At 46.0% G+C, this 71494-nt stretch overlaps 4 protein-coding genes across 5 annotated transcripts in view; 1 reads left to right on the forward strand and 3 right to left on the reverse strand.

Annotated features, from left to right (window-relative positions):
• Positions 1-1612: 1612 nt before the first annotated feature.
• On the reverse strand, positions 1613-42331 carry LOC146208003 (beta-hexosaminidase subunit beta-like). The gene is made up of 12 exons (XM_084587209.1): positions 42319-42331; positions 41336-41454; positions 39079-39189; positions 36749-36850; positions 34402-34510; positions 28559-28736; positions 27430-27510; positions 7183-7258; positions 5490-5646; positions 4430-4520; positions 2850-2954; positions 1613-1673 (listed from the first exon to the last, which is right to left on the reverse strand). Exons 1-12 carry the CDS (start codon positions 42329-42331, stop codon positions 1613-1615), a joined length of 1203 nt encoding a protein of 400 aa, XP_084443335.1.
• Positions 14127-25707, forward strand: LOC146208004 (juvenile hormone acid O-methyltransferase-like). The gene is made up of 4 exons (XM_084587208.1): positions 14127-14187; positions 18229-18874; positions 20776-20941; positions 25396-25707. Exons 2-4 carry the CDS (start codon positions 18281-18283, stop codon positions 25566-25568), a joined length of 933 nt encoding a protein of 310 aa, XP_084443334.1. The 5' UTR covers positions 14127-14187; positions 18229-18280; the 3' UTR covers positions 25569-25707.
• Positions 42332-65671: 23340 nt separating the features above from the next.
• On the reverse strand, positions 65672-66182 carry LOC146208005 (uncharacterized). The gene is made up of 2 exons (XM_084577913.1): positions 66104-66182; positions 65672-65775 (listed from the first exon to the last, which is right to left on the reverse strand). The coding sequence occupies exons 1-2, from the start codon at positions 66180-66182 to the stop codon at positions 65672-65674; spliced, it is 183 nt and encodes a 60-aa protein (XP_084434039.1).
• Positions 66183-67083: 901 nt separating this feature from the next.
• LOC146208006 (neprilysin-1-like) overlaps positions 67084-71494 on the reverse strand; it is a 65055-nt gene continuing 60644 nt past the window's right edge. For both annotated transcript variants that reach the window (XM_084591696.1, XM_084591695.1), the window contains exon 6: positions 67084-71494. This exon is cut by the window's right edge and continues 16 nt beyond it. In XM_084591696.1, coding sequence (XP_084447822.1) covers positions 69384-71494 — 2111 coding nt within the window. In that variant the 3' untranslated portion in view covers positions 67084-69383.

Here is a 71494-nt window from a genome sequence, read left to right on the forward strand (position 1 = left end):
TAAACCGGTGACAGACCGGATTTGTCACTCGTGGGGTGAGACTACGGCTAGCGGTACCGTTCTCTAGAAGGCGGAGCCTCCAGCCTTAAGATCAAGGTTTTGGCACATAGCCACGGGACCAATAGTTCGTAGGTTTATGAGGTAGCGGCTTCAGGTACACAGATTTGCTGCTTTTTGTTTTCCTGAAGTCTTTTTGTGAATGGCATATAAAAGGCATTCTATGTATCGGAGAGGAAAATTTCAGCAAAGATACCTGTAATTTCGCACCCATTTCGTAGACTGCGCCCACAAATTTTGCCCTTACGCTCAGTTCTAGAATTAAAAATAGTGCTGCAAGCATACAACCTTCGAAGAACATAATACGCGCTAATTTCGCAGAGAGCATCTTGGCGCGCTTCTCGGTGCATGAAGAATGGAGATTAAACAGCACAAGAACAAAGACTGATTTTTGTGACTAAATTCCTTCTGTTCGCCAACACACATCATTTGTTCGTCAGCGCCTGTGTTGTGCTGTCGCGTCCTTGTTTTCGCGCTGTTTTTTTATCGCCATTTCATTTTCCTAAATTGACGTTACTTCCTTCTAATAGTGCAGTATGAGCCTGTAAATTTTAGAGCAGGACATTCTTCAGGGAAACTCAAAATGCTATCAAAGCAACCAAACATTCTAACATTCCGGAGCTGATGGTCGACATTACTTCCACAGCAGAAATAAAAAAAAAATTATTTTGGCCACAATATTGCAATAGGTGATGATACATGTGACTGTGCTATCTAAAAACAAAAAGCTATGCTTTATTGATTTCCATTTGCTCACATATTTGTCCGTACAAAAGATAGCCTTGTAGGCTCTCAAACAAGCAAAAAAAAAATGAACATGTCGTACACCTGAAGACATACCTCTGCAAACATGACTACGTGCGCAATTATATCAGGTGCTGCCCTTTCCACTTAGAGACTCTGGTAACGCTGCACTACTTAAGCTGGGCATCTAAGCCACTGCCGAAGAAACAAAATAGTGTATATTCGATGAATATTGTATGCCTAACGAACTAAATGTAACTGGGGCAGCATATGCGTGGTAAAACCCTGCAACATATCTGCTGTCCTATTGAGGTGCAAAGAGCCATCGCGATGTCAGCAGAACTTGTCGGGCTAGTTGATTCTGAATCCAATGCGAGGAAAGAGCTGCGCTAGCAATACGTGGACTAAGAGGAGACAAGACTGCGTTTGTGCGCGTTACAGGGTTCTTAGTGTTCGTTACAGTTACAGTGTGCGTCTTGCATCGTCGTCCACGCCTTGCTAACACACCTCCTTCCATGAAGCGAAGGGAGGTCATTGCAGCATTTGTCACAAAATTATTTACACCAATACTAATCTACCGTCAGGTAAAATTTCCTCGTAAAATTCCATTTCCCTTGTCTCACCTGTAGAATTCGCGCTTTCACCCGGGCTTGGCAGAACGAAGAAAATGAAACCCCGTAGAACACTGAAAGCTCAAATTAGCAGAAAATTGAAAACAGATATCGATTTTATGATCATTATTATTTTCTGCCTCAAAAGCATTGTCAGCTGGTAGTTTGTTTACGGTATTCCGTTCCATTATTTTCATCTTCTAGTAGAGGACGTCACAGGGACAATATCCGGGTCCTACCGGCTGCGCTGCCACACCCCTCCTGAAAGGCAAAGAGGCATGCTGGAGCAAAGATCAATGATTACACGAGTAGATAAGAGCAGTTGAGATATTTGGGATGATAGCATGCCTTACGCAAATTCGCATTCGTTCGTGCAATTTGACAGAAAACGGGGGATAATCAAGCTACTGTGAAAATGCGCCAGGGTGATAAAAGCGTTAAGCAGTGCAGATTGGTGTCTACCAATACTGTTGACGCCAAGTGTGTTTCTCAGAAACGTAATGTGAATAATAAAAACTTATAGATCAATTGCACTGGGGGAATGCGAAAGCTTTGCGAAGGCTTTGGCTACATTGGTGCGTCCTGGTCGACGCCTTTCTACTAGTACTTATCCCATACTTTTTGACTCATGACTGACATGACTCATGACCCGTCACTCTTAACTGGCATGACTCGATACATTCATGTGACAAGACTAATGCCTCATGACTTGATGCACTTCTTTACACCATGACTTACAACTCTCATCAAGTCAATGACTGATGACGTCACTTGGTGATGGCTTCACGACGTGACCAATTCCGAGGACTCATTTTGCGGGCACTTCCGGCGCCAGCATAGCCTACTCATGTTAACAATTGTGGGATCATAATTCATAATGATGATTATTATAAGAAAACATGTACTGGTACCTTAAAGGGGTTTGTCCCATGGTGAGAGTGGACCAAAGTCAAGGTTTCCTGCGGCTTTTGTTGCCTGCTGCGCCCGGAAGTGCGAAACACCTCGCAGCGTCATTAGCGATGGAAACTGAACCGCTTTGAAAGTGGAAATCTCCAAGTTTACATTAAATTTTTTTGCTTTGATGTACGCCCATGTGAACAAAACAAACAAAAAAAAATGCAGTAACTTGTCGAAAGCACATTTTCACGTGAAAGTGAATTACTGCCTAATGTCAACCTCGATATATATACATAAAAACTGTCGCTTTCAAACCTATTTTCATTACTTCTGTGCTAAATTAACAATGTCAGCTGCCGAAGAAGGTCAAGTGCGCGTAGGTTGCTTGACGCATCCGTTCCTTTTTTTTTTTTTCGCATAGAACATTGCCATCAACAGTGGTTTTCATTTGTATAAAAGTGGGAGGTTAGTCGAATGTAGGGATTCGCGCTTTGCTTTTCCCAACGTAGTTCTCGGCCTGTGACTAATCGCGGTGCTTACTTGAGCATCAGGCAGCGCATCTGTGCCAGCCTTCCTTCGACATCCCGCATGTCGCGATGTTTGCGGGGGCTCCAGAGCGCTTCCGCCACAGCTGACGCCCAAGGCCTGAAAAAGTTGCGTGCTTTATAGAGCGTTGGTATAGGTAGACCTGCCGTCATTCTATTGGATAGGGATGTTGAGCTGCAATTACATTTCAGCGTTGTATTTTATTTTAGCTCTACATCGGAAGATCAGGCCCTTCCATCAATATACTCTTAGGCATATCTGACAATATTCCCCTATTGCCCCACAAGTAAACGCGAACTCAAAAAACATTCACTTCAGTACGACTGACTGCATAAGACGAACCGCGGCAATTTTGAAAGGATAATTTAAAGAAGAATCAGTTGTAGCATTCGGCGCTTTATAAAACAATAGACAGCTAACGGCCAGCACGTCGCAGTACAGAGCACCTAATAAAGCGAGCTCCGAACATATTCTCACTCTATCACGTATTTCTCGTTAGCACACTTCTTAGCAGCATACTGCAGTCTGTATTTCTGAAACGTTGTCGCACTACTAAAACCAGTATTTTTCAAGTGAAAACGCCAATCGTTACGATGGAGTTGATTTCACGTAGTGAATTATAAGTAAAAAAAATACATATTAACTTATGCAACTAATTAGGTTAGTTTAGGTTGGTTTGGTTTGGTTTGTGGGGTTTAACGTCCCAAAGCGACTCAGGCTATGACAGACGTCGTAGTGGAGGGCTCCGGAAATTTCAGCCACCTGGGGTTCTTTAACGTGCACTCACATCGCACAGAACACGGGCGCATTGCTTTTCGCCTCCATCGAAAAGCAGCCGCCAAGGCCGGTTAACTAAACTAAATTAACATATGATTGATAATGAAGATTGAGTTAACTTGTATGACTTATTCGCAAGGTGGCTAACGAAAGATGCGCAACTCTCAAGGCGTATGTATTCATTATTTGTACCGTTTACTTTAATGGCAGCAAAATCAGCTTTACATTCGGGCCCGTGTGATCCACCTTGTCATGATTCTTACTTCAGTGCGTTTTTGAAGGGCCCATGAAAAGTTATTTACTAGAATTTTAAACGCGCAATAGCAAGATGTATACCATCTATCTTCTATGCAAAGCAAAAATGTTTAAGCTAGCTCCATTAGCACCAAAAATATGGGCGATCAGAAATGATTCCCCTCCTCTCTCCTTCAACTCAATCCACACCGGCGCGCAAGAAAAAAAAAAGAAAAGTCGAGACGGCGTCTCGCCACACCGGCCGAACTTGGGAGCTTCCAATAAATGGGCGCGCCGACCAGCCCCAGGACGTCAGTAGGGAGGGTTGCGCACGGCAATTTGTCCCGTAAATCGGCCGCGAGGGGTCACCAAGGCCACTTTTGCTATGTAAATCTTCAAATCTGACTCGAATGCTCAGAAAGATTACCTATATGATGTGCTTGCAATATAATTTTACACCAAGGGGCCCTTTAATGGAGCCGCGCGTCCTCTCTCAGAAGCAAGTATTTCTAAATGTTGTCCTTTGTCACGATGTTTGTCTTTTTCTAGCATGTTGGGCTCACCAGGTGCTGCTGATGATGTTCGTGCCATCGACGTACTGTCCAGACATGCCTGTTCCGCCCCCAAGAACGCGTCTCTTTTGCACCGCCGTCCCTGAAATAAGCACGTATAAGCGCATTTATTAGCAACACATCTGCCACATACATCATGAGCTGCTTCTAACTAAAATTCTTCCTTCTTTTTTTTTTTTACTCAAATTTCTCGTTTACGACGCAAAATTATTTGCTTTTACTAGACTTTCTGCAGAATGATACACCAAGGGGCAGCTGTAAGCTAGTGCAACAGCAAAAGATGAGCACGATGTGGCAGAGGCTGCACGGAAGGTGGTCATTCAAGCTTGTGACTAAGCCGCTTAAAACATATGCTGCGGACAATGCTGGTAGGCAAACGCGAACGTTTCGGTATTTGGTGTCTGAACATTTATATTTTTAAGGCTTCCGCGCGTCTTTCAATCAGCTAATTGGAAAAAGGATTTCACCTCATGTCAATTGAGGTGAACAGCCCCGCAGAGGAACGTCTCTGAGATAGCTCCCCCGTTTATCTGCCTCCTTATTATCATTATGACCTACCAATTGTCATATATGAACTAACGATCATCATACTCATTAATTATCTTACTTTCTGTAATTTTTGGCTGTGTGAATGGCTTTTATGACTTGCTAGTTATCATTACCACCTGCTGATTATCACGTGCTAATTACATTCTACTTAACTGGACGGGTTGAGTGCAAGCTTTCATGAAAGTGCCCAGAGGGACCACTCTCATGCTGCTGGGAGATTATATTGCAATTGCTGCCATCAGACCGCTCTGTATTAGGCCGAAATCGCGCTATTCTCAATTTCTTCGTTTCTTTAGATCTTTCGCCTCCCCTCTAATAAAATTGTTAGGCTGCACAGTCGGGGCCATTATCCAGTCTATACGCCCTAGTTGATACAAATGTGCGGGAAAAAGAAGCCACATTGACAAAGACTAACTCCTCGCCTTTCCCTTCCTGTGAACCAATTTAATAATTAATAACTAGGGTATTTGACAAATCTGCACAGGGTCAGACTTCAACTCACCCTGGAATCCGTGCGGGTCGCAGGAGTACAGGCGGGTCAGGTTGCGTTCCATCAGGCCTTCACAGAAGGCGAGAGCACGGTGGCCCTCCATCGTCACCGGGGCCATGCGTTCCGCCAGCTTTGATGAGAGCACTTCCACGAGCACGATGCGAGGCACCTGCAGAAGGGGATGGAAAAGAAACAGAGTGTGGACCTATACCGAAAGTGGAAAAGGCAGATCAGGATAGAAGCTTTCTTTGATAACTGAAGAGGCAGTGCCCTACTTTTTGAAGCTAGATCAGGGTGTCTTAGGACACGCAGCAACAAAAAGACATTTAACAAGGAAAATAGGACATGTGCAGTATGTGGTAAATCCACAGAAACAATTGACCATCTTATACTCAAATGTAATGGTATCCAACCGGAAGTCGATGCAGGCGCAGTCACTCTTCCTGAAGTTTTAGGGTTTAGAAACACCAGTGGCCGGGTGAAAGAACCTGCTTTGGAAGCTAGCAAAAAACGACTGGAAGATTGGTGGCTTAAAAGCAGAAAAGTGACATAGTGTTAATACTGTGGAAAGAAAAATTAATAGATAGATTGATGGTATAGTTAACCAATATAAAATAATAATTAAGAATAGATGGGGGGGGGGGGGGGGGGGGGGGAGTGAGCATGATAGCAACTGCTACCATCCCGTTTCAAAGGGGACGCTCCTATATACCTAACATCCGTCCATCCATCCATCCATCCATCCATCCATCCATCCGTCCATCCGTCCGTCCGTCCGTCCGTCCGTCCATCCATCCATCCATCCATCCATCCATCCATCCATCCATCCATCCATCCATCCGTCCGTCCGTCCGTCCGTCCGTCCGTCCGTCCGTCCGTCCGTCCGTCCGTCCGTCCGTCCGTCCGTCCGTCCGCCCGTCCGTCCGTCCGTCCGTCCGTCCGTCCGTCCGTCCGTCCATCCATCCATCCATCCATCCATCCATCCATCCATCCATCCAGCCATGAGTGTCATCTTGGAATAAAAAGAAACAGTCAGGGTAAGCTTTCCGGGACCTTTGCATTCTGTTTAAAGCTCGCTTGACCGAAGTCATGCAGGCACCTTCGTACGGCTTAGTTTAACAGGGCTTTATGCCTCTGTCGGAGGGTCCTTCCAGATAGGACTTCTTCACCTCGATAAATATTATGCCATGATCCCTTTACGTCTGTGTGGAATATTGACGCTTTATAAGGCGTGTATCCTTCCCCATGTCTTACTGTATTAGCCACTGAGACACAATATCTAAACACGTCGACAAATTTTCTTCCTCCCTTGCCTCTGCACCTTCCCTGTGATTATATTTCCATTGGCATTTTACTGATCCGAATGTTTCCAGGATCCATATTGAAGACAGCCGTGTAGCTCATTTAGACGGTTACACAATATAAAGTCAAAGAAGTTGTTCTAGTGCGATTTCCTAGCCCTGATGAGTGCAAACAACCTTCATTTTGCGACGCGCAGCTTCACAAATTCTGACTTCATGCCCACTCGAGATATTCAATAGGTTGGTGTGTTCACTGTGAATGGTGTCTCAAGAACTTGAGCCACACAATGGTCGATGAACCGATAAACGCTTCTTGAAGTGCGTGATCATGCGTTCAGAGGGCTCAGTGTGGCACCAGTAAATATTGTCTTACAATAAACCTGAGAGTAGCGAATATCACTCACCGTAATGTTCCAACGTTCAAGTATCTCGTCTGCCACGACCGCCGCCTTCCGCAATCGATAAGGGATCTGAAATAGTCTGCAAATAAAACGTAATAGCGTTCGCTAGTCTGACGTGTCCACTCCCGTGCTAAAAAACATGCTTGCACGACTACACGCTAAACGTAATGTCCAGTCCGGTAAAACTTTTTTCAAAGCTGAAATTTATAAATAATAGGCCTATGACCGTGTAATTCCACCATGAGATAAAATGAACAAACACGATCAGTCTGGCCATTCTGTCTGCCGATAGAAGTAATACAAGTAATACGGCTTTGCATGCGTAACAACGCCATCAGTTAGCTAACGGGAAACTATCCTTAAATAAAATATTGGTCTCCGAATAGCAATACAAACCAACTGTACTAATGCTCGCCACTGTGTACCTCATTCGAAAAAAGTTTCAGAGAATAACTCTCGTTCGTGCTAAACGCCCCGTGGGATCAAAATGAAGCCTGTGTGCTCGGACACTTGCTCCGCCATCATAATTTGACGGTTGAGCACACAACAACTGAGCACGGCATGGGTGAAAGGCCGCACACAGACAACGAGTCGCAACATCACGGGCATGAAGCTGCGCTGCGCAACCGGCTGCATTCTATCCATTGGACTATGTTATCTCACTGTGGAATGTAAGCACTGTGATAGGAGGTCACGTGACACCCTTAATATTATTTATAGGTTGATTTGGTCAAAAGCACTGGACGACAGAGCAGAAATGCTGACGTTGTAGGCCGTCCCTGCTTGGCCTCGGACTCCGGCGTTGTCAGGCATTCTTTGATAAACACTATTGAGTCCGGATCATAGGGTTTAACGTCCCAAAGAGATTCAGGCTTAGAGATGACAGGGCACGGGAAAAAATCTGAAAATTTAGGAAAAAAAAAACGTTTTGCTTGTTTTTCCCCGAGATATCGAAAACAGAAAAAAAAAAAAAGCCAAAAGGTACGATGCTCTTTATTTTTTAATATTTGCGCTAATCCCTAACATTGACAAATGGCTGCGTCTAAGTAGGAAACAACACTTGGAAAGTTACAGTGCACTATTTTTATTTGCTGCGATTCGGTTTTGGGCGTACAATTTAAACTTAGTTGTGAAGGTTTGTGATAAATTCTCAATATACTGAAATACTTCAGTATGCCGAAATGCTGCATTTTTTTTCTCTTTCCCCGAGTGTTGAAATATGAACGCATGAAATGCATTCTCGTTATGTTTGTTTTTATTTCGAATAAAGCCCGAAGAGAAGCTAGTCAGATCGTAGTCTTATCGACAAGAATGTTTCTCTCGGAGGCCGATGCCGGTGCGTCAGCAGCGACGCTTGCCGATTAGCCCACCGTCCGACGAGGACGCAGAAGCTGGTAGCTGCTGTACATCACAGCGCCGTTATAGTATGTCACTCTGCTGAGCTGAGATCTCACTAGTATTTATTGATATGATTCTCAGCTTCACAGAGTGGCAACGATGGTCCTGGTCAGGATAAAAAGCATTAAACGACACTTTGGAGCCGAATTAAATATATTTCAAGAGTTTGTCGTCCCCAGTAGTGGATCGTTATTAGGTGACCTTATTTACAACACATAACATGCTTTTTATAGCTTCTTTAATAATAATAAAATTTTAATGCACACAAAACGAACTGGAAGAACTCGTCATGAACAGATTGAAACATCTAGGAAGAAGCGAGCACAGAAAGACCGCCAATACTCCTTGCAGTGTATTTGATTTAGGAGAAATGCGACGAACTTTAGGCTGTATAAAAAAACTTAATAGGAAAATGAACACACCTCGGAGTTCACATGTATTACAAGAACAAACTAAGAAGGAGAACACGCGCAAGAAAAGAGCTCACTTGTTGTTGTTGTTGTTGTTTTTTTGTCAGAACCCAACTTGAAAAAAAAGGATCAGAACTATAAATATTTCACAAAAATGAAAGCACCAGTGGACAACAAAAGACCGGAACATTATGCAGCTTAAAAATGCTCAAATTTGTCTAATACCTATTTCTATGTGGTTGAGTTGGAGAAAACATTCACCGCACATAAAAGCACGCACACCTAAGAGCACTCATAGATACAAAAAATAGAAGAGGAACATACAGAAATGTGGTCTGCACATTTGGTCACGTGTTACATGTAAGGAATATTAAAATAAAGCTGAAATAGTAAAATTGACTGGAAAATAAAAAGCCCATTTGGATCTAAAATACAACTACTAGAACAAACCAGCAAGAAAAAAAAAAGGCGTTGACAAACCGTATTTCCACTCCACTGATTGGAAAAAAAGAAGAAAAAAAAATAGGATATACCTCGATTTCCAGAATTTGATCCGTGCATTACGCATGTCTAAAAGCTGAAATTTTGAATCATGCAGACTGTGTACGTGCGCAGTCTATGCATTATTTTATTTTTTCATATCATAAGCCAGAACCGGAGAAGTCTACCGATGGCTATAAAAAAACTAAACAAAAGAAACGTGTCCCAAATGGGTGCTCATGACATGTTACCTTACTAAATAACATGGAAAAATCAGCTTTGATATGGAATAAACTTCGATATGTAAGCGAATGCTGTCGCAGTAGCGAATAATGAATAACTTGCAGTGCTTGTAATGTATCTATTAGAACATGCACGGAACATAAGGAATAAAAATAAATAATAAATATGGTGACACATAAATGTTAATGTAGAGCCAGAGCAGGCACGGTCAGAACGGTTGCGAAGGCTCGTAAAAGACGGGGCTTTTCTGCAGCGTCCAACCCCGAGAAAATTCATTTTCTCACGTTCTTGACGTGAAATCAATGTAGCATAACAAAACACGCGGTTTTACTTTTTTAGCCATAAAATGCTTGTTATCCGCTGCACACTTCCTACTCAGATTCGGAAAGAAAAAAAAAACAACTTATTTTAAACCAAATGCACTATAAAACGCGGACAATACAGCAGATATGGAACTAAAAAAAACGCAATTTATTTTGAATAAGAATTCGCCTCTGCGGACTATACACCAGATGTGGACTAGAGTCTGGAAATTACGATAAATTACGAATGAAAAAAAAAATAAAAAAAAAACATCAGGATTGAAAAATCTCTGCGGCCAGAACTTTGTTCAATCGTACTACTACGAATCACTGCTGCTGTCGTTTCCGGCACTTCTCATCAAACTAGAGACGTTAAGGAATGAAAACCAGCCTCTGAATCTGTACTCAGTGTCATAATCTTGAGCCCATCCCTCCTCCCCCTCCCCTTTTTTTTTTTTTGTGCACACAGCCGAACGTTGACCACTTCGTCTCAGAAGAGGCAGATATGGTTACAACACATGGAGCAACAACCTTCTATAAAACCACAATATGTGTCATTTATGCCGCTTTATAACCATATAATGTAATGCAACATAAGTATGACCAGTAAATAGCTAGAAAAAAGGCTGCTTCTGCTTCAATGCACCTGTGTCTTGAAAATTATAAATAATCTGTATTTTACCAAACATCTAAATATTAAAAAAAAGAATGGCGTTCTTTCCTATTTTCTTTTTTGGGTTTTCAAAATTTCCTAAAATTTTACATCCATACTCAGGCTATGAAGGACGCCCTAGTAGAGGGGCTCCAGAATTTTCGACCACCTGGGGTTCTTTATGATGACCTAACACCGTACAGTGTACGTGCTCCTTGCTTCATTGAAAAGCTACCGCCGCGGCACGGATTGCACCAGCGTCCTCAGGTTCAGCAGACGGGCTAACTCTAGAGAAAAGTAACTAAATAAGTTAGGAAAATGTCTGAATTAGCAATCCAAAGTACAGTGCAAGCAGTGGAGAGGTCTACCCCACATGACACGAACTAAGCAACAACCCCTTATCCGGTCTTCTGTGGCTGTGGCTGTTGAACCCTTCGTATGTATAAAATCGAGGCCTTCATTTTCCCTATATTCGTTTACTGATTAGCCTGACGACAGCCTCGAATCCGGCAGCCTTGATGTCATAGTTACAGAGTGAGAGAGATATCAAAGAGCTCTCTCTACCCCCGTTAGTTCAAGTTTTGTGTGACACAAGCGGAAACACAGAGTGACCCACGCCAGCCGCTATGTTAGAGGTGCTGGAGAACACTCTCAAGTATAAGTTACATGGAGCATAAATACCTAAGAAAGAAGAAGATTAAACTGCTCTTGCTGCAGCTTAGTTGGTACAGCATCACACGCGAAATCGCCGATCGGGGGTTCTGATCCCACCGGTGTCTTGCGGTTGTTTTTTCTACTTTTTAATAAATTATATCCCCAATTACATCATTATTGCACGATCAGCACATAAAAAACCACCGATTCAATCACTGGCTGTTGGCTTCCTGTGTGTATATACTGCTATCAGAGTGTCACTGCACCAGGGTGTCTTGCTCACTCGGCCGGGAACTTTCGGGCTAGATGTGGAGTAGGTACAAGATTTCTCAGCATTACCTGGAGGCAAAGATGTGACCATTGTCTATGCGTATTTTCTAAAGAGCAAGTCATACACATAAGTCAAGATACAGTCCAAAGACAGACTCCTCCCGCACCACTAATGTATCGCGGTAGAGAAAGTTCCGAAATTGGAGATATAAATGAGAAGGTCCATTCAGACAAAAGTTTTTGATTGGAAGTTATTAAATGAAAGGGGGGAATGCTACTCAGCGACCCACAGCCGAGGCAGCGGGCCCGGGGAGACCCCACGTATCTCCCCTGGGACGTAGTCGAAGAGGTAGGTTGTAGGAAAAGGAGAAGTAGGTATGAAGATAGGGTTATGGGAGGTTGGAAGGAAATGTGGGCAGCGTAGGATTTTGACTGACAGACAATTCGAGACAAGCTCCCATACGGGCCTCCGTAAAGGGCGAGCACTCGCTCTTAGCCGAATATGCGGCCCTCGGGCCTAAGATCATTCCACCACCACAAGGCGTTTGCCGGGTCTCCGGCGTGACAGGTTCCTTACATGAAGCCCCTTTTCAGGTTCTCCGTCCCCCAAGCGGCTCCTGTCCCGGAAAATCTCGACAAATGGTTCTGAGAATTTTCATGCGGGCCTAAATCTTCCAGTAAAGTTGCTGGAGCAGAATAGGCGCTCTTGAAAAGGAAAACTTACCTGCGCAAAAAGGAGAGTATTGCGTTGCGGCTACCAATTAAAAGGCTGAATTCAGGTTTAGAGCTGAGCTATAGCCGAGACGAATACGCAACCCGATTTCCTGAAATCCGCCTTACTTTACAAAATGTGGCGCCCTCTGGGAATGGTTGAAAATTCGTCTGCTACTGGTTGAAAACGCCCTTGGTTTCTGGACAGCTACCGCCATCTATCACATACGCGTGTCACGAATACTAACCACACATGTCCTCCGAGATAAGCTACGGCTGCATCGATCTCGGAGGCCAAGAAGTGCGCATGCGCAGATGGGGCTGGTGGTTTGTGTTCAACCAGGGGAGAGGAGCGCATGCGCAGAGCGGCCTTGTGAAAAAGGCGGATTCCACACACAGCGGGATTTCTGGAAACCAGGCTGCGTATTCGTCTCAGCTATAGCTGCAACCTAAATCTAAATTCTGCCTTAGAGTTAGTAGCCGCAATGCCATACTCTGCTCTTTGCGCAAGTAAATTTTCCTTTTCAAGAGCGCCTTTTCTACTTCAGCAACTTTGACGGAAGATTTAGGCCCATATTAAATTTCTCAGAACCATTCGTCGAGATTTACCTCGACAGGAGCCGTATTGTTACGGCTCAATCTGCGCTTTAAGAAAAATAATGGCGAAGCCAAATACAAAATCCTATCTTCTCGGCAATCGTACGCTTCTACATGCTACATCAAGCACTCAGCTTTCCTGCTTTGCCTCTAGGTGATATCAAGAAACTGAAGCTGGGAGCACTTGCCGATATTTTGCAGCTATGCGTGGTTAGCGTGGTGCGCTGCTGAGTGCTTCATAAAATCAGCTCTCTGTCAAATATCGCAGAATATATTTATATATAGTGCAACTTCCATATATATTAACGTAGGTGTTCCGGCAATAGTGAGTCAGTTTTTGTTATCTGCACGCAATGATCAAAGTGGCTTCTGTGGCGTTCTTGTATCAGTATTGATGGACGTCAGAAAATAGATGAATAATTCTAGCTAGTAAGATAACAAATTTCAAATAGTAGTAGTACTAGATGCAGTACTACTACTGCTACTACTACTACTACTGTAGTAGATGCAGTACTACTACTGCTACTACTAGTACTACTACTACTACTACTACTACTACTACTACTGTACTAGATGCAGTACTACTACTGCTACTACTACTACTACTACTACTACTAGTTGTAGTAGTAGTAGTAGTAGTAGTAGTGGTAGTACTGCATCTACTACAGTAGTAGTAGTAGTAGTAGTAGTAGCAGTAGTAGTACTGCATCTAGTACTACTACTATTTGAAATTTGTTATCTTACTAGCTAGAATTATTCATCTATTTTCTGACGTCCATCAATACTGATACTATTACTACTACTACTACTACTACTACTACTACTACTACTACTACTACTACTACTACTACTACTACTACTACTACTACTACTTGTTCAAACTTTTTCTGCGAAGCGTTTAGGCAAGCAGGGAACCAAAACAAGCGACGACACAACAGACCTCAGCAGCAGCCTTATCGCGGCAGCTTGCCAAGCTAGGCAGTTCTGCTACAGCCTTGCGTCCGTATCGGACACGTACGTACTTGGATTTTACCACTTAGCGTCATCGTTCCGCGATAACGAATTGCTTACACGTTGTGTACAAAGGCGAGAACAAACCCGTCGTTGTACTTAGGAATAGTCAGACTCCTAATGTGTGAATACGTTATCAGCGTGAAAAACAGGTGTCAGCACAAGCAAACGCCAGGCTGCTTTTACGTCACGGTGTCACTGCGAAATAAAATCATTTGGCACCAGACAACGGCGACTAGTGTTTCGAATACGTCTTAACCTTCATATGTCTTCATCGCAGGTTAGTGCAAGTTTGATCTTTGCTAATGCACATTATTAATCAATACCGCAAAATTTCTCGCTGCTTTCTGCCGTTCCCTTTCCTGTTCGCACTTACTTGGTCTGGTTGACTATAAGCCGCACATACACGAATGACTGCAAAGCTTCTTGAAGGTGACTTGAGAGTTAATTTAAATCTGACATTACAAAGCTAAAAGATCAAGTCAGAGGATCAATCAATCTATTCTGTGAGCCAAGTAAGACGACGATTTGGGAACGCAAGAGAGAAAAACAAGGTTCATTAAGAGCCTTGAGTTTCCACGTGATCCTACCAAAGATCTCAAGCGAAAGCTAAATGCTAAAATTATGAACAAACAAACCCAGTGCTTCTGAAAATGAGTAAGCTGCTCGATTTGGACAATTAACGTAATCTGGTTGAGTGATATACTAAAGAAATTTGAAATTAAACAGTCATAAAAAACAGAGTCTGTGATTGTAATATTGATTTTGTTTGTTTCTACGGCTTAACGTCCTAATGTAACTCAGGCTATGAGAGATCCCGTAGTGTGTGTGTGGAGGGGAGAGGGGGGTCCAGTAATTTCGACTACCTGGGATTTTTTAACGTGCATAGACATGCACAGCACACGGGCAAATTGATTTTCGCCTCCATCGAAAACCGGTCGCCGCGTCCTATAGGGACCAGCACTATAAAAGCCTTAAGTCCCGAGCCACCATGACGGGTCATGATATTTTCGGAAAGGTTATAAATGGATTTAGTGAGTCTGTTTAATGATGCAGCTTTGTAGCCTGCAATTAAGTTCCGATACGAAAGTAAAAAAAGACAAACATTGTTTTACTCAGCGGCCTGGAACCGAACGTGGCACTCTGTTCCAAAAAAAAAAGAAAAAGAATTTGACAGACAATGACGCAGAGCTATGAAATTGCCATACTTTTTAAATAAATGAACACCTCTGACCGGTACAGAAGAAATTGCTTGCGTTTGCTGTTTATATAACGTGATAATAGAAATCTGGTCGCAAAATCAAAATATTGTTATCAGGCAACCTGACGAATCGGCGATTCAACCAATAACTAGTCAGAAAGTCCTTATCAAGTTCTTCTCTCCAGAAGGTAGTAATGCTTATTCAGAAACCGGCGTGGGTCCAAGGTGCACTAATATGTAGTCCTTTTGCTCTCATATCGAAGCAACACCGAAAGAAAAGAGAAAGCATTGCCAGTGGTTTAACTGTATTTAACCAGGTTTAACGAGTGATAGCTCGATATACAGCCCGCTTTCATTCAAGGTCTCGTTACTGGATCGCTGAGATCCGAGCCTTTTGTTTTTCGGTGTTTCTATGTCGCGTTACGCCGTTTTGCTTGCTTTCGTTGCCATATGAGCTTCGTTGCAATATGAGCTTGATTATTCGATTCCGTTCTTCGTTTCCGACACTGCTTATGAGCAGCATGGCAAGCCGCACGGCCTTACGGCCCCGCTTTATCGTTCATGACTGCTGAAGCAACGCTCGGAAGTTGCTAAAGATTGGCAGGGATTGTTGCCTTTGGGGGTAATATCAAGGCCACAGTTATGCACTGGATAAGGTGCTTGAATTCTTCACTCAGTGGAGCTATCGTGCTATAAAGACACATCAGGAACTCGCCCTACAACAGCATGTGAAGCTATAAGCACCGAAATTGTGGAAACGCTTCATATCTTAATGCCTGTTCAGTAGGAAATATGCAAGAAATAATATACCTAATCGCACAATTGCTTTCAGAATATACTCTTTCCATGATCATTGTAACATCTCATTGAAAGATGCGAGGGTGACCTGATTAAGAAATCTTTAACCGACGTAAAACACGTGTTGGGTTCGCAGCTCTTCATCCTGCGTCGAGACTAAAATGTTCGAACTTTCCGTTAGCTCCCGTCTTCGACTGGACTCTTGCGTGTACGGATAAAAGTTTCCTTTTATTTCTTTTCCCTCAGTGCTAATGTAAGGGGGCCATGATGAAAACGAATTATACCCACAAACGAAGAAAATGAAAGCACTGACGCGGAATCGAGCGATTTCGAGATGGCATGCCGTCCACTTCTGCCGTCGGGCGAGTACGTCGCGCCATGCATTCAAGGATGACCTGCCAAACACGGTAGTAATTCGTGGATTCTTGGCTGCCTGTTCACAAACACACGTGCGTGCCTCTCTCCCTTTGTCTCTGTGTATCTGCCTTCTTAACCCAAATTGGGAGCATCTCTCCACTCATGTTCACTGCCCTTCCACTTGCTGCTTGTTTATGTGCTTGCATGGACACTTCAACCTTTCCCCTGCCCTAAGCTTTTTCCGCAAATCAGGAAAAAACACCACACGTGCCGCAACTTTCAGCCACTGATATCGCACAAAGATAGAGAGGAGAAAGCGAGAGACACTCGATTAACGCCGCACCCTCAGAAGGGAGGCAGGGTCCAATCATCGGCGAAAGCCAGATGTCAGGGCGCTTTTAGAACGACGCTGTTGGGTTTATCGGTGGATGTATCGGCGGTATAACTTCGCATCGCACGTCGCCTGCCTTTTCAAGCCTGCTTCATTCGTGACCTGGTGTCATGTGAGTAAATGCATTGTCGCCGGTGGAATAGGAAGTTGAACAACATGGACTATTGGGCGCTGTCATTGAACTCCCATTGCTGCTCTGTATCACAATGACTGCTGTTCTGTTGTGCGAAGTGGGCCACGCTTTACTTTGCCCAACTGCTAGCAAACATGGATGACGATATCCTTGCACTTATAACTTAGCTACTAGTAACCCGAAGTAGGGCGTAGCGGCTAACAGGGCAGTCGTAACTTGATCGCAGGCGGGTTTAATTGTCCGCAACCAGTAATGTAGACAGCACGAAGGTCACCGTGTATATTCGAGGCTCCCTGTACTGCGATTAATGAGTTAACGAACGCTCTAAATCTGTGCAATCTGACAGGGGGAGAGAGAAAGTATCGGGCTGTTGCGGTATTGCAGCGTAAGTGCTGCAAGCTGTACAGAATCGCGTGACTTGTTTTATTTTGGCTAACTGGCGTCGCACAGAATAATCACTTAAAGAACAAAACCCATCATCAAACTTCCTTCTAGTGGCTATTTCAAAAAGCACCCCTACGTGTACCTGTTCCATAATATCCATTACCATGATTCTGAATTCGCTTCTGGTGGTTTCTTCCAGCGACCTTATTTTAGTGTGATCGCACTCGACTGGAAGAGTTGCTAATGGCGACATATGTCTTTAAAAACGACAACGCAATGCTAATTCAATTCGAGCAACATTATTTGGCAAGGAAGGCGACGGCTGACCTCGGAACTTGTAGCAGTAAATCTGTCAAGGAATGCACAGACTTCATGAGGCGCTCATTCGGGCACTTTGTGCTCTGCTTTCACGTCAAGGTTTTACCATCATAACTCTGAGATATCAATTATCATTCGTGTGCTGCTGCGTAGACAATGCGCTCGTAAAGTTTAGTGCCCCAGAATGGTATAGAAAAATAAATATTCGCCGACAGGATTGCCTCTAACATTGTTGATTCATTCGGGGAAATAACACGGATCGGCCTCTACCTGCATGACACAAACCGCTAAAATGCTATGAAGGTAATAAAGCTTTTTGGATTTAGCGGACAAATACAGCCTACAGACGCTTGGAATACTTGTCGTTCCGTAGCAAAGGTCATTGCAACTGGCTTCGAGCATTTGACAAGGCAATTACAGTCAAAGGAGGCACAGCGAGTTCGTATGAACTGACATGAAACTAGTCACAGTTACTCTGGAAACGCTGCAGTATATTAGGTACACCAGTTTCATCTTTTACGTAAAGACATCCTTGGGCTGCTGCCGAGGAGTTGAGTACGAGTCTCCCAAAAGCTCAGATCATCCCAGATCATCCCAAAGCTCAGCATTCTGGTCATGCGACGCCATTCGGCAGAGCCAGTGCAAAACTAACCTGTCACTTCTCTTGAACAAGAACTATTCCCTGTGATGGTAGGAGAAAGTATGATACCCACAATGTGAAATCAAATCTGTGTTTCAGATTACGCCTAAAGTTCTGAAGCTTCACATCGACGACCACCTAGTAGGCCACAATGAAACTGTCCCAGTATCTACAACAGCGACCCATGGCAGCTGCATTGACGCCTTCGACTGAGCCCATTCGTGAGAATGGTCCCCCCAAAACAGAGGAACGTGACCCGAAGACGTTCCTATGGCTCCGAGAGCACAACTACCGGGACAATATTAACGCCCTGGAGAGCGTCTCTTTCAAGCAGCCAATCAGCACAAATCCTCAGTACTTAGACATCGGCTCCGGGCCCGGAAGCTTCACAAGGGAGGTCCTTTTACCTCGCCTGCGCCCTTATCAACGAGTGGTTGCTGCGGACAAGTCGCAGTCTATGATGCAGTTCGCCAAGGAACACTTCTCCGACCCGGATGTGTTCTACGAGCTTCTGGACATTGAGAGTGACGATGCGGAAAGAATCTTAGAAGAGTACGGCTCATTCGAACGGGTGTACTCATTCATGACCTTCCACTACGTGCGCGACCTAGATCGGGCATATCGCAACGTCTTCGGGCTGTTGAAGGACGGTGGCGAATTCTTGGCGGTATCTTTCACGGGCTCCGCCATAACTGACGTCTGGCATCGACTGCATGGCATGGACACGTGGAAGCACTTTGTGTCCGTGAGTGCACATGCCCGAATTTCAACTATTTTCGAAGCACCTTTTATGCAGACATTCGTAATCGCCATAACATTTTGAGCAGACTTAGTAGTTTCACGTTTTACTTTTTTTCTTGGTGGTAGCTGCATAGGGGACATCTCCAATACAAAAGAGGCGCAGTGTAAAATAAACACTTTCGTTTTTACCAGCCGCTTCATTAAAATATTCATCCACGGGGGTCAAGCAGAGAAAAGGAGAAGGCATTGTTGCATGGGGCTATGATCTTTGTCCGTGTCCTGGAGAAAGAATCGAAGTTTGGAACGAATTTCGGCTGGGGTCAACGCAGACACCCTCCGCCGGAGTAAAGTAAATAACAGATGTACCCTAAGTAGCACCCCCCCCCCCCTCCACTCACGAACATATTCACATACACCATCGTTCCCTTTTCAAATCGCAAATGCAGGCATTTATAACTCTGACCAATCTGGCTAACAAAATATTTAGGCAGCGGTAGTCCGCGCAAATTCTCGTGTATGGAAAAAAAAAAAAAAAAAACGCTTCGTGTATAGCTACCATTAGTGCGCTTATACCTTCTCATGATATGCCTTACAGAAACGAATCTCGTCTGCATATGCTGTAATTTCAAGCTTGCAACCAGAAACTTGAGCACGTCACCTTCCTTCTCTTCCTCAAAGAAAATAAAATGCATAGCGAGCGAGCGGCACTATGCAGTCTTCAATTCAACAGAGAGCATGATGGGATAAAATTTAGTTTTCTATTTTCATTTGTTGTCATTCTCTGACTTGTATGTTAAGGGGCTAACGTGCGCACTTTACCGACTTGCCTTTCGCAGTCACACAGCTGTGTTCAGCATTCCTCCAGGAACAAGATTGTCGAAACTCAGATTTTCTGCTGATAAAATGGCGAGAATTGGGCCCAGTTGGTTATTCATATTGGTTTCACCGCGCTAACACATTGAACGACAGAAAAGACAAACACCACGGAGCGCGATTCTACTCTGCTGATACCTCCTATTCCGCGGGGACACCAATAAATGCGTAGACGTGTGATTGGTACACCTCAAAGGCCTGCATAGCTCCATATGCCGTTTCACAATCTTTTTTTTTAGACACCATAATACCTAATAGTGACTTGGGACAAACAGGATGACACACACAGCAGAATTGTGTTCGCATCACGTTCTTACACCCTGCTCAACAGAAGGTTACGAGCACAGTTATGTAGTGCGCCCCATCCTGATTGTCCTAAGTTGCACACTTATCTTTCATAGTGCTGTATACGCCTTGTGAAACGGAGTATAGATGCGCTATCTTTAACGCTCATGATCACTCTCCTTTATGAATCGAGAACAAAAATTTACCCCCATGCAAAAACATCCCAGTCGGAAAAAACTACAGAAAATTTTCTGATGTTACGACAGAATTTCTGTGCAGTTTTTGACGGGAAACCTGTTTTGACAAAAAAACATTCTCTAGTAACATCAAAAATTTCTGTAGTTACAATAGAAACGTGCTACAGAAATACAGACAACAGAAATATACTACAGAACTACAGAAAAGTACTACAGAACTACAAAAAAATATGATGGTTACGACAGAACTACAGGATATTTTGTCGTATTTTTGACAGTTCTGCAGTTGTTTTTTTTTCGACTGAGATGGGCCACTGTCTCTACGCTCTTCATATCTAGCCAGTTCAGAGCATTGCTATTCTGCATTCAAAGCGCCCACTGTTGCTGCTCACTATCTCGACACTAAGAGCAGCCGTGGAGTACTGATAAATTAACTATATATAAATGCGGATGAATAGTAACGATTCTACTCTGTGCTATATAAATTTACATTGTGAACGCGAGTCCCATCCTATATCCACGACGTTCAACTGGTACTGGCTCGTCGCAGGATCCCAGGGAACTCCTCTCCGACAGGTTCTGCTTCACTACACCCATACCACACAAAAGGATGTCGGACAATGAAGGGAGGGCTCTGCGTACGGCAGGACTCGAGCTGTTGTCATGCCGCCAATACGACAGCGTGTGGGCGTTGCCAGATGTCGACGCTTGGCTTGGTAAGTGCGAATGCGGGAAATAAAGTTCACCATGTTAAGACCTTTTAACGCGTAAGAGTTTGTAACTGAAACTTGAAAAAAAAAAATGTTTAGTGGTGTCCGCGTTGGCGGCGAGAGTAATTGGAGGTGGCACAAATGAGTTGGCAGGCGCTGCTAGCTCCAGTTTATCCTTTGTGACCGAATGGGGAGATTGGAACCAAATCCACGGAGACCCTCGCACTCATAGTCAAATACGCTACTCGTAGGCCACGCAGGGAAGCTTGTACGGCATGGTTTAAGCGGCGGCGGCTTTGTATATCTGTCAGCAGGGCCTTTCACATTATGTAGTAGGTATATGACTGTATGCTAGTGATCATGCGTGGGATAATTGGAGCACGAACAATGGATTAGTGATTAGGCGAGTGGAATGTAGGAAAACCAGGATGCCTAATTGGTGCTGCGGACGGGGACCAATAATGTTGCCGGTTTATACCCTCAGGGATGTTGAATAAGTGGCACAAAAGTTTGTCGAATACCAAATGATATGTGCCAACCTAACGAAACCTCTGCATAGATTAAGTCTTCTCCAACTAAAAAACACTCAGATGTGTTTGATTCATTAGTGTTCACTTCTCTGACTACAAGCTTTGCTTTGCTATCTGCTTTGTTCACATAGGCGATAACATGATTATGTAAATTTCTGCAGAAAAGTAAGACGCACGCCTATAGGCCACGTGAATATCGTTGATCGTCTGTGAATCTTTTTTGTGCGTGTGCGGCTCTAACTAAGCGGCTCTAAAAAGCATGCACTTGAGACTGTGCATTTGAAGAACGCTCTATGCGTAGCCTATGTTTGGAGTCTTTCAAGGAAGACCTTTGGACTAAAATCACATAGCCAATATTTACAGTGCTAGGGACGCACCGCCTTTTTCCATTTTAAAAGTATATAGTCCGAATATAACTCTGGTATAATAGGAGTGGGCTTTCACTGCGGATGCCAAAAGGTTTCCTCAACTTTATTAACGTGGTGATAAACAATCAAAAACATTACCATGAACATCCGCCTGTCCACTCCGTACCCTGTTTCTCCTGCGTACATTCCGCAATTTTAATTTATGACTTTATTGGCTCTTATGAACAAAATTTATTACCAAATGTAAAATAATATCGCAGCGTCTCGCTTCTGGTAATGTCGCAAGGGTTTTAAAGCATTTCCACCATGGATCAACTCGCAGTTACCGAACAATGATACTAAAGTGTAAAACGCTTAGCCGGAACCCCGTCGGGATATTCATCCGCTTATCGCGCTCAAAAAATAAAAAATCCGCATTGAGGCATGGGAATCAACGCAGCCTCTCTGCGAGCTCGCTGCACAATTTCAGACCACGAGTTAAACGTTCTTAAAAAAAAATAGAAGATACTAGCGTGTGCGACTGGTGTAGTGAGGCCGATCGATGTGAGACTAACTAAATATTTGGCTTAGCCATTGTCTAAGACAGATCAAACGAATAATCTCAAGCAGAGCAATTTAGAAGATCTTCACCGCCTGGTAAGTAATTTCTCCAAATGTACTCAGATCAGAATTCTATCTGCATATCTGCGATAAACCAGCGGTGATGGAAAGTTCAAGTCTTTCTTTCTTGTCTCATTCTACTCTGTCCTTATGTCCTCGTTGCGCGGTTGCCGGGCTAACCATGGACCCCAAATATCTTCGTTTCGTTTTCTGCGTGTTCACTTTATGTCAACATACCACACGTGTATAGGCTCAGAGCCGGTTGTAACACCTTTTAGGGTCTATCTTTAAACAGATCCTTTCGTGGCTTAATTTCAACAGACCTTATAAGTCAACTTTGAAATAAACTTTTCGTACCTCTATAATTTACAGTTAATAGAATATCGCTGAAAACAAAATTACACAAACAATACAAAAAGAGTGTATTAGGATATAATTATATGTTTATGGGGGCTCAAGAATTGAAGTAGCTGTGTGGCAGCGCAAATAAGTACTAATCGTTTGCCAGCGCTACTTGTTAATTTTTGTTTGACGTGCTACCTGTTACTTTTACATGGTGATCCGAAACGCTACAGAGAAAGGAAATATTCAGTTAATAAAACTATGTTCAGTGAAACAATTTGGCTTACGCACAATTTCACAGCAAAAGTTAATAAATATTTTAAAACCATATTTGATTACTACATGAATTGTAGAACGAATGTGGCCTCCTGTCGTGTTCGTAGTCTGTACAGTTTTGAGTGTCATTCGAAACTGGGCGCCTCGTACACTTAATCGATACGGAGATATTGCAGCGACATCTGTCGATAGCAGAGATGGCAATAAAACTTTTCCCTGCGAAAAGATTCTATATCATGTGCATTTTTATTGAAGCCATTTCGCACTGCTTTCTGCCAGTGCTTTTTGAATTTATCCAATTTTTACTTTTTTGTAAGTTTTTTTTTGTATACCCTGTATTTCTTTATTATATGTGCATATTTATACACATCTTTTTCTTTGCTATCCATAGGTTGTATTTGGTTTGAATATTCTAATGTTGGTTGTGCAGCGGACTGAGCGGAGTAATGATGAATGCAGGCTGCAAAAGACCTAAACGCTACTTTCACTGCTTTCACTCCCGAAACAGCCGTTTGAAAAACTGAAAAAAGGCTAATATAAATCGAACCTAGCAGTAATCAACGTAATCGTTTTAGACTGATTATAGCAGTAATAACTCGCTGACATCTGCCGGGTACATTAATACAAATGCAGAACTATTGAATTAAATGCTACTCCGTCTGAAGGAATTCGCCTGAAAATGTAACACTGACATCATTCCTGCCTCCAGTCGCTGGTTGATTTGGCCTCACTCGCAATTTCTACCATGTCTGGTAGGTCAGATGGCAAACCGTCTGCCTCTAGGAGGGAGTACCATCTGTTTCCATTTTTCGAATTTGTAAACGGTGAGGGCTGACTAAGTCATATGGCTTTCCTTCCTTTCCAAGTGTCTTCGCCCAAGGTGAAAGTTACTCAGGTGACTGCTTTCTTGGCTGAACGTTTTGCACATTAAGAACTTTCGAAACAAATCGAAGAGGCCCAAAAAATGTAGGAGCGCCTTGAACAATCCGAACTGAGAAGCATGTTCAACACCGAAGAGTACCAGCCGCCGGGGTGCAGTGGTTAGGACGCTCAATCACTGTTGCCCAAGAATGCGGTGTCGATTCCCGGCCGCGGCGGCCGCTTTTTCCATGGAGGCGAAAAGCAAGGCGTCCGTGGGCTGTCCGGTGTCAGTGCACGTTAAAAACCCCAGGTGGGCGAAATTTCCAGAGCCCTACCCGGCGGCGTCTCTCATAACCTGAACTGCTTTGGCACGTTAAAACCCCATAAACTGAACCAAACCAACACACACAGAAGAAATATTTTTAATATACTAATTTGAACGCGCCCTATTAAATAGCTGACAAAAGAGATAAAATATGTTCACATCATGAAAGCAACCCACGTTGTCCAAAAGCATCCGGAATGACACGAATCTCAAAACAATTTCCCCAGGTACATGTACAATAATTTACAAATGACAAACTATTTGTTCCACGCGATGCTTGTATCTAAAATTGTCAATCCTCTGGCATCGAGGGTCCGTCTTTGTAACAAACAAGCCGTTAGAGTAAGTGTGTACATAGCAGTTTTAGTGACATAATCTAGACTCAACACCGAGAACAAATACCTGCAACCTAAAACAAATGCGATTTCTGCCTCACTACGTGAAATACTGTGAGTCGATTTGAGCGCTCCGTACGTAAAATGAAGCTATCAGCCATAAAAATTATTTAGGGAACCCTTCAAGTATCACAATGGATTTTCGCTTCCTTCCACCTCATTATTTTACCTAAATATGTCAGCCTTGCTTGTTACCACTTAAACATGGGCTCAATATATTGTAGTCGAGTCGATAAATGTGACGTTATAGAGAAATGCCTAAATAATATTTTAAGTTCAAGTTCGTCTTAAAGGTCACATCAAAAACCGCAGACACCTGAGCTTGCTTCTCTTGAAGTGGAGCTTTAGCTTATCATTAATTTTTGCTTGGCCTTCTGTATTTCTGTTTCTTATAATATACGTTTCCATACATGTCTTAACGTGTAACACCAGATACCATACAGCCTGCGGCAGGTATAGTTTCTGAACGACTCAGAGCGCATGTCTGTGTGCGCGCACGTGTGCGCGTGCACTTCCGTCACAGGCATGAGAAAAGACGAGGCACACTTTACAAAAAGGGCAATTTACACCGCATGGAAGTTACAAAGAAAGGAAAGCCGCTCTTCACTGCTGGGATCAAATGCAAAGCGCGTGACTCACAGGAATGCATCACACCACGTATAAATCATTTGCGTTGTTCCTACCTTTGGCAAAAGCTTGGCCCAGAGCTTCATTATGCACCTGTTTCGACGACTTATAGCTTCCTACAATATGCTTCTTGCAGATTGCTACGTGCCTTTCTTCAGACTGGACGCACACGTGCCGAACGACAAGCGGGAAGCCTTCAGGGAAACCTGCAGGGCGTTGCTGCAGGAGGCGTCCACCGCTACGCCTGAAGGATGCGGCCTCCGGCACAGCGTCATCGTCGTGCATGCCCAAAAACCTCTGCGAAGCTAATTCCTACGTCATAGCACTTCCATGAGCATCTTAAGTTTTTGGAGTAACAGAGAGGACTTCTTTCCCGTAAATACGTTTCGTGGATATACTGCCTTTCCCTACCTTATTAAATATACAAACGGCATGTAAGAGAGTCAATAAAAGCTATAATTGTTTTGATACGTTACCGATATTTATTATCGCCCGATGAATTACTAGAATTTGCAGATCAATCTATGTTACGCGACAACTACCGAACTAGGGGTATTTTGGAATGCTGTTTTGCTACCACGGCTGCTCAGAATTTTCGCCAGTGGCCTGATAAGACAAACGTGCTCTAGAAAGTAGTTGAAGCGTCTGCCAATGTCGAAAAAATTAGATCGTCAGCAGGATAATCATGCTTGCTTCAGCTCGTTCATGTACGTACTAAGAGAAGGCTATACCACTGTCAAAGACGGCGACTGTCACTTAACCTACCTCGACCTTCAAATAACAGCAAAAGGAAGAGGTCAGGATGTAGACAAATACGTGTTGTCAGTCATAATCGGGATCTTGTCTACGTTTTCGGGTTGTTCTGCACAGACGTCTATTTCGACACAATCTTGAAACAAATTAAAGCCTTCAAGGGCGTTTTTTTGAGGGCGTTTTTTGTCTAAAGCTGCACTGAAAAGAACGCAAACTTTTCAAAAGTATGTATCGGGCGTTTTGAGATACATGCAGCGCAACCGCTGCACCACAAGGGATTTAAATACGGGATTTAAATTATTTAAACTTTAACAAAAGAGGAAGAGGAAGGCGAAGGAAGGAAGGGGGGGGGGGAGGGGGGGAGGGGGGAGGGGGGAGGTCCAAAGTCTCCTATTGCCAATACACAGTTACCATTACGTTTTGAAAGAGATAGATGACTCACGTCGCAGTTGTATGTCTGCTGTAGTTGCAACGTGACTCGCACGAACAAAATGAAGTGTTATCAGCTGCAATGACGTAACATACCGAGTACTCTCTGACACTGCAGTGACAGACACTGTGTAAATGGAAACACCAACCTTCCTTTAACACGCGTGGCTTCGAAAAGTTACACATAAATTTGTTCCGGCCCTTACTGGAAGTTCATTTTTCCATGTTACAACATATAGGACAACGAAAGAAAAATATTAAAACCAAAAACGAAAGATAAAGAAACACTACTGCCACCACAAGAGCTAAAATGACACGACATGTCGCATGTACACTCCACGGAGCGAGCGCTGTTATTCTCGATGTCTTAGTGTTCGCCATTGTAATTCGTTTTGTCTCCTCGTCCTTCCGCGGCATTCTTGACTATCGGTGCCGAATGCCATAGGAAGCCCGCACTATTCTACGCTGTCAAGATAGCGACCCAGAGCGAAGCCCGACTACCACTTCTGAAAGAAATCTGTTGCTTAACCGTGACGTTCTAATCGTTATTTCACAGACAAGCTGAGCACAGGGACGTTGCACAGAGATTAAGGTACATGCCGTCAGAAATGCGCTACAAGTAATATAATTAGCTGGAGCACACTTGGGCACGTGAGGCGGACGTTGCATTGAGAGGCTTGACGAACGTGACCATCATGCTTATAGCTGCAGAGAGCATCCTCACACCTCTCACTGTCGTGCACCACTTTGTGCAGAAACTAACAATGAAGTTTCTTTGCTTGCAGTGATGAAAACATCTTGTCGTGATTTCTTATGGTTAACAAAGAAGGAGGGGGGGGGGGGGGGGTAGCTTTGGAGCTGGAAGACGGAGATTGCAATCGTTGCCATATCTTTCATCCACCCCTCAGCGCTTAGGCAGGCGTAAACACGAGTATTTCAATTCGTGACGCATTACGGAAAAGACTTTGGCTCCCTGCTCAGCACTTACGATTCGAAGAAAAGGTTTGTGACCGCACTGACGCTCCCTTTGTAGTCCTCCACTCGCTTCTTTAGCGCTGTGTCGTTGCTCCTGATGACAAAAAAAAAAAAAAAAAGTCATCCATAACCCATAGACAAGCCGTCAACGTTGAGATAAACAAGGTACAGCCTTTGTCAAAAATGCAGAGCCCGGGAGGGTCTACTTCTGAGCCATGTAGCAGAGTTGATTTAGCATTAGTGCAGGTCCTTCCTATTGGAGAGGGTAGGGAAATATTTTCTTACTCTCAAGAGATTTGGAACATTGTAAATACATTACAAGCCGCACGAAGTGGCTCAGAAGCAGACCCCCTGGGCTCCATACACTTCTGACAAAGACTGTACGTATAAAATTGCTGGGGCTACACGGTAGACATCAAGGATGTCTATCGGTAACCAGAGCCAAGTATTTTGATAAAAACAACTCAAGATTCGTGACACCAAATGGACAAGTATTTGGGCGGGTGTACATTTGGTACAATTAGCTTATTTTAGGCAACCTCATTGCGCAGCACAACGTCTAGACTATTTAAATGCCCTAGACGTCGCGACGACGTCTTCATGATAGTATAATTAATAGGTTTTGAAGGCATGTAGGGTTTCTATCTGGTCATCTGATGAGAAGAGAGGAGTCGCTGGAGAAAGATTTGATGTTTGGAAAGGTTGAGGGTCGTCGGAGAAGGGGTAGGCAGCGAACGCGATGGTTAGATGGCATCCTCGAGGCACTGCAGATGAAGTTATGTGATGTTAGGAAGATAGTGAGAGACCGGAAAGCGTGGCGTGACATGGTCCATAGGGTCACGAAGAGTCGGACACGACTGAACGACTGAACTGAACTGAGGGTTTCTATCAGCTGTGAAATTCTATGAGTGATTTTCAGTGTGGTAAACGTTATTTGAATGAATTTATACGAAGTATATGAGCTTTCGTTTCTCACTGTAGCATTACCCGCGTGATACATCAGTGGTGCGGGAGGAGTCTGGCTTCGGACTCCATCTTACTTTCTGTAGCTGAGCTATAATGCAGCTATTTGTCTTCGGGTAAGTGATTCAAGAAGAAGCCGGTGATCGCTTAGAGTAAACAGGCGGCAATTTTTTCCGTACCAGCATGAGGGCGAGAACCCGCGACCTCCCAGGTGGACCAGCTGTTCGGGAAATAGGCGAGCCAGCTCGCCGTACAGCACTCGCAGGAGGCTCAAGGCGTCCTTCTGCGTAGGGTCCAGCACTCCGGAGTCTCCGCACAGCAGCTCCGGATGGCTGCGGCCCACGGACGCCATGCCATCTGCACGGGCGCGTCGGGTTAGTGCATGCAATAAACTGACACATACACTTTCACCGGCGGACGTAGGCTATGTGCCGCTTTGCCAAAGTTAACCAAACAAGAGGGTTTGCTGCTAAAGCCGTATAGCGGGGGCCACGTATACGGCCCGCAAGAAAGGGCCTGCAAATGGTGTTCTCCATCTCTTACTCCGATTGTAGCTTAAGGGGTGTCATAAATATTCCGCTATATGGCTAACAATCAAAACCTGTTGCTTTCTTACATACGGAAAATGCTTCACATTCTTGTCAATCGCTGGTTCAATGTCGGTTCACGGCTCGCATGGCTATGAAGTATCCTTGACGTCCTGTAATAATAGTGATAGTAAAACAGTGAGCACTGGGATAAATTGTCTCTCGAAATAGATATTGCTACGAAGTAGCGATGCTTAAAACTAATTCATTTACAGGAATTAGGAACGTCGCGGAACGCTCAAGAGTAATATCAGCTACTCAGCCCGCGTGCCCTCGCTATTTTACCTCATCGTCTTTGCACTCCTTCACGGCACAACGTATCAATGTAATTTCAGGGATCATATTCGTTACTGACAACATTAAATAAAACATTAATTCCACCCACTGAATGTGTTATTCAAGCGCTGTGCCAAGGGTCGCAAAAAAAAAAAAAATTCCGCCATGGCCAGCTCTTTTCGATGGAACCGAAGTAAACAAAAGAGGCCTTTGTAGTACCTCACGATTTCAGCGCGCGTTGAAGAACTCCAGTATTGCTAGATCAGTATTCATCCAAAGCCCTCCACTAATGCGCCTCACAGCATTAATCCCTGAGTTACAAATCTCGCAATTATAACTGTGCAGAGTCAGGGCCTTGGTCATCATTGTGGGCTGCCTGGGACAACAGTAACCTGTAGAGCGTGTCCGTCTAATGCCGTAAGGCATACCGCCATGCTGACCTTTATATGTTTCGAGAGAATTCGACCCCAATTTCTGGAATTAATTATTGCTGCACCCTGTGCGCCTTATCTCAAATCAAACTAGTTCGCTAACCGCGCCTTCGCTTGTGCTACTTATATCTGTACATTTTAACAGTGTGAGACGTTGTTACACAAATCGGCGCAACCCATCCTATAGCTAAAGTAGGTCCTACAAGGCAGTACGCCACTCAATGGACGCTGGGACGAACAAGCATAGATTTTCCTTCACGCAAGATTGCTGGGCAAGAAAGTCACTTAACCATTTAAGAAAGAAGTCTCTCTCTCTCTTTCTCTCTCTCTCTCTCTCTCTCTCTATATATATATATATATATATATATATATATATATATATATATATATATATTTACACACATGTATGTATGTATGTATGTATGTATGTATGTATGTATGTATGTATGTATGTATGTATGTATGTATGTATGTATGTATGTATGTATGTATGTATGTAGGCCAGGAAAATCCGCAGGGCCCTCTATGTGGTGTAACATATTCATCTTCTCCTTAAGTCAGCTTGCTGTACGATCGTGGTATTAATGCAGCCTCATAAGTAACGGCAAGTAATCGCTACGCATCCAAGTTCGCGACCTTAGTGGTTCTATCCATTCAGGACATCAGGTGTTTCGAAAAACCCGCATACTATTTTTTTTTAAATTAAGCTCTTTTAGATATCAAGGTGGCTTGGCATACTAGGTAAGTAATTTTTTTTACAATTTTGCAACAACTACTCCTAAGCGTCTAGTTTCGAAAAACCTTTGTAACCGGCCATTAGTAATAGCCATATCAGTTTTTAGAAATTCGAAAGCGCCATTTTCCTCGGTGCTGTGATTGAATGAATTTTGGTTATCTCGTGCCAAAAAAAAAAAAAAGCGCGCTATCAAAATCCTAACGCTCTAAGCACCACCGTTCGCAGTCCTGTCAATCACTGGCTCAAGTGCGACGATACCGTTTTTGTCCTGTGTAGGCTGGAGCAGCAAGTCGCAGCTAAGGACCGCAGTGCAGGCGTGGCAAAGGATAGGACGCCATCCTTGCCTATTTATTGACCACAGCGTTTTGAAAAAGCAGGTTCTATGCGGTATTGGGGAAGAGAATATATAATTGCATTAAGCTTAGCAGCCTGCGATTGGCCTAACTTATTAAAGTGTTTTTGTCTCTCACGATTTGTGGCGCGAATTATAAAAAGATTTTTGAAAATATTACATAGTAAAGGACAGTGGGGAAACAATACCGTTTTCTGCTTGCAAATTCTTCGTCGAATTTTTCTTATCTCCGCTCTTTTCCAAACATTTATGAATAACAAACTTTGAAAGTTGGCTTTGCTGCACTACATATTTAGTTTCACCACATTAACTTCTTAGTACTTGTAAAGCTGGGTTTTTTGCGTGACGACAATGTTGGTAGGAGAAGAGAATCGCCAAACTCTCAGCTACTCACTTTGGCACCTCACCTCACAACGGCTGGCAGAAAAACGCAATAAATCGAAAACATCAACAATATAGAATGAAAACAAAGCAACTTCTTTGCAGTCATCGAAACTTAAGCTGGAAAATTACACATATACAGAGTATCCAAGTTAACATTAGCCAAGGATTAAAAATATAACATTTGAGGAAGGCCAGAGCAACCACCTGCATACAGCTGTCAGCCTTCTGGCGCACCACAGACAATTTTTAGTTTGCAATTAACTAATTAGTAACAAATATATTATTCTAATTTACAATCAGTAACAAATATATTATTCTAATTTACGTATTATTATTGCTGTAGACAAATTTTATTTGCAAAGTTAAAGAGCCCTTTCTGAAACCTCCGTTTCATTTATTTGAAGAAAGCAATAATAATCACATTATTTACAGGCAATAATTAGTAAATTAAAACAATTTTCATAATTATAGTTACATCCCTGCAAAATAAAGAAATCGTCTGTGGTGCACCAGATTGGCTGACAGCTGTATGCAAGTGGTTTTTCTGGCCTACGTCAAATGTTTGATTTTTAACGCGAAAGAATTTATTGCCTTATCCGGTGTCCGGCGTCCTGTCCCACTATAGCTGTCAGTCATCCTGACAGCCACGCCGGGCACGTGAGAAACTTATCCTAGTTTTCTTTGTGTAGCGTCATTCCTGCGCGGTTGCCATGGAGATCGCCACCGCTAGTTTGTGGCAGATACTGATCGATAATGATAGTTACTGGTAGTTGGTGACAGGAATGATGACAGAGATGACTATGACGTCATCACCTGGTGACGCCATGGCCGCATGTGACGTCATCATGACGTCTCATCCGGCCAGGTCTAACAACCGGAACTGACCTCATAGGGACGCAACGACTGGCCATGACGTCACCAGGCGATTCACGTATATATGAATGTTTCATTCCTTAAGGCCCCGGCCCTTGAGTGATCAGTCCTGTGACTTGCGTGGCTTTACCGTTGTATCAAGCCTCCTCGGCTGGGTGGGACTGCAGTCAGAGAGAGAAACAAGCGACAAAATGGACATTTCACGAAAGTGTCGCGAATTTATAATAGTGCCCCCCTTACCTAAAAACCTGCAGCTTACGTACAAGGAGAAGAGATAACAGATTAAACTGATTGAATGATTTACAGGAAGGGAAAGGCGCGGTAACTGTCTCACTTGTTTTCTGTGGACACCTCAACCGCACCGTAAGGGAAGGGAGGAAGGTGGGAGTGAATGTGGAGAGAGAGAAAGAGGAGCCGCATTGGAGGGCTACGGGGTAATTTCGACCACCTGGGGATCTTTAACGTGCTCTGACATCGCACAGCACACGGACGCCACTTCGTTTTGCCTCCATCGTAACGAAGTGGTGTCCGTGTGCTGTGCGATATCCGCGGATTGATTTAAAAACTGATTGATTTATAGGAAGGGAAAGGCGCATTAACTGTCTCACTTGTTTCCTGTGGACACCTCAACCACGCCGTAAAGGAATAGAGGAAGTTGGGAGTGAAAGTGGAAAGAGAGAAAGAGGAGCCGTAGTGGAGGGCTTCGGAGTAATTTCGACCACCTGGGGATCTTTAACGTGCGCTGACATCGCACAGCACACGGACGCCTCTTCCTTTCGCCTCCATCGAAACGCAGCCGCCGAGGTCGGGTTCGAACCCGGGTACTCCGGCACAGTAGTCGGGCATCTTACCACTGCACCACCCCGGCGGGGCGCGATATCCGCGGACATCTACCCGAGCCGTAAGAAAAAGAAGGAGGGTGGCAATGAAAAAAGAGGTGCTGGGTAGTGGAGGGCTGCGGACCACCGCGCAAGAGACTTGCCTCAACGCACTTTAGTGGTCCAAAGTGCCCCCTAGAATTGTTTAACTCTTGGTTAAAGTTAGCTTGGACACCCTGTATAAAGAAACAACGGCTTATTTAATACCATCGGCGGCAGGGCTGGGCTTGCTGTGGTTGCTTAATATTTGCGAGATAAAAGCCGTGTAAACTGTGTTACACAGGACTGAGACTACTCAACACGAAAATTCTCAAATGGCCGCTCATGTCATTTTTCTAGCCCGGTCATTCCTCAGTTCGTTTGTTTGTTCTGCCACTTTCTACCTATTCTGTCTTGATCTTTTTTTGTCCTAATTCATGTAAAGTATTTCAAGGCCCGGTGGATCACACGGGACCCCTGTATTTAACGCGACGGATTCTGTAAAAACACACAAAGTGTAACTTCATCCATGCCAGAATGGGTTCCACGGCTGGAATCGTTTATAACGCGGAATTTAAATGGAACAAAGCCTCCGCCAAGTTGTCGGTAGGCGGCATACGAATGCTTTCGTGTTTGTTCTGTTGAATTTGTCACGAACGAATGAACAAAGCCTTATTTTGATTGAAGGGATGGCTCTCGGCCGCTGTTTGGGTAATTAGGAAATTAGGAGCGATGGCAGTGTAGCTTCTCGCTTCTTCACGGTTCTTCAAGTTGTTTTTCGTTGCTTGCCATGTGCCGATCTGCGCGCTGTAAGTCGACCTCTCTCACACTACTCTGATTAAAAAAAAACTGATTTATTTATAGGAAGGGAAAGGCCCGGTAACTGTCTCACTTGTTTTCTGTGGACACCGCAACCGCGCCGTAAGGGAAGGGAGGAAGATGGGAGTGAAAGTGGAAAGAGAGAAAGAGGAGCCGTAGTGGAGGGCTATGGAGTAATTTCGACCACCTGGGGATCTTTAACGTGCGCTGACATCGCACAGCACACGGACGCCTCACACTACTCGAAGCTGTTGTTGTTGTGGCTGTAGGGAGAAAGAAAAAAAAAATGCACGGGCCTGCTACTGGCTCTGTAGCTGAGCCCCCTCCGCTGCCTCGTGCGGACAGAAGAGAAATATATAGGCAAGAAAGAAAAAGAAGAAGAGGGAGAGAAAGACGTTCGCCGCAACAGCAGCCGTCGTCCACCACCACCGAAGTAGTGGCGGGTGCAATGACGGCCTACAAGAGATAAAAATTCAGTGGCAGGTTAGACCCCGCCGAAAGCGGCGGCGACCTTCCTGTTCCAGCCCCATCAGGACTACTCGAAGCAGGCCGCTCTAACTGCCATAGGTGGCAATAGAATGTTGTATTGCGGTGCTTAATAGTAGCGGATGTACTCACGCACCAAAATAAAACACGGAAGCAGGCTTTGGTTTTTGTCAACAACTGGCAATAAAGAAAAAAAAAGTGTAACGGGTGCAGCGGCTCACCTGGGCTATGCACCTCGGGCAGTATGCGAATACCACGCATGCGCGCGTAATCAACAATATGGGCGACGTCCTCTGGGCGGTACTCGTGGGAACCGGCGTGGTAGGCGCCCTGTGGTCACAAACAAGAATCTAAGTTTCAGTCAGGCTTCACCTGCGTATTTATTACACAAAGGTAATTTTTCCTGTTCCATTTTTCATGCGCCTTCAGTCGAAAAAATATTGATAGTATCCGAGACACCTTGGAGAAAGTAGCCGATGCACTTATCTACATATAGGTGATGATGTAATTGAGCAAAAAATGCACAATAACATGCCGTGCTTAACCTACATATTCATCAGAAGCACTACAGAAAAGAAGGTTCTCTGAGTGATCTTTTATTAGCCGTGTTCTGTGCATGATATGGTTAGTCTGTTTGGCGTAACGTTCTAGCTTCATTGTAGTCGTAGCCTTGTTTTTGACCGAATCGAAGCTTTAGTGCCGATTTTGACACAGTGGCTATGGCCATCGGCTACTGACCTCAAACGAGTGGGTCAACTTTCGGCAGCGGCTACCATTTCATCGCAAGCAAAAAAAACAGAAATGTCCGCGCGTTGTATGCTCACAATACACGGTAAAATACCCCTGAGGGACGAAGTTATTCCGGAGTCTGCACCCCTTCCCCCTCTCCTCCCTTTTTCCGATGTTCATTTCAGAACGCCATTTGCAGAATGTCATCTTTCTTTTTTTTCTTTAGGAGACCTTTATTTAGCGCATATGAATAAAGATTGTTTTGTTTTTTTTTTTTTTTTCGGTTGTCAAAATATCTGAGTATTCACTGCGCTGTCTATAGACTATGAAAAAATAGTATGGACAGTCTGTCAGCACGAGCCATAGATTTCTCGGCCATTAACGCAAGAAACCGTTAGGAAAAAATTCAAATAAAAAAAGCCACATTATTTTGTTATATTGGGCTGTTGAACGAGAGAGCGGAGCATCACGTTGTGTATGCATGCCTACTGCAGCAGTAGAACTACCTCTGAACCGCTGCAGTAGACAGAACAAAACAATCTCTCATGACGCTTAGGCATGGTGCTTAAACCATATTCTGGGAGAAATGAACTTAACGAAGTATCTGCCTTTAGTGCAGAATTATCTCGCTGTGGATCAGAAGTTAGGGAACTCGCCTACTAAGGCGGAAGACCTGTGCTTGAACGAGACAGCGGTGGCTGCGTTTCAATGGAAGCAGAACACAAGGCACCCATGTACTGTGCTATGCCAGTGCCCATTAGATCAACAGCTGGTTGAGATTGCCCTGCAGCCTTCTCCTATAGCGTCCCTTAGAACCTGAGTCACTTTGGGACGTTAAATATTGTGAGCCAACCCAAAATAGACTGTAAACAGCACTATGCTATCAGAGACAAAGTTTATTGAAGGGCCTTTCAGTCTGCGGGGTGATGTAAGATAGCCGAGCAATATCTCAGAAACTCCACTTGCTTAATTTAATCCAGCCTGACCCCCCCCTCCCCTCCCCCCCTCCCCCCCCCCTCCCCCCCTCCCCCCCCCCCCGCCTTCCATACCCAGTTTGCCGTATTGGCTGAGAGCAACCCCAACTCAGTAGCCAACATGCTGCGATGCGCATGTCAGGAAATAACGTCTCTTCAGAATAAAACAGAATGTATAAAAAAAAATGCGTCAAACTTTTGCTGTCTTTGTTCCTTTACTTGCAAAAGCCTTGCCGTTATTCATAGTTCGAATCATACCATATATCACATTTTAAAGTTTTTTCTGTTTATTAATAATCTATGCACTGCGGCAGCAGTACTGTCTCATGTGCTGGAGAGGCTCCTCTGCAATGCGTAGATACTTTCGGCTGCAGGATTGCACCTGGTCAACTGAAATGACACAATGAACAAAAATACCTTAAAAAGTTTGTTTTTCAGGAAAAGACAGACGTGCTTTTCATTGGTCGCCATCCCAACTGTACAGTGAAGGAAGGGATGTAGGGGGCGAAGGAAGGAATGAGTCACAAGAGACGCCATTGCAAAGGCCCCGAAAGCATGGTTTCACTACCTGGGGTAGTCTGTGCACGCAGCTGCTCGCGTTCCGTCTCTGTCAAAAAGTGGCCGTCGAAACCCTGTGCTTAATACAGAATTACAACTCCTCCTCCTGAAGTTTATTATCTTGTCGTGCCAATCACATTACGTCAGCACTCCGCACCGCTTTCATAATTATTTGTGCTGCTAATACTACTTACGATACTAGCAGTTTCTTTTTAGTGTATAACGCTGGAAGCGCCATTTATAGCCGTAGGGCTGGGCACGATAGGCTACGCTGTGTTTGAAGATGTGTTGAGTTTGAGTCCCTCACCTGGGAGCTAAGTTCGAGCAAGCTGGTCATCTGCAGCGGAAAGGAGTCGTTTCCAACCATCTTCCACTGCAGGACGTTCATCTTGTTCATTGTCATCACGTCCTGAAAGTAGAGCAACGGATTCATTGATGTCTGCGCTGCAAAAACAGGAGGCTGTTTTTTTCCTGGACACATTATTGTATCCTTGATTTACACAAACAATTAGTAAACTTTAGCTCTACTCATTTAGTCACTTCTTTAAGCCGTGTCCTGTATCGTCATCTGGAGCCCGGTATTTTTGAGAATGTTTCGTCCCGCTATCTTCTCACGCAAAGTTTTTTATGTAGCCGTTTCCTGGACTAGCCTCTTTTGTTTCTTTGATTTAAGCGCCCCCATTTGATTTGCTATTTCCAAAATGAACATATCTTGGTAGCTATAGTTGCTCAGCCTTAGCTCGTGATGCTCGCAACTGCGTTTCACTTGACTGCAGAGGGTGCTACCAGGTAATCAGTTAGCGCGCATGGTACACACAGAGTAAGTTGAACAACTCTTTTGAGTCTTGAGAATATTGACAGAATCGTTATACTAATTTTCTCTCTACACGTGTACTAGTGTTAAGAGAACGGTTAGTTCTACATTACATTTTGCAAGGACCTCGCTATCTTGACAGTACCTGTGGCACCACCAAATACTGATTGCTGCTACTAAGGGTGATGCACTCTTTAAATTTTATGGCAATAGGTAGACAAGAAAACCTGAGAAGTGACAAAATAAGGTGGACATATAGGCGCCGAGTTAACCGCAGGATGCGGCAGCGTTATTTGCTCCATTGAGAACCAGAGACCTTGTGGGGTCCTTCTGCACTGAAAAATCCAACGATGACATGCAGGTTGCACTGCAAGGTCCGCCATCAAACGAAAAAAGCTGAATCCACAAAATGTCCTTCTAACTAGGTTCCGCAATGAGAATTCCAACTAAGATGACGCGTACTTAGTTACATTGGTTACGCGTCATCTCTTGGGGCAATGGCGTACATAAGGTCGCGGTGTTTTACTCTGACCGCCGCTTGCCGGCACCGGTGTACCACGTGACAATTAGTCCGTATTACGTGTCATGTTCCGCAATCGCTTCTATCCGGCTGATCTACGGGTCATAGATGTTTTTAATATGCTGTCTACGGGACGGCGAGACCTTTTCGGATAAACGGTGCCATAAACACTGTCGCATTAAAGAAAAAAACATTGCGGCACTAAATCAATTTGGCCGGATGCGCGATTGTTCTAATCCTAAACAAGCGGTTTTGATACAGCTTTTTCCCCATGGCATTGTATTCTCAGTTATTGCGTGTCACAATAATTCACCGAATACATTTTTCTGGCGCAAATTTAGTATTGAGCGCCGTAAAACCATTTTTTATGTATATAACAAAGTTAACCGTTTTCAACTATGCTAACTTTCCTTCCTAAAGTAGGGCTTCCTGAAGGTAGTAACCCAAGAATTTGTGCATTTGCTTTTTAGTAATTTTCTCTCATTTGTCATTGTTCAAAAAGTAAACTCGCTAAAATAAAACTAATTGTTTCTTCTCTGCCCCCCCCCCCCCCTCAGCCTCAATAACTAGAAATACCAAACTTGAAAACGTTTATTAAATAATTAGCAAAATGGTTTTAATTGTGGGGATCCCCTCAATTACAAGGTAATTATGCTGTTCCCATGCTGGCCTCGTGAAACTGCACCGATTTTAGATTTCGATGAGTCCCGAGGGGTCGAATTTTTATGGCTTGCAGTTTAAGCATGCGAAATACCTTGGCGCTAGCATTTGAATCAGTAGCACAATTAGCTATTAAAATCGCGACTTTTATCAGGATTTTCTGCGCTGCACAGGGACGGGTTGGGTGTGCATGATGACGCCATTGATGGTACCAGTAATTTCCTACATAGAAACTCTTGGTTTGAAGAAGTAAAAATAAAGCTAACAAAATAAAAGCCCCAGAAACGTTGTCTGGCGGAATCAGAAAAGGCACCGCGGGAAGTGAGCGAAGGCAAGAAAAATAAAACCGTCCGTGACGTCATCACTGAGCTTCTCTGCATACCTTCAGTGCTGTGAGGAGAAGCTCAAACTTTAATCGTCGGTTACGCCATCGATTTGAATGCTAGCGCTAAAACATTTTGCACGCATTACCTACAGCCTCTATAGATTGCAATCCTTGAATATCGCGGAATTCCGGAAAAAGGATGCAGCTGCCCTTTAAGGTAACAATGCTGTTAGCGCGTTTTTTGAGGACTGATATGTGGGACGTTACATGGAATTACATGTGGAAGGTGGTCAAAGCACGTTATTTGAGAATACGCACCAGCGTTTTCTTGATGGCTCTCAGCGAAAGGAAATGGTGCGAGGTGTCGATGCGGAGTCCTCGGTGGGGGAACCTCGGGTAGTCACGAATGTATGTGCTGTTTATGGCAAACTGCACACACAACAATAGAATTGGAGATCAAAATTAGAAACAGGGTGAAAGTGAAGCATTACTCCGCTATGAACTATAAGGCTACATGAACACCTCTTTCTTGGCAGAACCGCGCGCAGAGTAAAAGAACACAGACTCGGAAAGAAGATGACATAGCACTGACTAATAACCTACGTATTTATTGCTTGTTAGGCCTAATTGTCAGTCGGGGCTGTAACTGTGTCCTCTTGCTTGTGTCTTGCTGACATGTGCGCTGTTTTGCCAAACTACTTTCCGTGCGGCACACCTGACATGGGAAGTTCCGAGAAAGGAAGAATGCTTTTTCTCGAATTTTTGTGCAGTGATGCATTTCAGTCTTACGAATGACTTCCTGCGGTTCAGGCTAGAATTCGTTACGTTCGCATAATAGCTTGCGGTCATGTGGAAAGTCTATAATGTTTTAACGACAAATGTAGAAGTAACCACCTCGACTTGATGCAACGTTAGCTGTCGATGCGCCGAAGTTATTACAAACACCTCCGTTAAGGTACTTCCAACTGGAGGAAGCTTCTTCTTCTCGCGTATAATATAAAGACAAGTATTCAAGCTGAAATCCAGGCGCCCCTTTCCGTAACTTACAGCAACTTAGCAAAACATATATGCCGTGGTTTGGCTACGTGTATGGTTATAATGAAGGTTTCCGTGTCAGACCCCGGTACCCATTTCCTTGCTGACTTGAGGACGATTTTGTATTTTCAAACCCTCAACTGAGCTATTAAGAGCTCTCCACGATTGCCACCTACTAATTTGTTCAAGATGTTCAGACCACGTGATCAAAACTGAGATCATCTCAACTAAATAAAATAACGACATCAACGTGTCGCTGTATTCACGGAATCAATATTACAAACAGCAGTGACAAAGTACAATGCAAGGCCTGTTCCCCTGAACCCACCACGGCAAAGTCTATAAGCGGTTGCATCCATTAAATTAAATTAAATTGGTTCACAGGAAGGGAAAGGCGCAGTAACTGTCACACTTGCTCTGTGGACACCCGAACCGCGCCGTAAGGGAAGGGAGGAAGGTGGGAATGAAGGTGGAAAGAGAGAAAGAGGAGCCGTAGTGGAGGGCTACGGAGTAATTTCGACCACCTGGGGATCTTTAACGTGCGCTGACATCGCACAGCACACGGACGCCACTTCGTTTCGCCTCCATCGAAACGCAGCCGCCGCGGTCGGGTTCGAACCCGGGAACTCCGGCACAGTAGTCGGGCGTCTTACCACTGCACCACCCCGGCGGGGCTTGCATCCATTACAATAGTGTAAGGTAGCGAAAGCCCGTGCTTTACTTCAGAGCATGATTTATACAGCGGAAATAAACAAACAATGACTAAAAACTGTCGCTTGCACCATTAAAGAATTCACCAAGGAGCTAAAATCATTCCCCATCGAAAAGGTTCAGAGCGCCCTTCAGTAACATGTGGTCAAGTGCATTCATTTTCTCCTAGTCAATCGCACGATGATGCGTATTAACGAAATCGTTTAGGCACCATGCATGCGATCAAACAAAAGCAGGTGCTATAGCCGACGGCCTCGAGATCGGAGCTCTCCCACAGCAGCCTGTGTCGGCTTCAGTGTGCAGAAAACGGGACAGAACATTCTGACTAGCACAAACTTTCCCAAAACTTATAGGCTCCACGCGGGATGAATAACGAAAACATTTTGCGCTTTGGTGAGGTGGCCGAGTTTGGCCGTGTCGGTTATTCGTTTGGAAGTTAAAAGCTCAAAACGACGGGACAGGGTGAGGAGACACGCCCTGAGCAAGGAATGCCTCCTGCCCTTGTCTCGTCGTTCTATACTGCTTACTTTTAGTCTTACATATTTGGTCGGGTTGGAGCATCTGGGGTGTGTGCATGTTAAAGCCTCCCTTAACTGGAATTGGTGGAAGGCTAAACGCATTTATATGTTTCCCTCGGTCTACATGGAGATAGGACACCCGTCGACATAAGACGGGTTAGGCTTAGGTCGCTTACGGTTGTAACGAAGCGATAGCTATAACGAAGACGTCGCTGTCCCCATCACCGTTATTACACGGGTCAACCGTAGTCGCCAAACACGGCAACAGGTGCAACATCTGCAAATTTGACCGGGAGACACAACATGATTACCAGCTCGTTCGAGAGTCCGTAGACAAGCTGGGAAAAAGTTTCCAGGCCACGAAGCAGACCCCAAGGAGAGTTGGCCAGAAGCACGCTTTTCTTGGGACTCGACGATATGCGGAGTATATCTGCATGTAAAAGATGATGAAACAACAGCTTCCTCTAATTGAGCGATGCACTCTCGACGTTCGGCCTAAGGATGCACGTTGAACAAAACTGAAATGGGATTGTTCCAAACACCTCATGTCTCATTAAAATAGGTTGTCTGTAAAAGTTCCTAAAGCTGCTTTGCACGTTTTCCCACGTTCCAAGAAAAATTAATGTAAAAGAGGAGCGTAGAAAGTCGGCACAGGGGATTAAATTTATGATTGTGGGCATTCAATAGAGCACGCCAATTTTTATCCGGTTCTCAGAAAGTGCTTCAGTAGGCGCATAAGTGCAAATTTTCCTCTGCATTTAGGGTTATGTTAACTAAATGCGCAATAGCTGCAGTAGGCAGGGATTTGTTTACTCTACCACATTTCTTTCCATAAATGCAACAGCCGGAAAATTGTTGCTGTTGGCATAATTTTGCATGCTCTCGGATAGTACTCGCTTTATTTATTTTTGTTTCACGTTGGAAAGTCAAACACAACAGGATAGCGAGCTTTTTTATTATAAAACTGATGCTTGTGCGAGTATGTATGCCATTTCAAGAACCGCGCGACTTAGACAAGGACAGAAGGAACCTACAGATAGAACAGCGCTAAATTACAACTCTTGCTATATCCGTGTCACCTAACCTGATAGCATAATAGCGTGAATCTGCAAATGCCTGCGTATAAAGTTGAAGCTTGCACCGATTCTTCGTCTCCGGCAACGTGAACTTTTCATCTGGGCAGCTCCCATCGGCCTTCTAGCTATTCTTTTAGCCGAACAGAAAGTGCCTTTGAATTGGAGTCTATCTCACTCTTCACTGCTAGTAACCGTAACGGTAACCGTGAGAAGCTCACAGTGTTCGTCCATGAGGGGCTCGGGAGAGCTTTCGCAAGCCCCCAGCAGCGTGAGCACCAAGCGGCTGATGTAACCGGCGCTACCCAGCCGGTAACGGTCGACTGCCTGCGGAAAAGAGCGCGTGCGGATAACAACATTTGTATACCATACTCCGCTCACCCGAAACAAATACATGGCAGTTAGTGTAAAACTGCAAGGTTCTTTTTGTCACATACGCCGTGAAGAAGAGTATTCGTTATACTAGCATTCTAATTCCCTCTTAACCGCGTTCAATGAATTCCACTGACACAGTCCCAATCTCTAATCAGGATTACCTTCATTAGCAGAGCACCCCTAACATCAATTTCACCATCTTCTTCACATCGTTCCTATGGATTTATAATTCGCAGGTATATTCTGCAAAGCTTGTCTCTAAATACGATCCGGATCTATGCGGGCTGGACATTTTGTGCGTGCCCATATAAGTCCGAAAACCAGTCAAAAGGCACGAAAAGCCTTCCTTTCAAGGTTGGCATTCCAACATGGATACACATGCGAGCATAAGTGTCAGTTGTTTACGGGAACGAATGCACGCACAATGGCCCCACTAGGGCAGTGAGCCGGTGAGCTAGTGAGCAGCATTCGTGCTCCAATACGAGCACGTCGTACCTTGGCCGGAGTGCGCAGGCATTCGGCACGGCTCAGCGAGGACTCGTAGCGCGCAGCGGCAGCGTCCACCACGGGACAACCGCGTGCCGAGGTCCATGGCGCTGAAAGGCATGCGCAGAAACGCAACACATTTTAGCGGCGCACTTGAATCGTAATGGAAAAGAGCATCAGGCATTACATCTAGCTTTTGTAATTAGCAGATAAGGATTATGTAGTTCTGACCTTTATGAGTGACGTTTAGCAGTGTATTATATATTGTCGTGAAAATTTTCCGCCACTTGGTTTACGTTCGGCAGGTACGTAGTGCAAAGAACTCCGTCACCACCGTTTAGACGAAGAATGGGGGTGTTACATAGCCTTTGGAGACTCAGGAGTGAAAATATGACTGGTGGCACAGCCGTTTGGATGTTATAATGACTAGGTCCTGGAACACCTATCACCCGATAACGCTAAGAGTCAAGAGTAATTGAAAATTTTATGGCATATAGTTGTTGGCGAAGTCGCCTATGATTGAGAGCTTCACATGCGCACAGCTAGAACACTACACAAATATTACCCATATAAGGTCTCAACATCACTCGCATCATTATGACACATGTAAGGTTGTGAAGTAAATGATTTATGCACAAAAGGAAATGGTTCAGTTACAATGGGAGTTGAAGCTGCTGTGGTCCATGCATTCATTGCACGTGGTTTAAAAGGACTTCTTGCGTGTCTTGAAGTAAATAAAAAAATGACAATAAGAAATGAGAAATATCAAGTCCTATTAGCAGTGTTAAGCGACCGCGTAGCACCTTCACTCTGTTCTAATGTGACAATGTGTAAAGCAGAGGGCCCGTTCGCTCACACCTCTTATTCACCTGTACTGTGACACTATAAATAAGAGTGCTCGTACATTTGTTCATCATCTCTAATAAAGCGTTCCTTGTTGGCATAGAAGTGGTGTGCTCGTCTGGAGACCCACAGGAGAGAGCTCAATTATCATATATAATTTCCATGATGCATGTTTACTGCAGGCCAGACCCTGTCGCGAAATGTGTTGATTTATTACCTATACTTCCGCAAACCTTAGCAACGAAGGAAACGTGTACCTTCAGGTTCAGTCATGTTGTGACCGTTTCTTCCCCTTACCTGGGTAGCACAGAGATGCTGAAATTGAAGGCCTCAAGAGCCAGTACTCGGAACTCGTCCGGATGAAGGCAGGTAGCGGCCAGGGCATCCGGTGAGAAAGGATGTCGCCCTGCGTCCACGACAGGTGGCGGGAAGTGGAGTGGTTAGACATTCTATCAGCAGCTATCAGTCGTTCATGAATACAGCACAGGTTTTGCGAAGGTGCTGAACCTTTAGGCTGTATTTCACAGTATAGTCTACATGTGTATCGTACGAAATGTTCCCAGAGCAGCAAGGTTCTCTCCCCAATACTTAGTCAAACGAAGTCAACTTAGAGCTGTTGTAGGAAAAAATGTCCACTTTGGACCAGTTTACCACAAGCAGAAAAAAAGCGAAAGCTTACTTTGCCTGCTCTACCGGTGGCGTCAGTCTCTGTTCGTGAAGTGCCCGCTGTCTAAATTTCGTGCGTGCTCCTTTAAGGCAGCGTACGTAAATGAGACCACTCCACATAGGCCTTCGATTTGTTTTCCAGTCCTGTCAAACTGAAAGCACGATCATATTCGCTCATTTTTTCTATTGCTATATCGTGTCTTCCGAATTAATCAACCTGTCCTTGCGCAGGTACAACCGGGTGAAAACCTCTAATCACAGGATGAAGTCTTGCATTACCCGACAAGAAAATGGTGGAACGAGAGACAAAATTCAGCTAAACAGTCTTTAAGAGCACTGAACAAGAGTTGAGGGGGAGCCTGCAGTTCGCAAACCGAGCCAACGTTTCGACAAGGGGGCTTGACTTCGTCTGGACCTGGTAAATAGCCCACTTGTGGAACCGTTCACACAGCTTACAAACTGAGACTCCCCCTCAGCTGTTGTTCAGTCCTCTTTCATAATGACGAACAAAAGCCACTTGCTGGGGGAGGCCTACGTTGGCATCTGACAGCCGGTTAACTCTGATAGACCTTTCTCCTTCTCTCGCTGTGTTTCTGGCTCTTAGGAGTCGTGCGATCGGAGTATATATTTTTCTTTAAAATTTAAATGCACTTCGCCAAACTACTGATCCTTCAGCGTCCTTCGCTTGATGCGACGGCCCTCGTTGACGAAACATTCGGCGCTCCGGAACGCAGCACGAGCGGCACAATGAATCGAGTCAGTTCAAAAAGGAGCGTTTTCAGGGTTGGTTAATCCTTTCTACAGCTCCAGAAATTCTGAGTTTAAATGAAATCCTGATTGCACCTTTTAGCGTCCTAGAGGTTTCCAAAGTGTCCTCCCTGTTGAACACATCGAGATCTCCTAAGAGAACGCAAGCGCTTTTTACTTGCTATTTTGATAAATACCCTGCTGTTATACCAATAGTCGGTGAATGTACGCGGCGTACTTTATCCAAACCTATATATAAGGCTTGGCACTACACAATGCCCGCGTGTGCGTTGGGGTGTTTGTGCAAAAGACAGAGGTGGATGGTATTCACTCACTCGCTCACACCCGCCTCGAGTATCAGAGGCGGTGCACAGAGGGAGCTTATACTTCTTCCTATTTGACTCATATCTTTACCATTAACATCCTTGTTAACAAATGAGCAGAAATGGAAAATATTGAATTGATAATTCGCATTACATAAATGCAAATTTCCATCCTTTAAAAGGCATAAACAAATCTGCAAAGAAGTTTGGTTAGTGAAAAATATAAAGAAAACACTCCTTGCATGCCTCGCTCATTGTAATTCCGTGACAGCTTGATCGCTTTCAGCGTTTTTCCGTGTGACTTTAGTGATGACAATGGTGTACGAAGTTAAACGCATCGCTTAAGTTTCCAGAACGAGCCCCTTTAATACGAAATTGTTCCCCATATCCCATGAAAGATACTTCTCACATAATTGTCAAAGCTAGAGCGCCACTTACACGAGGTACGGCAGAAAATACTCCACTTGAAAGCAGCACGAACGCCAGCAGGCACCTCATCATCAAGCTGCGAAGGATAAAAGCACCTCCTGTCATCGCGGGATGAAACAAAGTAATGATACGGTAAACGCCGGCAGTCCCTACAAATTATGAGCATTGTCTCTAGCTACCTCAAGAGACACAGTGTGTGGCCCGCCGTTGAGGTGCACTGGTTAAGATGCCCGACTACCGTGCCGGAGTAACCAGGTTCGATTCCGACCGCCGGCGGCTGCATTTCGAAGGAGGCGAAACGGAGTGGCGTGCGTGTGCTGTGAGATGCCAGTGCACGTTAAGAGCCCCAGGTGGTCGAAATATCCGGAGTCCTTCACTATGGCGTCTCTCTCAATCGCTTTGGGGCGTTAAAACCTACAAACCAACCAACCAACGAACGCTATGCATTCTCACTGAAATAACTTGCTTCAATTTTTTAAGCAGCGTATAAACGTAAGACGTATACACACGTTGACAGGATTATGTCAGTCTTCGATAGGTAGCGCACGTGTGTGTGTGTGTGTGTGTGTGTGTGTGTGTGTGTGTGTGTGTGTGTGTGTGTGTGTGTGTGTGTGTGTGTGTGTGTGTGTGTGTGTGTGTGTGTGTGTGTGCGTGCGTGTGTGTGTGTGTGTGTGCGTGCGTGCGTGTGTGTGTGTGTGTGTGTGCGTGCGTGCGTGCGTGTGTGTGTGTGTGTGCGTGCGTGTGCGTGTGTGTGTGTGTGTGTGTGTGTGTGTGTGTGTGTGTGTGTGTGTGTGTGTGTGTGTGTGTGTGTGTGTGTGTGTGTGTGTGTGTGTGTGTGTGTGTGTGTGTGTGTGTGTGTGTGTGTGTGTGTGTGTGTGTGTGTGTGTGTGTGTGTGTGTGTGTGTGTGTGTGTGTGTGTGTGTGTGTGTGTGTGTGTGTGTGTGTGTGTGTGTGTGTGTGTGTGTGTGTGTGTGTGTGTGTGTGTGTGTGTGTGTGTGTGCGCGCGTGCGCGCGCGCGCGTGTGTGTGTGGACAGGCACGTAGGTCGGGCCAACACACTGCATAAAACGTTTGCTGCTGAGTCCGGTAGCAATGACTACATATTTATTGCACTTCTATGGATGCCGTTTCAGGCGAAGCGCAAAAAAATTTGTTGTGGTTGAACTCTGGTTAACCCTTGTTGAATTGTGATAGGAGGAGGAGGAGGTAAACTTTATTAAAGAAGAGGTCGTAGGCGCGGGGTGGGTTGGCGTTCCGTCCCCGCGGTGGGCTCCTCTTCTAGGCCGGACGCCAGGTGGCCGACCGACGATGTCGTTCGGCGACCTCTTCGGCTCGCTCCGTGACTCGGAGTTGAACCTCCGGGTCGGAGCTGAGCAGCGCGGCCCCCCACTGAGATTGGGTAGAGAGCTGCAGACTCTGTGATGGCTTGTCTTGATTACATGAGTATAGGATGTGTGGTGTGTCTGCCTTTTGATGTCCACAGAGAGAACAGACAGGGCTGAACTGCTCTGGGAACCATATGGAGTACATGTACGTATTAAAGAAAGTGTCTGTTTGAAGCTGGCGCCAGGTGACTTGTTGTGTTTTACTTAGTGATCGATGTGGTTCTGGGAAGATTTGTCTTTCTTTCTTGAAGTGGGTAGTAATTTCTTTGTAGGTTGTCATCCGCTCCCTAGCCGACCTGAGCTCAGGGCAGCGCACCTCCCGGTTAACTACGAATCCTCGGGCAAATTGGTGCGCTGCCTCGTTCCCAGGATGGTCCGAATGGGCAGGGACCCAGATCAATGTGATAAGGCGGGTATGGGAGATTTTTTGTAAGATTTTGATGGCTGCGGAGTGGGCCCTTCCTTTTGCAAAATTTCGAATTGCCGTTTTAGAGTCGCTAAGGATGTATTTGGCAGTGGTGGAGGTAATGGCTAAAGCTATGGCAGCCTCTTCGGCCTCCTCCGGAAATTTTGTTTTATTGATTGTCGCCGATGCGAGGGGAGAACCTCGATGATCGACAACTGCCAGGGAAAAGGCATCTCTGTCCGCATGTTCTGCCACGTCCACGTGCGCCGTGTCTTTCTGTACTGAAAATCTTTCGTGTAATTTTTGTGCTCTAGCCCTTCTTCTGTCCGTATCATATTTTGGATGCATGTTTTTAGGCAGAGGACGGACTATTAATTGCTCGTGCACGTGTCTTGGAATCGGCAAAGTGTGGGCCCGGGTCCCTTCATATTGTATTCCTGCTTTTTTTAGGATGAAACGTCCCGTTTCAGTGCTTGACAGTCGTTCGTACTGTGCGGTGAGGTGTGCTTCCACCATTTCCGCTAAGGTGTTATGAATTCCTAACTTTAGTAGTGTTTCATTTGGGGCATGACGAGGGAGGTTTAGCGCAATTTTATAGGACTGCCTAATTAGTGAATCCAGGTCGTCTCTTTCTCTAACTGTGAGGGTGACGTATGGTGTAGAGTAGATAACTCTGCTAAGAACGAAGGCTTCTACTAGTTTCCTGGTCTCAGCTTCTTTAACTCCTCCACGCCTATTCGCGATTCGTCTGAGGAGGAGGGAAATTTGGTTCACGGTGTTTTTCAGTTTCTTAATTAGTGTGTCGTTTTTTTGGTTTGACTGTATGAGCATTCCCAAGATTCTTAGTGTTTCCACTTCTTGGATGGCTGCACCTTCCGCGTAGATTTTTATCGCAGGCGCTTTATTCTTTCTTTGACGCTTTGGGTGTAGAATGAGTAACTCAGATTTCTGGGGGGAACACGCGAGTCCCGCGGCTTGCGCCTCCTCTACGACTACGTCTACCGCTTGTTGTAGCGTATCTTGTATCGTGCCAATACTCCCCTTGGTGGTCCAAAGGGTGATATCGTCCGCGTACAAAGAGTGTTCTAGGTCTGGGATTCTTGCGAGTTCGTGTGCCATTTTGATTAGGGTTATGTTGAATAAAAAGGGGGAGAGGACCGATCCTTGCGGAGTTCCTCTATCTCCTAAAGTGAAGGTGTCGGATTTGATAGTGCCAATTTGAATTTTAGCCGTCCTATCGGAGAGAAAGTCTTTGATGTAGTTAAACGTTCTTGCGCCTACATTCAGCAGTGAAAGAGATTCTAGGATTGCTTTGTGTTTAACGTTATCAAAGGCTTTGGTTAAATCTAGGGCTAGGATTGCCCTGGTACTCCTTTCTTGCTCATGAGATAGGACTTCGTTTGCTAGTCTTAGCATCGTATCCTGTGTTGATAAATGTGGTCTAAAGCCGACCATAGTGTTTGGATATAAATTCTCTTTTTGCATGTGGGACTGGAGTCTGTCTAGTATGACGTGCTCTATCAGTTTTCCTATGCAAGAAGTAAGCGAAATAGGTCTGAGGTTTTCGAGCGCGAGCTTTTTGCCAGGTTTTGGGATAAATTTAACGATGGCATGTTTCCAAGACGCTGGGAGTTTTCCCTCCCTCCAGCACTCGTTCGCAAAGTCCGCGAGGGCTGTGATAGAAGCGTCGTCTAGATTTCTGAGTGTCTTATTGTTAATGCCGTCCTCTCCTGGGGCGGATGTTGTACGTACCTTAAAGAGGGCTGCTCTTATTTCCGCCAATGTTATGTCAGCATCCAGGATGGAGTTAGGCTCTCCTTTATAATTGGGCAGGGACTTCGTCTCACGGGTTGTGCAGAAGTATTTCTGCTGTAGCGTGTCTATAATATCTTGATCCGTGCCTGGGTCTATGTTTAAAATTTTGGTGATTTCCTTTTGAGTGGTAGCTTTGTTGGATTCCGGATCAAGGAGATGCCGCAGAAGATTCCACGTCTGCCTCGTGCCTAGATTGCCATTCACATTTTCACAAATATGGCTCCACTGCTGTCTCTCTAGTTCTGCGGTGTGGTGTTGAATTTCTTTCGTGAGTGTGACGATCCAGTTTCTAAGCTTTTTGTTATATTTTTGCTTAAGCCATCTTTTTTCTAGGCTCTGCCTTGCCTCCCACATGTGCGTAAGTCGGCTGTCAACCGTATTTACGCCTAAGTCATGTACTATTTCCTTAGTGGCCTTTCCCACATCCGATAGGAGGGTCTGTGTCCAGTGTTCTAAGTCTATGATTGGTTCGTTGTTTTGGTCGCGGATAGTCCTAAGTTTGTCCCAGTCGGTGATTTTGTTTTTTCTGGGTTGGGGTTTGAGATTGGCAATGGTGATTTTAGACATTATGATATAATGGTCACTTCCCAGATTTTGTCTGGTGTTGCTCCAGCTTAAGTCTGGGAGATTTTTGCCTATCGTTAGGTCCGGGCACGTGTCCCTGGTCACGCTGTTTCCTATCCTAGTAGGTTGTATGGGGTCCGTGGATTGGGTGAGCCCTCTTTGCTGGATAAAATCAATTAGGGCCGTTCCTTTCCTGGACATGGTTGCGTGTCCCCATTGCACGTGTTGAGCGTTGAAGTCGCCCACAATTAGGGTTGGGTTTTGGCCTGCGATTTGGAGGGTTTTGAGTATAGCGGCTTTCGCTGGTCCAGCCGGTGCCCTGGGGTGGCTGTATGCGTTTAGTACGAACAGAGAAGAGGAGTTTCTTCTGCTAGGCAGAATTTCAATTAATATACAATCGAGCTCTACGTTTTCAATCTCGTGGTTAACCACGGTAAGATTTCTATGTACCAACGTAGTGGTTAAAGGCTTTTCTTTGATGTGACATGGCAGAACCGCCCGGTACCCTGGCAGTTTTAGTCGAGACATTCTGGGTTCTTGAATCGCTATAATGTCAGGTTTTTCGGATTGCGATTGAATGTGTAACTGCAGACCTGTTTTTTTGTTGCGCATAGACCTGCAGTTCCACTGCCAAATTGTTACGGTTTTAGGATTGGCCATTTTGCTGGGATAGATCGATTGGCGCCCCTTGAGCTAAAGGGGGAAGCCGGTGTAAAATTTCCTGTAAAACGGTGTCAATTACTCCGAATTTGTGATTTACATCCTGTATGTGTTGTTCGAGTCTTTGTGTTAAATTATCAACTCTTTGGGTTAGACTATCGAGTTTCTGGCTGTGCTCCTCCACTTTTTGTTCGAGTTTTGGGACTCTATCCTCCACTGAGGTATTTCTTACGTCAGCTGCTACTGCTCGTTTTTTGCGAGGTGTTTCTTCCTTGCTAACTACGCTTACTGGGTTTTCGACTGAGGCGGTCACAGTAGTTTCCATTTCTGTGACTTCCGGCATTGGGAGTGGTTTCGGAGGTGGGTCCTTAGATATGACGGGTGCTTTTAGTTTACTATTTTCCTCCTCCAAGTGTTTGATTCTATCCGTGAGAATTTGAATGTGATGGAGTGTCTGATCTAGTTTAGACTGTAATGTCTGCAGCTCCATCCCCTTCCCATGAGAGGCCACTCCTGCCCAGCTCACCTGTTTCGGCCCGGGGCTCTGAGTCCGGCTGCTAGTGCTGGCGCCTCCTCCATTGCCGCTGCTTCCGTTTCGTCCGCCGCTGCTGCTCCGTCCGCTACGGCTGCTGCTGCGTCCGCTGTCCAAAGACGGGAAGGAGCTCGAGCGGTCCTTCCTTTCGGTAGATGTTGGGTCGTCACATGTCCGTGATTTGGGTCTTGATTGGTGCTCCGACATTTTCTTTTGGTGTCGTTGAAATCGCTTCTTGCAGCTGTTATCGCCTGTGCGGTGTCCTCCTCCGCAGATAATGCAGACCGGGTCGCAGACTTCTTCTTTCAGGTGTTGGTTTCCGCAGTACGGGCACCGTTGTTGCGGTGGCTCCGGACATACGTCTCTTCTGTGACCGACTCTTCTGCAGTTTGTGCACGCCTCTACTTTAGGAATGAAGGGGTAAACTGGGTACAGGACTCCGAAGTAGACGATGCTATCTGGGAGTTCGTCCGCGTCGAAGTGAAGCAGGAGGGACTTTGATGTTCTTCCCATGGTGCGTGCTTGAACGATGTCCGGGTTTCTTTTTCGGAATTCGGTCATCATTTCTTGGTGCGTTTCGCCATCGTAAGCCCTATAGATAATGCCTTGCAGGGCCCTGTCCGGAGGGGCGATGTACGACGTCATAACAATGTCTTTGCCTTCTATTTTGATTTGCTTGACTGCGACGTAGCGTAGTGCGTTTGCCTGCACCGGCGTCGATATGGTGATCACATTTTTTGCAGAGTTGGTTCTAGATTGGTCGTTTTCGGCCGCGGACGCGTTGACGCCGCTCGCTGTTGCGATCGCTTGTCTGATAGATTTCTCGGTGTAGCGCGTGATGTCTACGCCACCCGTTGGTCTGTAGATGATTTTATAGTCCTTTTCCGGGAGTCGGGGTAGCGGTTTCTTCGGATGTAGCGGAGGGAGAGGTTTCGCCTTCGGTTTCTCGGACTGCTCATTTTTCCTCTGAGGTGTTAACGACTCAGATTTGGGGTTCTTGGTACGGTAAGAAACAATTGTCTTCCAGTCTGGTGTTTCGAATTCGGCTGGAGAAGCGTTCGTCCCAACTACGGCGTATTCCATGACTGCCGCCGTGGCGTTCGCGCCGCACTAGGCCTGGCGTTCGGGTAAGCAAGGGCGCCGGAGCGACGCTGGATTTAGACAGTCGGAGCTCGGTCTCCCGAGCTCCGATTTGCGTAAAAAAGGTCTTGAAATGTGCCTTGTACACTCACGGTTCTTGTCCGTGTGTCGCAGTCGACGTATCCGGGTGTTGTCCCTTGTAGCAGGTGCTCGAAACGCGGAGCCCACACGAAGCACATGCGCCTCCGTTGGCCCCCTAGCGGAGAATCCTGAATTGTGATAGAAATGGCGGAAGCTTCTTTTACCTGCTACATTATTACCCTGTAATGCCCTATCAGTGTAAGGTGCTACATTATTGGGGACACTTAAGCTCATCATTTAAGAGTATGACCCGAGAGCATGGAGGAAGGAAACAACTTAGGGGAGGAGGAGGAGGAGGAGGAAAAACATTTATTATATAAACTTCCTTCCTTTTCTTCCTGAGTTGAGCCCTCAGTCCAGGGCTCCATGTGCCGCCTCAATCCTGCAGGCCCGCCAGAACAGCTGTCGCTGGTCTTGCGGGTTGTTGCGAATAAAACGGTCTCAGAAAGAATAAATACAAATCAGTCCATAAGCCCATGGGCCACGGCAATCCTTTCGGCCCGCTCGATTAGCCGGCGTTGTTCGGCCAGCTCCGTGCGGGACAAGGCATCTTCCCAAGATGAGAGGGTGGGGTGCGATACAGGTGGAATGCCGCCGGGTGGCTTTGGGCAGGCCCAAACAGAATGATATAGTGTAGGTCGGTGTTGTTGGCAGGTGGGGCATTTATCTGGGTAGCGGATGGGGAAGAACAAATGTTTGTGGTACAAATTTTTATACGTGTGAGTCTGCAGTTGTCGCCATGCCACAGCTTCGGCCTTGCTGAGTGTTGGGTGCGGCGGTGGCAGAGTTCTTCTTTGTATATGGTAATATAGTGTAATGTGGGTGTAACACTGTGGAACTGTGCTGGCGTCCTCTGTGTCTACTTCCCCCTCCGCTTCCGTTGACAGCGCCCGGAGGGTTGCTGCTCGGGCGAGCGTGTGCGCACTCTCGTTGCCAGGAAGGGAGGAGTGACCAGGAGTCCAAACAATTTTAACAATGGGAAAGGTATCAGAGTTTATAGGTGAGAGCACGCGTGAAGCCTCGAAAGATAATGTATTCTTCTCGAAGGCGCGACACGGAGCTTGTGAATCTGCGATTATTGTGTATGTCGGACCGGTGGGATGTTTGTAACATGTGTCCATGTGGTGTATGAAGGTGAGTGCGACCGCTATGGCAGTCTCCTCAGCCGTCGTGCTCGAGTTCCTACCACAAACGGAGCCCGTAATCTTAACTGAGCCGTTGGCGTCCGTAACAGCTAGTGCCATAGCGTCTGTGCCCGATGGATATCTCGCCGCGTCGACATATAAAACAGTTTGGACACCTCTGTACTGGCGCAGGAGTGCGTTGACTCTAGCGGTCCTACGACCAGTGTGGAGTGCGGGGTCCATATTCTTTGGGACTGGCGCGACCCTGATCTTAGCTGACAGTTTGGGCGAGATGGCATGGTACCTCTGTTGCAGCGGTATTGTCGGCTCCGGGTAGCCTAGTCTACGGAGAACAGTCCGGCCCACCCTAGCGTCTCGAAGGCGCGTGAGTTGGCCATTCCTTTGGGCTTCTATCAGCTCTTCTGCGCTGTTGTGGAGGCCAAGCTGAAGCAGGCGATGCGTCGAGGTGTATGGGGGAAGTCCGAGGGCTGTCTTTACTGCCGATCGTAGAAAGATGTTCAGATGATTGAGTTCAGTTCGATTGAACTTGTGATAAGGGGCGTGAAACGTCATACGGCTGATTAATAGCGCCTGCACGATTCGCATGGTATCCCTTTCCTTGAGCCCCCCACGTCTGTTGGAAATACGGCGGATCAAGTGCGCTACCTGTGCGAATTGCTTCTTCAGCAGCTGTATAGTGTAGGTCGCTCTGCCGTTGCTCTGCAGATACAGGCCCAATACCCTTAGTCGATCCACTCCAGGGATGGGAATTCCTTCGAGATGCAAGTAGATTTCCCGATCGACTACTTGGGTCCTCGCTCGTGCACGAATCACAAGCAGTTCTGATTTCTCAGCCGCGCATGTAAGCCCGCACTCAGTTGCGTACTGCTGTGTCATCTCAATTGCTTCTTGAAGGCTGTCTTGGATGTGGCCGTCAGAGCCTTTGGTGATCCGTAACGTGATGTCGTCAGCATATAGAGCGCATGATGCAGATTAGGAATTCTTGACAGCAGCGGAGGAAGTCCTGCCATCGCCACGTTGAACAATGTGGGCGACAACACCGAACCCTGTGGGGCGCCTCGACCAGTGAAACGTATCGGTTCAGAGCGTACGTCTCCGATACCCAGGGTAGCAGTTCGATCCATGAGGAAAGCCCTAACGTAATCATAAGTTCGTTGACCACAATGTGAACTCGCTAGTCCCTCCAAAATGGCATCGTGCGACGCGTTGTCAAAGGCCCCCTTCAGGTCTAAGGCCAGGACAGCACGGGCCTGGGTCCTGCCGGGATGATCGATCACTTCCTCTTTAAGCTGAAGATGAACATCCTGAGTAGAGAAATGCGGCCGGAACCCGAACATGGTGTCAGGGAAGAAGATGTTGGTTTCCAAGTGTGGGTGCAGCCGCCGGAGTACTACATGCTCCATCAGTTTCCCAACACACGATGTCAAGGATATGGGTCGAAGATTCTGAAAGGCGAGCTGCTTGCCTGGTTTCGGAATTAAATTTATGTCAGCATGACGCCATTCTTGCGGGAGTGTACCGGTCTTCCATACGTCATTATAATAACTGGTCAAGGCAGTTATTGATTCGTCGTCAAGGTTCTGGAGCATCTTATATGTAATACCATCCGCTCCAGGGGCAGTTCCCAATGCATTGGAGAAAGTGTGCCGGAAGTGACGTCAAAATTTAAGGTTAGCCAAGTCGGGCCATTAGCAACGGCGACGCTGTTGCTATGAAAACTCGGGCTACTAGCAACAGCGTTGCTAAGGACCCTAGGTACGTGAGCGTCGCGGAGAAAGAATGCGGAGGGTAAAGGAGGAGGAGAGCGAGCCGGCTTCAAAAAAAAATGACGTCAGGGCCTCTCCTAAGTTCTTTCCTTCCTCCATGCCCGAGAGCGTAAGCTACCAGCCCACATATAAATGAAAAGGGTTCAACGCTGCTGAACCTAATATGGAGCGAAAGCATTACCTGCCGGTGATCGAGCGTTCTTTTCTTCTTTTTCTTTCCTTCTTCGTCGTCATTGTCTTCCTCTCCTTCTGCTACTTCTTCTTCTACTACTACTTCTACTTCTTCGCGGCTGTTCAAAGTCAAAGGTGGCCCTTCCCGGGACGACGCGACGGGCTTAAATCTGGCGCAGTATTTCTAGCGCAATAAAACGTTGTATCGTACCTGCTCTGAGGGCCGAAATATGCGAAAAGTACGCTTCTGATATTGAGCCTTGCGGATAGTATCGTAGAGCCAGGTTATAGCATCCAACTGCACGGCCCACGACAAGACGGTACGCAGAGAACGAAGAGGTGAGGTGAGCAAAAGCCCGAGTATAGCACTTGGAGTGCGTTATAAATATTTGAATTCCGATGAGGATAATTGCTCTCTTCCAACCACAGAATACATAAAAAAACGTCGAAAATTGCCGGAAGATTTGGGTACTCTGTAATGAGAGATTTGAGAGCAAGGCACTTATCAATCAGCACACAACATGATTTAAATAATTTGAGACGCGCTTATTTGTGTATATGTACAGTTAGAGCTTACTTTGAGTTTCCCCACATAATCATCCTTAATTTAGCACTAAAACTTTTCCCAATCTTTGATCGCTGTGAAGGAGAAGCTGCCATGACACCTGTTGATACCAGCGACATGCCTCGTCGACCTAGCCTCGATGTGTGCATGGGTGACGTGAGCGCGTTTTTCTTCTCCGTAAACCCATTTTATCGCAGAAAGATGTTGGTCACCCTTAAGCTCCGCCTTTAACGGTATGGCACAACTGTGTCAATGGCTTTCACATGGCTGTCTTTCGGATCCATGTTCGCTTACAATTTCAATGCTACTCGTTTAACAACAACTCTATTATTTTATCCCACATGTAGCCATTACATTACATAAAACAGTACCCGACAGAGACATATAAAGCTTCGCTTTAGTAAAGCCGTCCGAGCATCCTTGAGGGAAGTAGGCGAAGAGTGCCTGACTGATATTGCAATGGATCTCGGGCTAAATTCGACTCTCACCTTCCCATTTGAAGGCTGCTGAATTGTCCATCCCTTCTCTCACGCGTCACAGCCCAAACCATTAGCCACCCGTTGTCTCTAACCCTCTTTATCAGTCCCTTAATTGCGGAGCGAAGGTAGGGGATTTCCATCTTCCCACTCTACCATCTGCCAGGCATGACCTGTGGCGAGTTCTGTTCTACTATAGTACCTGCAGCGGCTGGCAGGGTGCGTTACGCTGACTACCACTTCGAAGACGACAATGAGCATTCGAGGAATAGGCGCAAAAGAGCTGCTGCACTCTAAAATAAGGCATTACGATTATCTGGAGATCTGAGATGACGAGTTAAAAAAGCAATACAATTTGTAGTTGCAAAGGAATGCTTTTCCTCAGCGACAAATTGTTTGAATAAGTGAGCTTCCGACGCAAGTAATTTCAGTGTCAGACTGACTGGCGCCTACACATTATCAGCGCCCACATACCCATCCTCCACATTGTGTATTACGACGCACACAATATCTGTGCGCACCCACCCGCAAGAACCGCCTGAATCGTGTGACCACACAGAACGCATCTCTACCACGGAACATCAACTGCTTTGGAGTGCCTATTGCTCACCTGTCCACCATTGGATGACCTCGTTGCGGGCAGAGATCTCCGCAGAGAATTCTTCAAGCAACTGCAGGCACACAGAACTGTGTCGACGGAAACGAGTACCGAAAATGCATCGCTGGAGCCGGTAATCCAAAAAATGATTTAAAGCTAATGGCCGCTACCGGATATTTTGTGAGAGCTAAAAGAGGTTCATGCAGTCGGAATCCGCTAACATCCCCCCTGTCGTCACAGACAAGGCACTCGAATGAACAATTTCCTTATAATACTTGAAGAACAAGTTTCATAAAGATGTAGAGTTGAGGCATGGCGTTACTGACTTGTCTCAGCTAAGCACTGCCTATGAAAGGATCCCGCCATATGATTACGCACAGATGTTGAGGGCTCTTGTGGTACTACTAGCAGCAGGCGATTAGCATACAGCTAATAATAAACATTATCTTTGTACCACTCCTAATAGTCATAATTAGAATTGGTTGTCCAGTACGCCAGTTATAATTTTCACTGCATCGTTCAGCAGGAAATGTGGAAAACGTACCCGCCTGGTTGCCTGTTTTATCCCGTGGAACCGCTGCTGGTTACTGAAGGCTTCGTCTTCGTCGTCGGTGACAGAAATGGCATGCGGTTCTTCTCTTGCGCGTGTGACTCCGAGCACGATTTAGGAGAGAGATAGAGAGATAAGAATGGGAAAGGAGTTACCTTTAACCAGGAAGAGCCCAGCTGGCCGCCCTGCACTTAAGAAGGGAAATAAAGGGAGAAGAAGAAACTGAACTGTAAATGCGAAGTCACTTCTGCAAATGTCTGCAGCCGTAACTGAAAGGGTGCAAAAGCCGTATGCTGAAGACTCATAGCTCTGAACTCAGCCTTTGGTCCCTGGGGATGTCAATATCGCCATCACTGATTGATTGATTGATTGATTGAATGTCCTTTATTGAATGGGAAGGCTCATGGCCATGGATGGGGATAAAGGGGAGTAGACATAATCTTCATTGTTTATTTAGGTCGTCACTCGAATCACATTGCTCTAACCAGGCCACTAAGCGAGCCATACTTGGCAAATATCATCTGTGTGTTTGCATCAGTTTCTAGAAGGGAACGGTAGTTCAGGCGGTAGGGTTCGATCTCGGGGCGTCCAGTAGAAAAAGCAGGGCATTCCCAAAGTAAATGAGATATGCCGCCGCAGGTTAGAGTCGTACAGTGGGGGCACGTAATCATTTTCTCTTTATACTGACGCCAGCGGGCCATAATACGTGGCGTGTAAGCCGCATGGGCGATGAGCTTATTCAAAAAGACTTCTTGACTTCGGGTGAGGTGGGTTCTTCTCGTAAAAGGTGGGTGTGGTGTGGCCACCTGCATGCGATGCTGACTGAGGCTACGAAGACTGGTCCGAGTATAGTGCATAAGGGCAAGAGAAGGGGTGAGTTGCCCGCCCAAGGTCGAATAAGGATGAAGCAAGGGGGGTGAGGAAGTAAATGTGGACATCCCACCTGCCAAGGCAGCCGCGGCGTGTGCCGCCGCATTGCCCCCTGATTCGTCCGAGTGACCTGGGGTCCAGTGAATAGCGACAGTTCTGGTCGCGAGTTGGTGGCGTTTAAGGAGGCGCTGTATAGCCGTAGCTGTTGCATCTTGTGAACCCGGAGTAGCGATTTCCTTGTAAGCTTCAAAGGAATCAGTAAGAATACGTAGTGACCCAGTTCCGGTGCAAGGCACTCCTGACAAGGCTCCCCAAATCGCGAGGAGTTCAGCGTGAAGAGGGGTACCCTGAGGTAGATGGCAGGCATAAGCGCCTGAAAGGGAAGGGTTGTCATCGCATACCCAGGCCATAGATGCGAATTAGCTTGTAATGGATGCGTCGGTGTATATGTCAGTCGTATCGGGGATTCGCTCTTGTCGGTGATGGGCAGCTAGGAGCTCCCGGGGAATGACAAAATCGCGGTTTATAGGTCGGCGATGGACGCGTGTGACTACTGGCATCTCCCAAGGGGGAAGTGATGCATATAGGGCTGGTGTTTTGTCGTTATGCTGTTCATCCCAGGCCAGCAGGCGACGCCCCTGGACAATGTTCTCTAGACGTATTCGATGACGCGTCTGTGACTCGGTAACGATGGTAGTGAGCGGTGGAAGAGCGGCCAAACGCTCAAGTTCGGCTATAGGAGTGTGCTTAGGTAGACCGGTAATAGTGCGCAGTGTAGCGCGATGAAGGCGTTCGACCTTAGCGAAGTCAGTCTTCGACAGTTGGAGGACCGGTGTACCATAGAGGATTTTTCCGACCGCCGCTGCTCTGGCCATCGCATGGCAGGCATGCTGCCGCGCACCGCCGTGCCGGTTGGACAGGCGACGAATAGTATGTAGCAGTGCTGGCCAAAGGCGTTGTAACTGACGAACCCATTTCTGGGGGCTGTTGCAGCTTGATATGGGCAGGCCAAGAATGCGGATTTGCCCATTTGAGGAGGTGATGGTGTTGCCTCCGATGTGAAGATGGATCTGCATACTGGGGTTGGTTTTATGTTTTCCGTCGATACTAATCAATTCTGTTTTATGTGGTGCGAGTTCGAGGCCAATTTTGGTTAGTGTATCTTCAAGACAAAGAAGGGCCGCCTGAAGTTCAGTCTCCATAGAATATTTGTCTACGTAATCCGCTGCCTCAGTCCAGACGGTAATATCATCGGCATATATAGCGAATCTTGCGCTTGTGCTGATTTCCAGATTCTCGGCGACGCGTGTCATGGCCAAGTTGAACAATATGGGTCCGAGAATGGAGCCCTGAGGTACACCCCTATCCAAGTAATAGGTTTTGGGCACCCATCCCGGAGCTTTGCCATGTAGCTGAATGGGTCTAGATGTCAAAAAATTGCGAACCTGGCAAAAACCCTCGACTTCCTAGTAATTTGCGTCCAATTGCACTGACTTCACATCTCTGTAAACTCATCGAGCGCCTGCTGCATACCCGGATTAGTCACTACATTGAATACGTCAGTCCTGGATTTCATCCAGCTCAAGCCGGCTTCCGCCCTAACCTTGGAACGCATGACTGCCTTTGGCTTTTGCGAAGAGTTCTGAATAGAGCTCATCGTAAAACGCTACCTGACTATCTCCTGGCTGTCGATATACACAAAGCTTTTGACAATGTTCGCCATGAGGTTATCCTGGAGGAACTCGCCATCACTGATGTTTTGTAGAAGTTGTAGTCTAAAGCCCAGAACCTTGGCTTCCCTAAGATGACAAGGATCTGTAGCGCCCCTCGCACCGCGCTCTTAGTGCAAGCTACGGCACGGCGCTGGACAAAGAAGAAGAGGTTGGCACTAGGCGCCTGAGTGCAAGCAGCGCAATAAAAAAACAGTTCAAACCCGAACGCTGTCGGAGCTAGTTAATCCTCGTCTTAGTTCCGACATATTTGGTGTCCCGGCATCGACCACGCAACCCCGCCTTCTTACATAGATTCCTTTGGCTCTTCCATCCCTCGTACAGCCGACGACCCGCCCCAGGACGCTCGGCATAACGGCGCTTCGTTGGCTGCGTTTCAACCTTATTTTGGCTCAACAACCCTCGTACCTGGCTACTGCAGGTTGAGGCGCATTTCCACTTGCGGCGTATCACCAGCCAAGAGACGTTCGTGGTTTTCCTGGTGACATACATACATACATACATACATACATACATACATACATACATACATACATACATACATACATACATACATACATACATACATACATACATACATACATACATACATACATACATACATACATACATACATACATACATACATACATACATACATACATACATACATACATACATACATACATACATACATACATACATACATACATACAAAAACGCACGTTACTCACAGAACAAAGCACTCTACAAAACACTCTATGGTACATATACATAATAAACTCAAATACATGATTCCCCAGAGAGGGAAAAACAATACAAAGGGGGGGGGGGGATTTTCATAAAGTACGACAGGCATCTCAAGTCTGCTCCCGGCCCGTACAACATAGAAGCGCGTGTGCGAGCGCCGCAGAAACCGCATCTCGCTATCCGTGTCTAATTTTCCAGACAGATACTTCCAAACGACGAGGCGCAGCCTCTGCAAGGCTGGGTACATTGCGCGGGCGGGAGTGCGGCGCGCCTCAGCGATTCACTTGCGACTCCACAACACAAACAGAACCACAGTGAACACAAGATGTTCGAAAGAGGTGCGCCGGCGCCTGACGCCGGGGTTCATACAGGTCTTAAACATTCTATATGCGAGCCGCCATATTGTTCTCGCAACTACACATCCGAAAAAAAAAAACATGCGAGAGGCTCTTGGGAGCACCGCAGTTGGTACACTGGTCATTGGGTACAATACCCCCTCTTACAAGGCGCTGTCTCGTGGGGAGGACGCCCCAGCGCCTAAGCCAGTCAAAATTTCGGACTTCATTTGGCAGCCTTCAAGCTGCCCAGGCTAGCCATTTGGGGACAGCGGTCTCTCGTTGTTCATCAGCTCAAAAGCCTACGAACGGCAACTAGTTCGCTGATGCGTATGGCTGGTAGGTCGCCTACATTAACATCTGACAGGTCTGCATCGAGAGTCAACTTTGTCTCGGCAACCTCGCGGTAAAGAGGTAAAAATCTGTCAGCCGGTGGACCGAGGTAATGTTCGGGTGTAAGCACACGACGTGCCGTGCTCATCCAGTACAGGATGAGCGAACGTCCAGGGCAAGACTCGTCAGCTAGTAGCCTCTCCACCAGCCTTAACGTGAGTACTCGAGCCACTGTCGGAATGTACGGTAAACAAGGCCTCCCCTGCTCCTCGGAAGGTGTTGGATGTGACGAGCGACTAGCGCTATCCTGCCATCACAAAAAAAGTCCCTCTAAGGGACACGAGTCTGTTCGTCACACGGCGCGGGATTGTCGTGAAAGCGCACGCTCGTGTCTTGACGACACTGATTTTAGCATTGAACGTGAGGTTGAAACGCGCTACGTCAGAAAGAGCGGGCATTGTTCGCGAGATAACTTCGTCCCAGGTAGGGGAGAAACCCTGCTTGGCTCAAACAGCAAGCCAAGTACACGCACTGCGTCCACAAACTGTACGGCGGCAGCTAAAGGGCCCCTGAACTGACCGAAGCGGAGTGCGTTACTTTTCTTCGTGTTGAGCTGCGCTCCAGATAAAGCTGCGTATTCCGAAAAGGTGTTAAAAAAAAAGCAATGAAACTGTCATTGTCACGCACGAAGAGTGAAATGTCGTCCGCGTATGCAGATACAACTACCGTCTCCTGTCCTACTGGTGGAAAACCTCGAATACGCCTGTCCGCAGCAACCCTACGCAGCAGCGGGTCGAGCGAAAGTATGAAGAGTACCGGCGAGAGCGGGCACCCCTGACGCACTTTCCGCGTAATCGGAAAGCTGCCGGCAATTTGGCCATTCAGTACTAGTTCCCTGCTAAGGTCTCTGTAAAGGCCACGTAGGAGCTGGACGAATTCCAAATTCCAACGCCCGACTACTGTCCGGAGTTCCCGGGTTCGAACCCGACCTCGGCGGCTGCGTTTCGATGGAGGCGAAACGAAGTGGCGTCCGTGTGCTGTGCGATGTCAGCGCACGTTAAAGATCCCCAGGTGGTCGAAATTACTCCGTAGCCCTCCACTAAGGCTCCCCTTTCTCTCTTTCCACTTTCACTCCCACCTTCCTCCCTTACCTTACGGCGCGGTTCAGGTGTCCACAGAGCAGGTGTGACAGATACTGCGCCCTTCCCTTCCTGTGAACCAACCAACCAACCAATGTTGCGTCAATCTTGGAATGGCGGCCGCGCGTTTTTCACGCTTGCTACGCTTGGTTGGTCCATCGAAACGCAGCCGCCGAGGTCGGGTTCGAACCCGGGTATTCCGGACAGTAGTCGGGCGTCTTACCACGGCACCACCCCGGCGGGGCATGCTTGCTACGCTTCATCACGCAATTTAGTGTAATCCGTCGACCGCTTGCTACACTTCATCACGCAATTTGGTGGTCGACGGATTAGTGCAATCTGCTTCTGGTGCCATTTTTCTCCAGTGCTAGCGTTCTATGCTGAAGCTTCCGCGTGTTCAAAGAGCCAATGAACCCCGCCGGGGTGCATATTAACAAACCATATCCCGTAGGAGCATTCGAGCAGACGAAGCCGGGAACTCCTGGCACAGTAGTCGGGCATCTTACAACTGAACCACCGCGGCGGGGCAAATCAACGGCGTTTGAAATTGATTAACAGGACAGAAAAAGCGCAGTATCCGCCAAAATCCACGTACTCATGTACCATGCCATAAAGGGAGGGAGGAATGTGAAACAGTAGTCACCCTCTTTACTCGAAGCATCATTCACCGCCACATTGCAACAAATGCATAGCAGAATGCGGCACTCAGACTTTCGTCTTTCACCACTTTAGTCGTCAAAGTGTCTCGTAATTTTTTCAGTATGTCTGTACCTCACTCCTGCCTAAGGCCTGTTACACAGGCCGGCAGTATTTTCTAAATGAATTAATAAATTATTATATAAATAAATAAACAAGGGCACGCGATTTACCGTGTACAGCAGCAATGCTTAGTCGTCTGCATTTTTCCACTGCAGATTCTGCAGTGCTCTCGAATTTTTTTTCCCAGCATTCATGAGAAGCCCCGCTATGGAACGCATCATGCCTTTCCAGCAACGCACTTCGTGCTTCATCTCATTTTGCCGAAATTTTTTTGAACTTTGTTAACATAAAAGGCGCGTGCTTGATGAAAAAAGAAAGGTAGACGCTGCATAAGAGCCATCTCCGAAGAGACAGACATGAATTTCTTTGCAGAAGTTGTTAAACATTGTCGAGAGACTAGCACACGTCTTCCACTATGAGATTGCGAGAGCATACGCACAGCAGTCGACTGAAGACAGTGATTTTGAAGGGCTTAATCCGCGTCGGAGCTTGTATATCATTGGTATAGTGTTTGAGATTATATATAGCATGTATCCTTACTTTCCGGAGTTGCAATAAACTTTTTTTCACTAGAGCTGGCTTTTATTCCACTTCCTTTGACATCTTCCTGTTTCCTCGAAAACGACGCCAAGCCAGCCGTCCAGTCCCTCATCGTAACGACCGATTACCCTCCTTAACACCGGCTATAAACTCCTAGTCACATTTCTGGTCCATAGGGTGCGAATCTACCTGCATAATTTGGTTAGCCCATACCAGTCCTGTGCGTGCGCTACCTGGACGATTGGTGACCGCTTTACTGACTCTGACGAGAGACGTCTTCGAATACGCCTGTGCCAAACGGATCACTGGAGCTTTCGTTGCCTTGGATCAGGCGAAGGACTTCGACTGCATTTAACATGGTCACTTGTTCGCCGTGCTTCGCCGATTTGTTTTTCCTGACGAATTCGTCCAGCTCCTATGCGACCTTTACACAGACCTTAGCAGTGAACTACTACTGAATGGCCAAATTGCCGGCAGCTTTCCGATTACGCGGGGAGTGCGTCAGGAGTGCCCCCTCTCGCCGGTACTCTTCATACCTTCGCTCGACCCGCTGCTGCGTATAGGGTCGCCGCGGACAGGCGTATTCGAGGTTTTCCATTAGTAGGACAGGAGATGGTCGTTGTATCTGCTTATGCGGACGACATTTCCCTCTTCGTGCGTGACAATGACAGTTTCATTGTTTTTTTTAACATCTTTTCAGAATACGCAGCTGTATAGAAACAGCTGGAAGTTACTGTTGTCAAGCCACAAGCGTGCGCTTTCACCCTTTATGTGGCACGCATTACGACAATCCCGCGCCGTGTAGCGAACAGACTCGCGTCCCTTATAGGGACTTTTGTTTGGGATGGCCGGATAGCGCTAGTCGCCCGTCACATCCTACACATCCTAGGCCTTGGCTTACCGTGCATGCCGACAGTGGCTCGAGCACTCGCGTTAAGATTGGTGAGAGACGATTAGCTGACGAGGCATACCCTGGTCGTTCGCTCATCCTGTACTGGATGAGCAGGGCACGTCGTGTGCTTACACCCAAACATTATCTCGGTCCACCGGCGGACAGACCTTTACCTTTTTACCGCGAAGTTGCCAAGACAAAGCCGACTCTCGATGCTGGCCTGTCAAATGTTAATGTAGGTGACCTACCAACCATACGCCCTACGCAAAAATCTGAAATTTTCATGTCACTAAGCGCTGCCGCCACAGCCATAAGCATGTTTCATTTCTGATTTGCATCAATTCCCATAGTCTTTTTTTTTTTTTTTGCGTATGTTCGCTGAGAAACAGGCAGTACGGTTCCTTGAGCCTACCTCTCTGAGTAGAACCAGCTTTTCGCCTTGTAGGTGGACCACAGATAGGCTTCTCACTCACACGCTGGTGAAATAGTTATGCACCTCTAATGATTTGAATGTTTTTCGTTTCTTTAAAGCAAACTATAGGGGTAAACTAAATAGTTCATATCATCCCCGTGAGTCACTTTAGGCACCACATCAGTATCCATCGTTGTATCAACACTCAGTTGCCGCGTTTACGGATCTATATCGTCGCAGATTTGGAATTTTTATAGCTAGAGCTACACTGCGCTAGGTTTTCAAGCCGTCGGCGTGGCACCACAAAAGAAGAGGGAGAAGGAAAAGAAGAGAAACAAGAAGAAGGAGGAGAAGACAGATAACTCGGTAGTTGGTAGAGGCGAACGACAACAGTGAGTTGCTAGGATAGAAGGTTCGTTCGAACGTTGTGACGGCGGCACATTAAATACAGGTGTCCGCAGAAAACTTCGCTGCCACACTCACAGCTTTCGCTCTATCACTAGGTTCAAGCCATGCTTAAACCGTGACCCACAAGTTTTATTCACAGCGTACGCGTGCCGATCCAACATGTCCAGAGAAATAGCTCGCATTGAACGGCTCATTCCTCTGAGGAGGAGGAGGCATTGCGTCCAAAAGTGTAGGAACAATCCAAAGCGTCTCGGCGGCGGTCGGGTGTCATGGGTCTAAGGGGCGGACGCATGCGGACGGACGAATGGTTCGGCGGCATGGCCGCTAGCGATTGATATGGCCGGAAGTGACGATACGTGCAAGGCATGTATACATGGTACAGACGTGCTTTAATAGGATTTTTCTGTGTACGCACCGAGTAAAAGCTGCCGAAAGAAACCAACGACGTGCATTTGTGCTAAAAAGCAGAGCAAACGCACCCCTAAAGTTCATCTGTGGATATATTTACTGTTGTGGTTCAATCCTACGGCATGCGAAAGGTTGAGCTCATAGATCACTTCCCGTTAGAAAGTGCGATTGTCGAGAATTTCTTTGTCCGAGAGAATATGCAAATAGGCTTTGAGGGAAAGAATTAAAGGCTAAGTGACTACCTAAATTCTCGTTAGTGAACACTCCAACCGTTTCGGGGAGATAAGTGTAAATGAAGATGGAGCTTTAATTCCTTAGGGTTGCTAGCTTCATTATGGAAAAAAAGAGCGTTGGAAGTTTGAAGACTTGCCTTAAGAAAGTGAAAGCTCAGAAACACCACTGAAGAGAAAAATTACGGTCGTGGGACATCCTACTTTCGTAATCACTATGCAGATAATTGAAATGTCGATTCCAAACATTATTTGTCGTTAGTGCAAGCGGATTCCATTCGTCTACTAAAATCGGTCCCACACTCAGATTTGCAATACTAGACCGTACTTCTCATCCCAGATCGAATGACTAAGTTTATGTTTAAGTGCCGTGTATGGGACATGCTACATCGCAGCAGTATTTCATGATGAACTCAGCGTCATTGTTTACTCCACAGTGTCGTTAGATGCAAAAACAAAAAAATAAACAGATATGAAGCTGAACAAATGTAGAGAGTTTATTGAGATTTTCTTTGCATTGAGACGGGAATATCTTCAATGTACATGACATGTTAATGAGAAAGTTACACAGTAACGAATGCTGAGCTGAAGTAACTGTAACGATTTATTTTATGTAGGAACGAGAAATAGATTGCGTGATGCCGCGGCCTTCGGACAATATGCACACTGCTCCAATGATCCGTAAGTAATGAAGAACCCTTGAGGTTATGGCTGAAAATTCCTAGCACACTCACGAGTAAATGGATCGGGGTTACCCAACCACGTCAGCTGATTTGACAGAACACCTCAGTGAACAGAGGCCGCAACGCAGCTAAAACACACTGAGAAATCATTCAAATGCTCTCCTCAAGCGGCGCATAGTAACCTGAACCTTATTGCTATCCCTAGATGCAAACAACGGCAGTTTAGGGCTGTTTAAGGAGTACTCGAAACAAGTGACAATGTGTGCGCTCTCTCCACTCTGTTAGAGCATGAAACAGTGACACTGTAACAAGTGCTATGCGAAAGCGTCTTGACGGGACATTGTTGCAGGAGCGCATGTAATGAGTCAAGATATTTGTACACATCAAAAAGTTTCCCAACCTGCATTTCCATCCACGGCCAAAACACAAATGAGAATGCACCACGTTGATAAAATAGAAAAATTAAGAGCATCGTTAAAGCTGGTACGCGCCTATTCGCATCTGATCCCAGTATTGTTGACTCAGCGGCTGCCTTTTCCGCTGCATTCATTTCCAGGACAAAACGCAAAACTAACAGGTGATTTTCACTACGTGTTAGTTAAAAAGTCAATGAGAGCAACCGCTAGAGTGGCAAAGGAATCCGTGTGCCACTGGCGCCAAATGCCAAAAGCCACGCTCCAAGTAAAAAAACTGGTCAGTGAATGATATCTCATTCTTAGACAACGAGTGCGATTTGTCGCACTTATCCAAAATGGACAACAGCGTTTCAGAATACTGGAACTGAGCGTGACACGTAACCGTAGCTTTCTCCCTAACAAGAGAAGAACAGCCCTTTAAGAGAGGGGTTCTAAGAATAGAACCACGGGCTCATTTAATAAACTATTGTCTACACTGCTTTGTCTAAAGCCGTACTGCGTTCTGGTTAGTAACAGTTCAGTCAGCGAATCATGCACCAAGTTCGCAAAAGCTGTCTGTTATCCGGATGGATCAACCACTGGCCAGTCCTACCGCGTACGAACGGATGATTCGATGCCTCGCTGGTGAGCGTCAACTCTAACTTCACCAACGAAGGTCACAATTACTAAAAAAAAAAAAAAAAAAAACATGCACATGTAAGCAACCCTTCGGTTTGAGTACAAAACAAATATGATCGCGCTGTAACAAGTGGCAGGTAAAGTGATATGAAGAGTTGTAACCCAAGCTCGTGACGCAAACACAAATGTAGTCTTTGTGAGCCAACAAAATTCCCATTAATACTGTCACGCAACAATGTGGTCGGCACCCCACACAAGGCACTTGGAACAAATGGCAATCATTACTCTACAACATACAAGCAATCGAAAGAAACGTACACTTCAAAAAACAAGCGAACAAAGCAATGCTACTACGTCACTAAAGCTATGAGCGAATAAATACTCCGATGTGCGCATATCACGCGTCAATGAGGAATGTGTATTATAGCTTTCTTTTTATTCTCACTAACTCTGCACCTCTCGATTTGCACAAACTGGGGAACATTGCGGGAAAGGTATTGCTACATATTACCCCGTTAAGTATACCAGCTGTTTAGGAAGCAGAGCACTACATGCTGACTAGCACTGATTCAGTAGTGAAGATGACTTGGCCGTCCCGTGGACTCAGAAACAGGCTATGTACTGGTCGTAAACAAGCAATCGGAGATTATGAATATTTCACTCCGTCCAAAGTAAGAGGATAAAATATGTTTGTTTGTACAAACAGCAGTAAGTTCAAAACAATGAACTTTGTGGTGAACAGCTTAACTTCTCACACGTAAAAGGTTGAAGACGACAGGTACAAGTACAGATTCGGTTCACACAAAAACAAATCGCAACTGCTATGTTCACACAGCGCCACTCTATCCGTCCTTACACTTTTTTGTTCTTGGCGGCTTTGTCTGTGCACCACACAGCTCAACGCACTGCAGTCACTCGTACACAAACGTATCAAACGCGCGCTCACATTAAAGTGAGTAAAGACCAAGAGATTAAAAAAGTAAGCCTTGTATAAGGCATGCAACCACAAACGTTGTCGCTGGTGAACGTTCTAGATATCACTCGCAAGGCACGCATACTGTTTCACCAAAAGGTGCACTTTTTACTCGGATTCATCCTCGATGTCGCGTTGCATTTGAAAGCGGCCGAGAATTCGGGCATGTTCATCAGAGGCATGTTGCACCTCACACTGAACTCTGGATACCGGTCCGTCTGACGTGAATTAGAGCACCACTTGTAACAAAAGGCGGTGAAAAATAACTGATCACCGGCAACGTCTGGCAGTCCCTCAAGCTCCACAGACACTCCGGGCATTTCTTTCGCTTTCTGGTAAGCTTCATAAAGCCCGGAGAGGCCGATGAAATCTGCCATAATCTCCGAATCAGTGACGTCGTCCGGCTCCATTAAGTCTTCTTCCAGAGGCATGTAAGACTGGCGGAGGCACATGACGCGCTTATCGTACTCTACTGCCGAAGCCGGGGTCCACCAGTTTCGCTCAACGTTGTTGTCATCTCGCCGACGATTGGACACGTCAAACGCGTGCATCATCTCGTGCGCGGCAAGGTGTCCCGTCGATGCGTAGTCGACGGCTGGGACCGTGCCGAAAAATGGCGGCAGCAGTATCCCGAGTCCCACAACCATGGCGTTTAGGGGCGGCTTGTAAATGGCGTTCACCAGAGACATGTCATCATTTATGCGCTTCTTGAAAGGCTTCTCCGAAAGTCTCTTCAGCGCCTGTCTAGTCTTGGATCGCGAGGCGCTAAGCCAGTTTTGCACGAAGGAAGGGCCAGAGTTAGCGAACTCTTCGTAGGACCTGTTCAAAGCGTCTTCGTCTTCCGCACCCTCAGGATAGCCAACTATCTTCTTCATCTTCTCCAGCTTGTGCATCGCTATTTGCTTCGTACCATCTTCTACCCAAGATGAGTTGGCAATCTTGCTGTGTAGTGACTCGGCGATGTTAGAGACCATGTCTTGGGCCTTAGAGATCGTCTCACTGGTAAGAGCCGTGTGGTAGAAGGCAGAGTAAGCTGCACTATGCATCACTTGTGAGGTAAACTTCAGACAGCGTAATTCCCACTGGAACGTGCGGCTGTTCATAACAGAAGAAGCAGAACCGCTCGAATCAACCATCTGCCTGAGTTGACGGGACACGTCAAATATTATCCATATTCGCAAGTGATTTGGATCAATTTTCTGAAACGCCTGTGCAAGAAACGTTACCAGATACCGAGTTTGAAATGCTACATAGTGATCTTCAGGCAGCAGGTTGTCCGTAACGTTTCGCATGTAGTCATTCCATACGTTCCCTTTCTTGAATGTGATGGCTTTCTCCATTGTTCGGAGCAAGAACACAGACCTATTCCGTGCGTCTGGCGCATCGTCTTCGTAGGCCATATTGCCGAGCTTGACAAGAAACTCGTCAACGGTCTTGATCGTTGCTGCCACCTGTTGGATTTGTTCGTACTCCAGTCCTAGCCACTGTAAGTGTTTCTTGATAGCGTTCTGGCTTGCCGGATGCCCCAAGGCAAGGTATCGTCGCATGCTCAGGACCAGGTACAAACGCTCATCGTTACCAGGGACAGCATCCACTCTAACGTCGAACAGAGTGGGTAGGCCGTAGTTGAGGGCAAAGTCCAGCATTAGGTAAGCCGGATCGACGTCCGAGTCAGCCTCGAAGATTGCACTTCGGGAGCGCAGGAAGTCCATGATGTCTTTCGAGGTGTCTTGACCCGACGGTGCATTGTCCTCAAGGAGGGCTGCGCAGGTCTGAAAGAGTCCGGCTGCCTTCTCAATGGCCGTCTGGGAGTCGGCGGGCACCGACTTGTTGCGCAAAGCATCAATCACTGACAACAGTACTCTTCGATCCTGCTGGCGGAAGACGCTGGTCAGCTTGGAGCTCGGTGCCAATTTCCAGCGAGTGCAGACGTGCTTGTAGAAGTCGTCGCAAGGTTTGTATTTGGGGGACAGCGATGCGTTGTATAGATCGGACACGAACTGGCACTCTTCACTTGCGCACGGCACTGGTGGAGCTGTCGTTCCCGTGGACGCTTCGGCATGGTGGCTGTCATCGCCGGTCAGGTTCAGACCGAACACGGTGCCCGCAGCCACTGCAGCCAGAACCAGCAGAGCGACGATGGAGCCCACAGCCGCGACCATGACTTTCTTTCGGCAGCTTTTCTTCTTAGCGGTTGAGT

Source organism: Amblyomma maculatum, chromosome 1 (assembly GCF_055883805.1).
Source record: "Amblyomma maculatum isolate TAMU_Amacu chromosome 1, ASM5588380v1, whole genome shotgun sequence".
Taxonomy (NCBI): domain Eukaryota; kingdom Metazoa; phylum Arthropoda; class Arachnida; order Ixodida; family Ixodidae; genus Amblyomma; species Amblyomma maculatum.

Excerpts from the sequence above, each read along its gene's own strand:
- LOC146208004 (XM_084587208.1), top strand. The coding sequence starts at position 18,281 with ATGAAACTGTCCCAGTATCTACAACAGCGACCCATGGCAGCTGCATTG. Across the intron at positions 18,875-20,775 it reads CGTGGAAGCACTTTGTGTCC|GATCCCAGGGAACTCCTCTC; the intron begins GTGAGTGCACAT and ends GGCTCGTCGCAG. Across the intron at positions 20,942-25,395 it reads AGATGTCGACGCTTGGCTTG|ATTGCTACGTGCCTTTCTTC; the intron begins GTAAGTGCGAAT and ends TGCTTCTTGCAG.
- LOC146208005 (XM_084577913.1), bottom strand. The coding sequence starts at position 66,182 with ATGCCTCCTCCTCCTCAGAGGAATGAGCCGTTCAATGCGAGCTATTTC. Across the intron at positions 65,776-66,103 it reads TGGATCGGCACGCGTACGCT|CGCGGCAACTGAGTGTTGAT; the intron begins GTGAATAAAACT and ends TAGATCCGTAAA.
- LOC146208003 (XM_084587209.1), bottom strand. Across the intron at positions 36,851-39,078 it reads GAGCCATCAAGAAAACGCTG|GACGTGATGACAATGAACAA; the intron begins GTGCGTATTCTC and ends CTCTACTTTCAG. Across the intron at positions 1,674-2,849 it reads ATGCGCTGCCTGATGCTCAA|GAGGGGTGTGGCAGCGCAGC; the intron begins GTAAGCACCGCG and ends TTTGCCTTTCAG.